Source organism: Nicotiana sylvestris, chromosome 7 (assembly GCF_000393655.2).
Source record: "Nicotiana sylvestris chromosome 7, ASM39365v2, whole genome shotgun sequence".
Taxonomy (NCBI): Eukaryota; Viridiplantae; Streptophyta; class Magnoliopsida; order Solanales; family Solanaceae; genus Nicotiana; species Nicotiana sylvestris.
Genome location: NC_091063.1, coordinates 42802773 through 42863720, shown reverse-complemented (window position 1 = coordinate 42863720; position 60948 = coordinate 42802773). Strand labels below are relative to the sequence as shown.

Sequence of the window (60948 nt, the reverse complement as noted above, 5' to 3'; positions counted from 1 at the left end):
AATGCACCCTTTTGCGACCATTTTCCTTGCCTACAGATAGGAAATAAACCTACCTCTGGGTGTCGCTGTATTACCTACCCATTCAAGGACTGGCTCACCCGAAAAATAAAATCTAGCTGTCTTTGCTCGACAATCAACTGTGGCATAATAAGCTGCCAACTAGTCCATGCCTATGATAACATTAAAATCCAACATCTCTAGTTCAACTAGGTCGCCTGAGGTCTGACGACCACAACTGTTATCGTACAACCTCGATAAACGCGTCTAGCGATAATTGATTCTCTGATGGGTGTAGATAACGCAAAAGGATCACTTAATATTTCAGGCACTATACCAAATTTCCGCGCGACAAATGGGGTAACACATGATAAAGTAGATCCTGGGTCTATCAAGGCATAAACATCGTGAGAACAAATGGTCAACATACTTGTCACAACGTCTAGTGAGGACTCTTGGTCTTGCCGACCTGCTAGCGCATAGATACAATTCAGGTTACCACCTGAACTGGACCCTCTACCTTTGCCTCGACCTCTACCAGTCGAAGACTAAGACTCACGCCCTAAAGGATGCACGGACATAGCTGATCCTATTGCTGAATTTGCTGGTTTCGCCATACCCCCAGAATCTCTATTTGGGCAATCTCGCATCATATGCCCTGGACGTCCACATGTATAACAAGCATTGAAACCGGCTCGGCATTGGCCCAAGTTTCCTCGATTGTAGATGGCACATCGCGGCAAAAACGGCCATGTCTGTCTCGAACCTCATTGTTGCTGCAAACTTGACTCCTAGGAGCTCTCATCTTGTCCTGACCTTAGCGATCATACTTGTAACCTTGTAGCTGAGGTGGCGGAGGTTTCAATGCTTGAGACCTGGCAAATCTCATCCTAAGACTGCTCTTGAGACCTGGCAAATCTCATCCTCTTATGCTGCACTAACTCAGTTCTCTCCGTACTCTGCTGTCGACGCCTACCCCTCTCTATATTCTGGGCAAATGCCTGAATCTGCGAGATATCCATACTATCATGTAATGCAGCGGTGGCACACACCTCGGTCAACTCTGGGGCCAACCCTGCTATAAACCTATGGATTCTATCCTGCATAGTAGCAACTATGGATGGTGCATATCTGACCAATGAGTCAAAACGGAGACTATATTCTCGAACACTCATATTGCCCTGCTTGAGGGCTAGAAACTGATCGAGGCGGGCCTGTCAGATTTCTTGTGGTAAGTACTGGTCAAGGAAGGCATCTGAAAAATTCTCTCAAATGGCAGGAGGTGCATCACGTCCCCTGGACCTTTCCCATCCCTCATACCAAAGGATGGCTATATCTCGGAGTCGAAAAGCTGCTAACTCCTGCCTCTTTCTACGTGGCATGCATAACCCGAAAGATCCTATGAAACTGATCTATGAAATCCTGCGGCCTCCCTCTTATCTGTCCCCGTGAACTCTGGGGGATTCAAAGCAATAAACTCTCGAACCCTTGAACTCACAGATCCCTTAGAAGGTCCTGTACTAGCGAATGCCCTAGCCTGTTGCTGGGTAGCTACCAACTGTGCCAACAAATGCACCGCACTCCTCAAGTTCTGATCTGATGGAAGCAGAGGGGAAACTGGATGTGCGATCCCCCTAGGAATCTCCTTAGGTGGCGGAGGAGCCGGTAATCTCTGGGTAGGGGTCTCTCTCTGCGACTCCGATTGGGCCCCATCTGCTGGGGGTACCTTGCTAGTCCTCTCACCTACTGATATTTCTCTCCTCTGACTAGCCATAGTCTTCTTAGTTACCGTCATTTATGCATGCAAACGTCAACACGTACGTTTAACTCAAATTTCATATAACTCAGTGCTACAACACGATTTAGATTTGAAAGAAAGATAACCAACTCCTAAATGCCCTGTAGTCCCCTACTTATATAATGTGGTGCACCACATTTATAAACAAGACCCTACTAGACACGACTTGTAGACTCCCTAGGACAGAACTGCTCTGATACCACTTTTGTCACACCCCAAGCCTAGGGGTGAGACCGACACTCAATGCCCCAACTATCCTTGCATATCACTTGCGACTAAGAGACTCTGAACATGTAATGTCATATTTTGGCCATGGGAGCACATTGCAAGATAATGTGTGATGCAAACTATAAAACTAAATAGAGACTAACGCTGACTAAACATCAACATAAAGCTGGGCCAACAAGGCCGTCATAATTACTACAATTGACAAGCCAACAAAATATACGTACAGGGTCTACAAGCCCAACATACTGTACTAACTGACAGCATATATCTACAAGCCTCTACTGACAGATGTACTATGATCGGAACAGGGCCCCGACCTACCCTTAACCTATCTACATATATGCACAAGATGTACTCTAAACTGCTAGACCCGGCAACTCCGAAATACGGGGAGCTTACCGATAAGGCTGAACTTGGGTATACACCTACTGAGAAGGTCTACTCGTCTGTATGTCCGAACCTTCATGCATGAAATGCAGCACCCCCAGAAAGGGATGTCAGTACGAAATAATATACCGAGTATGTAAGGCAATATACTGAAGCTGAAACTGAACTGATAATATAATAACTGAAAACAACTGGGAGTCAAAAAAATCTGAAGATATGCTCATCTGCTGATACTGACTCAATTCTCTCAATATAGTGAGTAAAATAGTTGTCTGGCCCTATAAGGCTCGGTATACATATATATCTGCTCTGTCGTAGTAGGCTCGCTCATAAGCGCTCGACCATACTAGGCTCTGTATCTCGACCAACTGGGCTCGCTCATAGGCGCTCGACCACAGTAGGATCGGTATATAACTTACCATCTAATCAGAGGTTGCCCAATAGAGGCATGCCTATCAATTATAGTTCGATGGTAATGAAAAACTTTTAATACTGTATATATGTAAACTCTCAGCTCTTTTACCGGAAGAAAGAAATACTCAACTGAATATGCAGTCCTGATAAGAAGAATATGGTAACTTACAAAACTAGGAAAATATATGTAATTTGCGAGATTAGCAAAATATACGCAAATTCCGAGATACGAATTTTTCTTTATGCCTCGTTATCAAACTTGTGTAATTACGATATAATGCTAAAATGAAGGAAAATCTTAGCCTTAACATACTTGGAATAGGAATAACTCCGTATAATTATCCCGTTGCAAACCTTCGTGGATTGAATTTAGAATCCAAAAATCGGATTTAAGTATCTGCGCTTTGGATTTGAACGAATGGATTCTGTTCTGTTTCTTCAACATTTTTCTTAAGACCAAGTGTCTTTTAAACCTTTTCAAAAATCAAACTTTTTACATCAAGGTGATTACTAATCTCTTATTCAAAAGAGTGGAATCCAACACACTTAAAAGTCTTTACTTAATACTTACTTCTCACATTTTCTTGGTTTGAAATTGAAAAGGGAAATGTTTTTTATTCTTCAATTCTTGGAAAGTACTTACTTGATTCACTTGAATCCTTAGCAAATAAGATTCTTGGTTTTTTAAAATCAAAGGCATAATGTTTGGATAATGCCTACAAAAAGTCTTTCTTGATGAGACTTATAATTTAGCCCTTTTTAAGACACATGTAAAGGTGAATCAATGAGTCACCCTAAACAAAGGGGGGGGCTTCCACGTTCTCTTGGGGGTGATTTGTAAATTATTATCCACTTATTAATTAATCGGGTAATGTTTCATTACCCGGTAATTAATCTATTACCCCTATAATTTAAAATTTACCACAAATTACTTAAAATTCTATTTATTTTCAAAATACTTCATATGTACTTTATATATATACTACCGTGGTCATATGGTACCTTGCATGGTACTAGTTTATAATTATCGAGTATTATTACTTGATCTGTATTTTATCCCAAATTGACCATTTTCAACAAAACTCGTTTTCTCTAATTCGTGCATCCTCTATCCTTCCATGACACTTATTTATCGCTTGTTATAAATTGCATAAATACATTATTCGTCAAGATGATCTCACCCCGAGACTACGTCAATTAACCGGAGACGAAATTTTAACGTACGAAAAACGTGAGATGTAACACTAGTATTCATATCTGGCTGTTCTATTCTAGAATGCACCACCTGGGTGTCTCAGAAGGAGATTTATTACCATGTTTGCACTATCCTTCAAAAATTTTAACTAATGATCACATTTCATCTACCATTTTGGGTTACTCTAACTCCAGTTGGATCCGGATGTCTCATCTTTCTCTTAAACAATAAATGTTAGCTCCCACAGGGTAAGATTGGTCTGGCCAATTGTACATACTTCTGTTACTGTTGACGGTAACTCAAATACTTATATTTCTCTGCCTGAAGTTTTAAAACTGATAATCTTCTCTAACTGGGTACCTCGTACCCTTCTCCACCTTGCTTCTATTATCGGTTGAAACTTATACTTTTACCTTCTAATACTCACATGGCCTGCTATTTCGCGTACATTAGATATTCCCGTCTTAGGGTCTTAAGTAGGAAATTCGCACATCCGGTATGCACGATCTGATAGGGCCTCAAACTGGGCCACGTTGTCAAGAATTCTCTCTCTACTAGTGCCCTCAGATGTTGTTGTAGTAGCCCTCTGGCTAGCTATAATTTTTCAAATTGTAAGCATCTCTATAATTAGCAAACATAAGTCTTGGCTCGAACTCTTATGACTCAGCTCTATTGCATGTGGATTTGAAAGAAGTGTAACATACTCCTAAATGCCTTGTAGCTTCCTGTTTATATAATGTGGTGCACAACACATCTATAAACAAGGCTCTACTAGTCATAGCTTGTAGACTCCCTAGGACAGAACTGCTCTGATACTATCTGATACTAAGTTTGTCACGCCCCAAACCTGAAAAGGCGTGGCCGGCACCCTATGCCATACTCGGCCCGAGCATAACACTTTGTAACTGTGAACTCTAGAGGGGTAACCCTCAACTTAGGCCGATAAGGCCATATTATGAATTATCTGAAAATAATGCCTCTCTCATCTATGGGGTAAACGGACCCAAAAGCTGATATATATAACTATGCAGGCCAACGAAGCCGCTATGAACATCTACCAATATACAAAATATACATGACTCATCTACAAGCCTCTAGAGATCGTTGAACTGTACCATAGTCGGGATTTGGCCTTGACCTACCTATCAAACCTGTATATATCGACTCCAAGGTCTAAACCTGGTAACTCCGAAGAAGTGGAGCTTACCAACCAAGCTGATGTTTGACTGTCTACTGGGAGGGTCTGTCCAACTGTCAAATGAGGACCTGCAGGCATGAAATGTTGTATCCCTGGCAAAAGGGACATCAGTACGAAATAATATACCAAGTATGTAAAGCAATAGAATAACTAAAAGCTGAAACTGAACTGATAATATAATAACTGAAAATAATTGGGAGTCAAAGATAATCTGAAGATATGCTTACCTGCTGATACTGACTCAACTCTCTCAATATAGTAAGCAAAATAGTTGTCCTGCCTTATAAGGCGCGATATGTGTAACTGCTCTGCCGTAGTAGGCTCGCTCACAAGCGCTCGGCCATACTAGGCTCTGTGTCTCGGCCATTCTGGTTTCGCTCATAGGCGCTCGGCCACAGTAGGCTCGATATATAACTCACCATATGATCAGAGGTTGTCCAATAGGGGCCTACCAATCGATTATAGCTCGATGGTGGTGAAAATACTGTAATACTATATATATATATATAGACTCTCTGCTCTCTTGGCTGATAGAAGACAAAACTAAACTGAATATGAAATCCCGATAAGGGAGAATGCTGTAACTTATGAGACTAGGAAAATGTACATAAATTCAGGAATATGAAATTCTCTTTATGTCTCGTTATCAAACACATGTAGTTACAGGATCATGCTAAAATGAAGGAACGGTTTATCCTTAACATACCTTAACTCTGTTAAGTCCTTAATACCTTCCAAGCAATTCTTTAAACAACTCAACTCAATCTACCACAACATAAAGAGATTCAAAATCAGTGTTGAGTAAAGGCTAAGTTCGCAACTTAAACTAGTAGCTTGTTTACAATTTGGGCAGCATCTCCCCTGTAACAAGGCCCTCCTCCAATATCATATACCAACAACACCAAGAACAAAACAACAACAACATGTATGCATCATTTTTCAACCTTATCTCTATCGCAATATATCACAAATCAGCTCACACACACTAATCACTTCATACATAAAACAATAACAAAAGTAGTGTTAAACAACATAAAAATGTAACGACCAATGACCAGCCCACCATTCCATCATTATGTGGTGTTTCTCCGCACTTTTTATCCTCCAAAAATCCATAAAACATCAGCAAAATAGACAACCCAAAAGTAATACGAAACAACCCACAAAACAGTCCTCTACAAGTCGAATAACTCGAACTCGCGATTTCCAATCACCATCCCGTGAGTTTAACTATTTGGAAATGAATTTATCAACCTTCATTGATACTTAAAGATTAAATACAGAAAGTAGATATTTTCTTAACTATGAAGTACCTTCCAAAATTTAAACCACAAAAGAAAAAGAGAGGCGATATAGTGATACTTACGTCGTATGGATCGTTCTAGTGTTATCGCTTCTTGATTTCGTAATCGGGATGTTAATATTATTGGAAACCCTTGTAGAGAACTTGAGGATACGTTTGGGGGTCTTATTATGGTCGCGGTATGTGGAAAAGTGAAGAAAGAGATGACATAAGGCCTATATATATATCCATTTTTGAAAAGTCAAAGAGGTGCTAGCTTGGTACCCTATTATTGGCTCTTCTTTAGATGCTTATATCTTTTTATCCGTATATCATATGACTGAATGGTTAAGAGCGTTAGAAACTACATCCCAAGACCTTCAATTTGGTATATAATATGTCCCAAAAAGACCTCATATATTACACGAAATGTATTGCTCAAAAGGCTTTAGTGACACACCTTCTTGTCACCTATGCACTCTGCGCAGTCTCACGAAACTGCAAATATCTCTCTACTCCTATGTTGTATCAATGAACTGTTTAATGCATTAGATAATAGACTCATAGATATTCAATTTTTAGGTAGATCATCCCCTAATTCCAAGTATATTGGGAGAAAAGCTCTGCTATATTTGACCTAAATTCCAGCATATTTATGAATACAACTTGTGATGATCTTTGCCAACTTTTGTTCCACAACTCACTTGACTTCAAAACATAACACACGTCTGTCATAAGACAAAAATAACTCATAAAATAACCTCCTTATCATTTTGAGTACCCTAGTCTCACTCCAAAAGTATATGTTATAACATTCCCAACTTGTCAACTTTCGACGAAACTTATTTTCTTCAATTGGTTTAGCTTCTAAGCCTTCCAACCCTCTTGGTATTTGCAGTCCATGATCTTAAGTATTTGTAACCTCCAAGTTAACATGATTAACTTACTTTATGTACTTTCAAAGATGATCACATTTGTAAGCATACATCAATTGACTTATGACGTACTCTCATGTATGAAAACACGGGGTGTAACATGAATGAAACGGCCTTAGAGGATGTCCTCTACCAAAAGTACCTATTCCTCCATACGAAGTGCCACTGAATCCACCAGAATTACAAGGCATCTTGTCAGACCCCTGACCACTCCCATGTGCTATAACCATCTCGACTCGCCTGGCGACATTGGCAGCCATCTGAAAAGAAATCTCACTCTCGGTCTCCTTGGCCATATGCAAATTGATAGGCTAAGCAAGTCCCTCAATAAACCTCCTCACCCTTTCTCTCTCGGTAGGAAGTAGAAGAATAGCATGATGGGCCAGATCTGCAAAACATGTCTCATACTGAGTGACGGACATACTACGCTGCTGGAGACGCTCGAACTGCCTGTAATAATCCTCTCTCAGTGTGACAGAAGGAACTTCTCAAGAAATATCTGAGAGAACTGGTCCCAAGTAAGAGCAACCGACCTAGCTGGTCTGGTCAATAAAAAATCATTCTACCATCTCTTGGCAGAACCCGTCATCTGAAACACAACATAATCGACCCTATTGGTCTCCACTATCCCCATGTTCCACAGCACCTCATGGCAGCGGATAAGATAATTATGTCGGTCCTTAGAAGGTGCACCACTATAGTGAAGTGGAAAGAGCTTGGTAAACTTGTCCAACCTCAATAAGCCCTCAGAAGACATAGTTGATCCACCACCGGCCTGTGCTGCAACAACTGACTGAACCACCCTAACTGGCTGAGCTGCTGGAGTCTGATACTGGGAAGCCATATGTTCCAGGGTGTGAGTTCTTTGCCCCTCCTCCATCCTGAGAGATGGCTATTTCCATGGGAAAAGTACTAGCTTGGGCCACACTCTCCATAAGGCCCACCAAACGGACCAAGGCCCCCCGGGACCTAAGCTGGTCCGGCAGGAATAGTCTGGGCTGGAACCTCATCGTCAAACTCTACCTGAGGCTCCACTGATAGTGCTTCTGCTCGAGCTCTAGGCTGAGCCCTGCCCCTGCCTCGGCCTCTAGCACGGCCTCGACCTCTGCCCCTCGTAGGAGCTGCGACTGGGGGCTCTGGCTTCTGCTCAGCTGAGGATGCGATACGTGTTCTCGCCATCTGCGAGGGAACAAGAGTAGAAGAGTTCAATTAGTAATGAGAGAACAAAATCGCACGATAGAGAAGAATAAAAGTGAAATTTGTCCTTAACTTCGTAGCCTTTGGAAGATAAGTATAGATGTATCTATACCGATCCTCCAGACTCGATCTACATTGGGTTTCCTAACAAGCAAGTTCAGATGCTATCCTCATGATCAGCTAGGGACGGTACCAAAATCTGCATAAGAAGTGCAGAGTGTAGTATGAGTACAACCTACCCCATGTATTCGTAAGTGTCGAGCCTAACCTCGACGAAGTAGTGACGAGGCTATGACAAGACACCTACATAATAAACATGTGCAGATGTTGTATAGGTACAAAATAACAAATAAGAGCTGGACAAGTAATATCGGGAGGGGGACATACTGAAGGAAATACAAGATAAAAGAATCACAGCAACAATGATAACTATAACAGCCAATATGCCTTGAACCAATGAAAATAATTAAACACAGTAAAGAAAAGTGCACGACATCACCCTTCGTGCTTTTACTCTCAACCTCAACATATAAATTAGAAACGACACGGAATCACCCTTCATGTATTAACTCTCATAACATGGAATGGCATCACCCTTCGTGCATTAACACTCACAATATGGCACGACATCACCCTTCATGCATTAACACTCACAATATGACACAACATTACCCTTCGTGCATTAACACTCTCCCTTACCACATAACAATGAACATGTAATAACATGGAGATAGGATCAACAAGTATAAGTCTTAGTTCAACAACGGTTCCACAATACCAATCTCAATTCGGAACCAATACTCAATTATCACCAAAACTCGTAAATACGATAAGGATGATCAATTTAACAATTAACTAGCATAAGCATTGATAATATGATCAAGGAAAGCAATAATTGCAAAGAACAAGTCCCACATGCATGCTATGACCCGACAACAACGTATAAGTGCTCGTCACCTCACATATACGTTGTACCCAACATCTAGATACATAGAAAATAGACAAATAATTCCTAGTCCTTCAAGTCAATATTAACCACGACACTTGCCTCGCTCCAACGACCAAACTCAAAGCTCAACCACGGCTTTTCCTTTCAAACAAGCTCCAAACAAATAGAATCTACCAAATTACCAACCAAACGATTTGAATTAAGCCTTAGGAATTACCCATAATTGTAAAGAATTTAATTTAGATCATTATTGAAAAAGTCAACACGCGGGCCCGCTTGGTCCAAACCCAAAATTCGGACCAAAACCCGATTATCCATTCACCCCCGAGTCCAGTTATGTAATTTATTTTGGAATCCGACCTCAATTTGAGGCCTAAATCCCCATTTTACAAAAATTCCTAATCTACCCAAAAACCCCCAATTTCCACCATGAAAACTTTAGATTTTAGGTTGAAATCTTAGGAAATATAGTGAAAGATTGAAAGAAACTAGTTTAGAATCACTTACTAGCTACCAATGATTTGGGAAAGAAGAGCCATTTGAAAAATCGCCTCTAGGATTTTTAAGTTTGAAAATTTGAAGAATGAACCAAAAATCCCGTCTAAGTCGCATTTGCAACCTGGGGTTCGTATATGCGTGCCCCGCAAATGCGAAGAACCTATCGCAAATGCGAAGGTTTTCACATCCCTATTTTCATCGCATTTGCGATGAATAGTTCGCAAATGCGAACTCTGATCCTTCCGCAAATGCGACTCACTGATTGCATTTGCGATCACTGCTTGCCCAGCCCCACTTCACAAATGCGAAGATTTTTTCGCAATTGCGAACTCTAGCCTCCCCAGCTACTCTTTGCAAATGCGATGAGTAGATCGCAAATGCGAGTCCATCAGTGGCCGCAAATGCGAAGATTGCCCTTGAAATTGCGAGTTTTGAAGCCTGCAACAAAATCTAAAACACACCAGCAGTGTTCTAAGTCCAAATTTCACTCCGTAGCCTATCCGAAACTCAACCGAGCCATCGGGGCTCTAAACTAAAAGTGAACACAAGTCTAAAAATATCATACGAACTTGCTTGTGCGACCATATCGCCAAAATAACACCAAGAACTATGAATTGAACACCAAATCAAATGAACTTTCCAAGAAAATTTTGAAACTTCTACTTTCAGAACCGGACGTCCGAATCACGTCAAACCAACTCTGTTTCTCACCAAATTTCACAGACAAGTCATAATTATGGTATTGGACTTATACCGGATTCTAGAACCAAAATACGTACCCGATATCCAAAAAGTTAAACATTGTTCAAACATTTCAATTTCATTAAGCCTTTAACTTTCAATTTTCTACAAAGTCCGATAACTTGGCTAGGGAGTTCTGAATTCGATTCCGAGCATACGCCCAAGTCCCAAATCATGATACAGACCAACCAGGATCGTCAAAATACGAATCCGGATCCGTTTGCTCAAACGTTGACCGAAATCAACTCAGATGGATTTCTAAGCAAAATTTTCATATTTTTATCTGTTTTAACATAAAAGCTTTCCGGAAACACGGCTGGACTATGCAGGCAAATCGAGGATAGATAAAATGAGGTGTTTAAGGCTTCGAAACGTAGAATTGGGTTCTAAAAGATAAGATGACCTATCGGGTCATCACAAATCATCACGCTGAAATACATCTTCACGTTTATTGTGTGCACCAACATTGTAGACATTATTGACATTGTTAGCTGCCATATTTGATTTCTCTTTTGCTAAAAAAGAAATCAAAATTTGTTAGTAACAGATGAATGAATCAAAGCAATTACACTGTTTATGTCCCACAGTGGGCGCCAAACTGTTTACCCGTAAAATAGTACAATTAAATTTGTAACGTGGTTTACAGACAAGTGAATCTGTTTGACCCAAAATACGAAATGAATAAGAACATAAATAAGATTATGAAATAAAATTAAAGGAAATACAAGCCTGACTAAGTGTTTAACTTCTCTGATAGCAGTGGCAAGAACAAAGTTAAGAATAAATAAAGAAAGTATTTCTATCGAATGAGAGCAGATTATAGCTTTTTTGTACAGAATGTTTTGTGTCTACCGATGATGCTAATTTCCCTATTTATAGCTTTATTGAGGGAGACCAGATCCCCAAATCAAGCTCCTCTTGAATGAGAATAAAACCGTCATTGATGACTGCATAACAGTTGGATATAAATATAGATATTCTCTGTAACGGCTGCTCATTGAATGCTATCCGATGTCAATATTTTGAATCTTTGTCACTGGCTCTTCGGAATTCATCCAGTACCGGTTACATGCTTGCATTCGATGCCAGCTATTTGCTGACTTACGTTACATCTGTCTTCAGATCCACGTGTCACTTCGTCATATGTCCAAATGTCTCTAACCAATTTTACCCCAAACAAATATGATACTAGTAGTGGGCATAAAAACATATTGCTCATTTGAAGGGCGGTGGTAACAGAAATTAAAGAGTTTCACTATATTAGGAAACGAGATATCAGGCCTTTTGCACATTGAATCCTAATTCTTCGTAAAGTGTTCATTTAGACTACTTACGATTTTAACACTTTGAGATGCAGGTACGTGTACTGACTTGCAAAGCTTCATGTGAGTGATATGCACAGTTCAATCTACTTATTATTTTTTGAAATGTCAATAGGAAATACTATACAAACTCTTCACAAGATTAGATGGAATGTTATCAAAAGCTAAACAAATGCACAAACTAAAGGAAAGGAAAAAAAGCTAAGAAGTGAACAATTCTGATAAAATTAACCAAGCTGCAACGTTTAAATTCGAAGAGCAGCTTCAGCCATCAAGCGACAATTTAGTATCGATCATTCAATGCATGGAGAATACAATGCCAGTGATGTAAAATATAATTTTAAAGTTTGCGCATAAGCAGAGGAGCACCATACTGAGGATGAATAGTCACCACTGCAAATGGAGCATGAGTATAAGATGGGGATAGTTCAAAAGAGAATCGTTGAAGTATCATAGCTATTGCCATTTTGGCTTCCAACATTGCGAAGTTCTGTCCAACGCAAATTCGAGGTCCCCCGCCAAATGGGATAAACGAGACTTGTCCATTTGTTGCCTTTGACACTCCTTCACTGAATCTTTCGGGTTTGAACTCCTTTGCGTCTTCACTCCATATCTCCTTGTCATAATGTACGAAAACTGCAGGTATAAGGACTACCACTCCATCTGGTAGATTTAGCTCTCCCAATTTCACTTCTTCTTTAGTCCTTCTACCAAATACAGGCAATGGTGGGAATAGCCTTAATGTTTCGTACAAGATCATCGTCACCTGTGAAATAAGTATTGCATAAGTTGTCAGTTGGATTAGAGGGTAGTTGGATAAATTTAACAAGCTAATAAGAATTTTTGGCTAATCTATGTGCTTGGAAAACACCAGAATTATATATATTCCAAAAGACATAAGTTGGTTACAAGCGCTTTTGGTTTGACTAAAATTATGACTACTTTATCCCTAATATTTTTTTGTAATCCACTAAATACCTTCCCAAAATAAAGTAGTAACTCACAATCCATTCCATTTCTGTAGTTTGTCCTTCTCCTTGTAAAGATACTTTTTAATTTATACATTTTATAAGTATCTTTAAGGGTGTTTTAATAAATTTAACAAAAAATGATTATGTATACTTTTTTTTACCAAACACATCAATTGTTTGTACCTTATTCAAATTTATTAATTATAAAATCAGTTTCAGCATATAAACATATTTTTCAGCACTTGCTTGCTGCTTCTAACTACTTTCAATTAGTACTTAAGCAAATCGGTCTCTTAGTTTGCTCGTCAACTTAGGGGGTCCGATAGGACAATATTGAGGACACACAAAACATATTCTAGGAAAGACTAGAAGAGAAGTACTTACAATTTTAAGGCGATTTAGTCCTTCAAAATCTGGTTTTTCAATTCTGAAGACCTGCAACACCTCCTCTCGGGCACGTACTTGCCACTCTGGATGCAAGCACAACAAAATCATTGTCCAAACAAGCAACACTGAAGTTATCTCTTGGCCAGCAAAATAGAATAACTTGCACTCTTCAATCACTTCTGATGTTGTCATTCCAAACTCTTTGCTTCCATGCAGTTCTATTTCTTCCAAATTGGATTCAAGTAATATGCCTAACAAGTCTTCATTATTTTTCTCGCCCGCTTTCATCACCCTCAATCTTTTGTCAATGATACGCCTAATTGTTGTTTGAATTTCCTTTTCGATTTCCAGCATTCTCTTGTTCGTTTTAGTAGGCAAGAACCTACAAAAAACAAATTTAAGTAAACAAGATAAGTCTTTTAGTAGAAAGGCAGAGTAAGTTAAGTTCCTTTTGTATTAATTTGTTAAGAGTCTGATATTTCCTTTTTAATGACAAAGAAAGTTATGAAACGTGGAAATCTGAGAACTAAGTATTGTACCTTGATCGTGGTACATAAATTGAACGTCCTTTTTCCGTTACATACTCAACTTGTTCTTTCTGAAGTTCAAATACTATTCTTCCCTCTTGATAGCTACTCCCAAATGTTGTGCGAGAAATGACTTCACTGGTCATTACTTGAAGATCTGGCCATACGTCGAGTTCGAATGACGTTTCCTTTTGAACGATCTCCTCCCATTTGCTTAGCATTTCACTACAACTCTGATAAAATGCTGGCAGCATATGTTGTACAAAACAAATGGAAAAGCCAGAGCTTGTTATAAATGGACAACTTCTTTAGGTTAGACATCTCAATATGCAATCTTAAGTCTAAGGCATTTGACATTTACCATCTTCTCTATATATTGTACCCCCTCTATTTCAATTTATATGTCTTACTTTCCTTTTCAGTCTATTTAATATAGAATGCCACTTTCTAAATGTCTAGAGAAAAATCCTTTTTTTTTACTATGCTGGAATTGGCACAAGAAAATGTCTATATTTATCCACGATACATATTAATACATGACTCGATGACTTTCTTCCCTTTGGATGAGTCAAGACTTGGCCATTTCTGGTTTTTCACTGAAAACATAAAAGGATGAAACAAAAGAAAGAAACAGAGAAGGACATATGGATATCTTCTTATATGTTACTCATGATTTAACGTCCTTTAATTACTGACAAACATTTTTATATGAGACCTAATATTATTATCCATCTTTTCTTATAGGGGGTGGGCATTTCAAGATTTTTCTTCAGGATTTCAATAGAATTTTTCATATTTACAAAGGGTGGATATAAAATGCAAAGATTATGTAGTCCATTCTACTACGTGGATTCTAGGAAATACATAGAAAGAAGGGTGAAACAAGGGTTTGTGTTCCTTGAATTGGATTTATTTTATACACACAGTATAAACGACTACTACGTTATTTAACAGCAAACAGCAGATATAACAAGCAAGGTTAGGCAGTTGAAACAGAGACATGTTAGAATCAGTTAAAATACTCTATAACTTGATCAACCAAAAAAGCTTCAATCTCAAATTAGTTGAGAACGCCTGTATAATCCCTGTCCTTTATCCTATTCTCGGTAAGATACTGTAATTTTATTAACACTATTAGTATATACTCCATTTCTTCCATTTTACATGATAATATTTTTAAGACTGCTCCAAAAAGGAATGAGACCTTTTTTTATTTGGAAGCTCTTCAAACTTGCCACTTTATCTTTAATGACATACTCTTATAGTCATAGAATTGTCATTGCATGTTCAAGACCAAAGTTCTACGGTTACTTTTATTATGTTTCAGAAATCTTTTCTTTCTTTCTTTCTTAAGTCGGGTGTGTGGAAATAATATGCAAAGAATACATTGTCCATTTCCCCGCTGCACTACATGGGATCTAGCAACTCCAGAGAAAGTAGCATGAAACAAGGGCATATGTTCATTAAATTAGACATACTTTGATGCATAAATAGTATAAAATATTTTATAATATACTATGTTTTTCAAAAGCAAATCACAGATTTGTTCATAACAAGCATGGATAGGTAATTGAAAAGAGGGCAAGTAACATGCTAGAACCAGTTAAAATACTCTATTACATGATCAATCAACAATGCTTCAATCTCAAATTAGTTAAGAACAACCCCATGAATCCTTGTTCCATTCCATTCTATCATTGATAAGACAGTAAAAAAATTGGTTAACACTATTAGTATACTCTCTGTTCCATTTTATATGAAACTCTTCCCTTTTTATTCTGTTGAGAAAAGATTAATACCTTTCTGTATACTTCTCACTCTATTCTCAATGAAATGCTCTTATAGCCATAGAAATTTCATGACATGTTTAAGACCACAAGTAGGGGCAGCTCAACCACAATTAGGGGTCTAAAGTCAAAGTTTAATGGGAAGCCTTAAACTTAAAAAGAAAATCTTAGATTATTTGAAGTCTATTTTTTTTAGCTTTGTTAGATGCAAAGTTTTTTTGTTTTTTTTTTTTTGTTGATTTCTTCCAATTATTCTTATTAAATTGATAATATAGCTAATTCGTTTAATATTTCTTGAGACATTGTTGATCTTAGGTAAGTCAAAATCATTTAACACTTTTAATTCAGAAAATAAGTCAAAATCGTTAATATTAAGTGCTTGTTATGTTTTAAGGAATATTGAAGTACATACGCTTCAAATTGTTTAAATCTACTTAGAAGTGAAACTTGGCTTGGTCTACTATATATAAAAAGTAATCAACTTTAAAAAAAAATCTTCAAGAGACTTTGTGCTTATCAACATACTCATCAAATTTTTTCTTTCTATAAATGACACCATTATTATCAAATCCAATTTCTATATTTCAATGGTTCTTTTTTTGTTTTGTTGAGCATAATGTAATGAGTAATAAGAACCTTCAAATCAATTAATGTTGTTCAACATCAATAGTTGAGGCATTGGCATAAGAAATAAGGGCATGAAAAATGAGAAAAGAATTGAATTTTCTTATGATGGTGTCCGCATTCCCATCTTACACTTTAAGTTAGTGATAAAATTCAGGTCCAAAGGTTCCATATAGAACTCCGTAACGTATGTTTATGTCTTTCTCAAATTCATCTTCTTAGTATTTAGGGGAAACAAAACTATAAGCATATAACCTATTTTTGCTAAATATGGGGTCCCTTAAATTTGGGGGCCTAAAGCATCAGTCTTACTGGTTTCACCTTAGAGTCGGCCTTGACCACAAGCTCTAATGGTAATTTTGGTATGTATCAAATGACATATTTTCTTCCAAGCCTCGTGTTCAGTTAAATATCGCTAGCTAAAATGAAAAGATGGAATATATGGCAAAACTTAAGTACAAAGCCGTAGGGATAGAGACCTCAGCGTAATGCCTTGGCAACATTCGATCAACCTAGAGGAAAACATAGGCAAGAAAGATAAGTCAAGAAAGACTGTAGTGGATAATCAAAAAAACTAATAGGCTGAAGACAATTTTGGCCAGTGATGTGGATGGTAACGTAGTAATCCAAATCCATTATTGTATTTATGGCATAAATAGGAAGTTTCGTCAAAATCAAACTGTACCATTCATTTATTCAAGAGGCGGTGGCAAACCAACTAAGAATTCATAGTGTCTGTTTTCTTAAGTAATGATTTCAGTTTCCTGAGAGCTTCCCTCTGCCCTACCACTTTATATACTGTTAAGGGTGATATTTCAGATTTTCAACTAGTCAAGGTAAAATAATTTCCAGCAGCTCAAGTGCAGTCTTCATCTCAGTTGAATGTTGGAGTTTCTTTCTTACAAAATATAATATGGAGCATTAATATTTAGATAATAAAATTCAAGTTAATAAGATATTACCCACGTATTTATAATGTGGTACCTTGGATCCTATTTAAAAAAATATTATTTACCAATATAAAGATTTAAGTAGCTAAATTTAAAGTTCTAAAATATTTATATTATAAAAAAATGGCAAAATACATAAAGAGACACCTAAAGTTGGTCCTAGATGTCTATCTCACATTCCAATTTATCAGGTGACCATATAGACACTTTATGTTGGTTTTAGTGTGTCAAGTAAACACATGTATCTGGAAGGTATAATGCGTGAGACACACTTGCTCCTACGTGGCTAAATAACCAATCAGAATTTAACACGTAGACTATACCTGATTAAACATAAAAGTGGTTAGTAAATAAAAATGAAAAAGAAAATTTAAATCCAAAAGTAGACCCCACCCCTGTCCCCTCCCCAGCTCCCCAACTTCTTCCTCATCAAGAAAATCCAAACCAGAGCCAATTCAATTTCTTCTCTCGCACACCCCTCACCCCAAAATCAATCACCACTTTTTAAAATTCCTACTATACAATTCTTCTATAAATCTAATAGATTTGAAAAGAGAACCAAACCAGCAAAAAAAATCGTCGAGAAACCATCTTCAACTATCATTGGACCTCACTGGAAAAGCTCTCCTCCGACGACCTCTCTCTTCATCTCCTTCCCACCTGCTTCCCCTAATCTCTTTCCCCTATCCATTTTTTCCGATCTCACATTTTATTTTTCTGACAAGTTTCTCGATTTGTAATACAAAATAGCCAAGCATATATACAAATTGCGATTTCTTTTCGAATTTTCTATTCATTCTTGCTTCATTGCTTCAATACACTTCAATTTCAATCTTACTGTAATTTTACAATTTTAACAAATTGCATCTCCTTTTTTTTTTTTTTAGTTTCAATCACTAATTTTTCGCCACTTTAATTCCAGTTCTTTTGCCACTATATTTTTTATTTTGATGATTTAGTGATGGAGCTTTTTACAGTGTTGAAATTGTGGGTAGTTGAATTGTATATTTGGTGTTGTCCTTATTAAGGTGGTGGCATGAGGATGGTTATGAGGTTGTGGCTGGGTTGTAATGGTGGCGAAAGGGTGGTAATGAATATGGCTTGATTGGAGGTGAAGAAAGTGGGGTTCACAAATTTTTTTGGCGTAACGGTTTCCTGACCACTTAAACTTGTAAAGCTTTTGAAAGTCGATACATAAACTTTGGACTTTCCCATTTGAACACTCAAACTCGTGAAACCCTTAACTAATAAACACATTTGACCCTTGACCCTACGCGCGTGTATTACACATCCAGTCAGCAAATGACCAATGGGGTTGTTACACGTGAAGGGCGCGAAAGCAAACCTCATAGCTGTGCTGGAATAAATTTATTAATTTCTACTTTTTCTTCTGTTTTCCTTATTTTCTTCTTCACCATAGCTGTGCAGGAATAAATTTCCCCACCCAGCCACCATTTTCAATGGTGAAACTTGTGATCTGATCCATTAAAAGTGAGACTTCCCAATGTCGAAAAAATCAAAATGGATAAACATCAAGAAGAAAGAAAAAATAATCACGGAAACCCAATGTCAAAATACAAGAAAAATCACTGCAACTTCAGAAAAAATTACTTCTCTTCTTCAAAACATTTGCTAGCCTTTTGTAAAATCAGAAACAATGGGTATGATTGGACCCCATGAATGCAATGAAACTTGATGTTCTTTTTGCGCTTTTGTTTTGTTTTTCCGGCGAAAGTTACGCCCAAAATCACATTTGGATCTGATATATTTTGAGCTCGATTGTTGACAGTTTTATTCTCTCTGTTGAAATTAGAAGGAGCAAACACAAGAAAAAAAATGGCGAAGATTTTTTTTTTTTGACTTCATTAATATAGTAGAACAGTGGAGAGGACAAAGGGTAAAGAAACAGTAAACGAAAAATTGGACGAACGGGAATGGAGAAAACGATGAAGGGAGAGAGGTAGGTTGAAAGTTTTTTTTTCTTTTCTTTTTTGGTTTCCTTATAGTTTCTGTTTATTTTTTTGATTTTACAATCTTTTTAATAAATAGTAATAGATACACGCGCCATTTGAATGTGACTTATACGCACTATGTCCACGTAAGATAAGCTACCTCCACATAAGTATAGTCAATGGTCAAAGGTGTTTATTAGTTATAGGTTTTACAAGTTTGAGTGTTTAAATGGGAAAGATGAAAGTTTGTGTATCGGTTTTCAAAAGCCCTACAAGTCTAAGTGGCCAGGAAGTCATTTCGCCAATTTTTTAAGGGCCTTCACACGCTCAAATATGAGTGACACACACTCATTTTGCCATGTTGGAGCGTTTACAAGACACAATATAAGCACTTTTGAAAAGTACTTTTGAGAAAAACACTTTTGAAAAAAAAAACACTTCTCAAAATAAGCTGATTTTTGCAGCTTAGCCAAACGGGCTATAAAACCAACATAAAGTGTATATATGGTCACCTGGTAAGTTGGAGTGTGAGACAGACATCTGGAGCCAACTTTAGGTGTCTTTTTATGTATTTTGCCTTAAATAAATAGATAGTCTTTCTTTCTACCGGAGTTTGTATTTTTTTTCTATAAACTTTAATATTGTCTAAGCGAAAATAAGATACAAAATTCACAACTAAAAGTATTTTTGAGGCTCCAAAATTTAGGAGGCGTAAGGCAATGACTTTACTAGCCTCCCCCTTGGCAATTATATCTGAATGGCAAAGTATAAAATCATCGGCAGATAACTGTAAAACCAAGCAATAGGCATTTGACAACAAAATCAAACAGTTCACTCTGGCATTTTACCAAACAGGTAATAGGCATTTCACAGCTCACTTTTTCAACTACAACATGTTGAATCAAACAGCTCATTCAGACAACTCGATGTGTCTACCATGAAAGCAATGTAGGATAAAGATTACTTATCATCTCGTCCACATAAATTACAACTGAAGTAACAAATTATTATTAAAAGATTAATATCAAATGACCAATTAAACCTAAACGAACGGAGACAAGAAAAAAGAGAAGGTTGTTGATTGGAGTTTTACCTGGTCATTGAAGCGTAGCAAATGAGCGGAGAATTTGACTATTTGAGGGGAGGAGAGGAGGGAATTCACGTGCAGTGCACGTGTAGTTAGGCATCCGTTAACTTTAAATGTTGGAATTGATGTAGGATGCATCTGCTCACGTTGTTATAGTTTAAGGATGTTTCTTGTTCATAAGAATAAATAAAGGATGAAACTCAAGTTTCTTGTATAATGAGTTTAAGGATGCATCTAGGGGTGTTTATGACAAAATTTATCGAACAATGGGTCAAGCACAATGTCAACTTTTCAGGTATACAAAAAGGACCGTACTGAGAAGAGCTCTTATATGTTCTTGAAGTTGGAATATACAACGTCAACAACAACAACCCAGTAATAATCCCATTTAGTGGGGTCTGGAGAGGGTAGTGTGTACGCAGACCTTACCCCTACCCTAGGGTAGAGAGACTGTTTCCAAATAGACCCCGGCATCCTTCCCTCCAAGAACTTCCCCCTTGCTCTTGGGGAGACTCGAACTCACAACCTCTCGGTTGGAAGTGGGGGTTGCTTACTTAGAAATTAAAATTTCAGCTACCGCATGGATGTGTAAGAGGGATGATAACACCTCATTGATCATTACAAATTGTATATATAATTACAAGCATGTCGAAATTCCATAAATTTATAAAATATTTATAAAGAAATTAATGACGTCAAATGTTATCTTTCTCAAAAATGTCGAAGTGCCCAAGTGACATTCTTCTTTTTTATGGAGATCAAATACAACAAAATTGTATCCACAAAAATTCATTAATAAAATTATTTTTATTTAAAAGATTTTTTGATTACAGCTGTATTAGAGAATCTCAGATTAATAGACTAATTTTTAATCAGTAATGACTAATGAGATGTATACTTAAAAAAAATTGCGAGGATTTTTTATCACTATTCTATTCATTATTCATCTCCTCTAATTATCTTCGCCACCATACCTTCATCGCCTACCACTACTATTATCAACTTTCATCCCACCATTATCAACCACTTTCATCACTCGTTACTACTATTCATTATTTTATCAATACAACACAATTACATCTACTACATATCGCCACCACTAATTATAACTGCATAGTCATCGCCGTTAGTTACTGCTGCAAATTATATCAATAATCACCAGTGCAGAACAACCACCACCTCACAACGAGGGCGGATGTTGGTTGCGGGTTCGGTCGAACTCAATAACATTTGTTCAAACCATGTATATATTTGGTTTAAGAAATTCAATGAATATGTATAAATTATTAATTTAAAACTCAATAACTTAAAAGAATTATAATCACAAACTCATAAGGTTCAAATCTAGTTCCGTCTCCACTCACAACATCATCAACTCTTCATTGCTACTAGAATTAGAATGTGTTTAAACATTTTTTTTTTTGCAACAGATAAAATTTTATTTAAACTTTTATAGAGTTTATTATATTCTTAAATAAGAATAAGTTAAACATATCAAATGCTGAGAGAAAAAGAAACGTACCATTTTTATTGATGGCGTTGAGGAAAAAAGGGATGAGCCTTTGAGCTATATCATCAGAGAAATTGATGGGCTTAGACTTGGCTTCTATTATGCTTTTTGTCAGTTCGTTTAGATCTCCATAGAGTAGCTTGTAAGGATTTCCCTTAAGACCACTCAGTCTTAAGCATTTCTCCAATTTCTTAGGCCTAAACCAAGCCCAATTCAACACTCTCCATGTATATACCAGCAAAATTGCAACACTGACTACTGCTATTGTGTTACACAACATCTCCGCCGTCAGAAGTGACAAGTACTCCATGAAAGGTTCTCTCAGCTGCTTCCTCTGGCTCTTAATTACATATGATTATATCAAATTGAACGGGAGTCGAAGGAATCTTTCTTGCTGATGTAAATGGAGCGGCGTGGGGACAAGTATGCAAAAACTAAGGACATCTTTTTACTATATTAAATTAAAAATAGTACCTTGTGGTGAAGTAGCAAGTACTTTTTACTCCTAATGTGAGACTTTTCGGCGCGAATCCAAATTTAATCGGGCGCTAAGCACCGACACATGAAAAACCAAAAAAAGTTCAAAATGAGTTAGGGAATTAAATATTGTTTAAATGTTTCCGTTTTTCTTATAAGAATATGCTAGTTGGAGTTCCCTTAGAAATGAAGAGCATACACGGTACTTTTGGTAACAGCATGATAATTTTCGAAGCAAACTTTAACAAATTAAAAGATATATATGGATGACTAATTTTGCAAAGTTCAGGCATAAATATGAATGTTTTTCCTTTTTTTAAAATAAATAAGAAAAATGAAAGAGGTAATTAAGGATATTTTAGTTTGTTAGATACTTTATCAATTGCTAATCCCGATCACATGTTGAAGCCAATATAAAATACTCCCTCCGTTTCAATTTATGTGAACCTATTTAACTAGGCACGAAGTTTAAGAAAAAATGAAGACTTTTGAAATTTGTGGTCCTAAACAAGTCAAAAAGTGACTCAAAGTATTTGTGTGGTTATAAAAGCTTCTCATTAAGGGTAAAATTGTAAGTTTAAGCTAAATTGTTTCTAAATTCAGAAAGGGGTCATTCTTTTTGGAACAGACCAAAAAGGAAATAGGTTCACATAAACTGAAACGAAGGGAGTAGTAAAGTCAACTTCAGATAACATGCTCGTACAAGCATAGATCGAGGCGACTTCAGAATATATATATTCATTGAGTTCAGAATGAGTATGATCTTATCATATGTATACTTTTTAAATGTCTTTTTGCATTTGCATACATAATTCAAGTCGAAAGTAATTAATGAGTTCAGTGGAACCTATAGAACCTTGCCCTGGATCTACCTTTGTGCACAAGATAGTTGGCTCATTTGTCTAAAGAACTAGGTGTATTGTTCAAAATCTGACCGCTATGGTCGACCCAATTGGGACCCCGTCCAAACATGAGGATAAGGAAAGACGACATTATTTACTCCAAACCACGCATTCACCAAACGAAGAAAATGGACGAGGTGTGAGGGGGCTATGGCCCAAATGCATGGCAAGGACTCCATGACTATATATAGAGATGAGACCTTCCTAGAAAGGGGGGCTTTTCTCTCTCCTTCTCCTTTATAATCTCCTTAGTGAAAAGAAAGTAAAAGGATCTTCCATTGAATATGTACAACAGTCATCTTCACCGATTGGTGAGATAAGAAATGAAAGGCTTCGATAATTTATCGCTTCTACTTCATTTTATGTATCGTTTTCTGGTTTGTTTATAGATAAGGAATTTACTATGTTTGATTAAGATTTACCTCTTCAACTTCTTTAATTAATTTAATCAAAAAATTTCAATATCTTTTGGTCAAATAATTTGGCGCCGTCTGTGAGGATTTCTTAGTGAAAACTTCCTAATCTTCTCCAGATCAAAAACCGGAAACATGGCCGCCCACCAAAGAGAACGGTAAGGATACGCCTACAACTGTTTCAAAGAAAATGGAAGAGACGGAAAACGAGAATTAAGCATCCCGTGACCAAATGAGGGGAAAGAGAGCTGAATACAGTTACCAAATTCAGAAAACATCACCCCCATCAACCATTAAAGCGTCAAGCAAAACGAGCAACGCTACAGATCCATCTTCATTCTCCAACTCACTAAATCGGAATAAAGAAAAGGTCATCCTGGCCCACCTCTGCCGATTACTCGAACAATAACGCGGGCACCACGCAGGCAAGCGAGCAAGGAAACAACTTAATTGAAGAAGGGGAAATTGCTACAAAACAACTGAATCATCATCCATTAAACAAATCTAACTCCTAAGAAATGATACCTCTTGAGTGGTACTCCTTCGCCCTCGCCAAGAAGGCTTCCCAAAAGAAGCCCTCTCGAGGACCTAAAAATTGGGCCAACGAGGGGGAGATCCACTAAGTAAAAGTGTAATTCATCGTCCCACCCAACAATGACATTTCCAGATCGAAAAATAAAAAAGTTAGACAGGGAAACTCTGATATGCGCGTGAAACGAAGTGCAAGCAAAGCAGCAGCGTTCTCTACTCCCCGACATCACACTCCCGATGCAAATAATATCAGGCGAACTGGGACCCCCCCAGAAGATACCCAACTCTCCAAAACACTGGAAGCTCGAAATAACACCCTTAAGGCCAAGGGCCTTCGCCAAAGGAAAGAGTTCGACCTCGATCGAACAACAACGGGTTAATATTTCGATAAAAGTTTGAAATAATACCCTTAAGGTCAAGGGCCTTCGCCAAAGAAGAGTTCGACCTCGATCGAATAACGACGGGTTAATATTTCGACGAAAGTTCGAAATAACACCCTTAAGGTCAAGGGCCTTTGCCAAAAGAAAAGGGTTCGACCTCGATCGAACAACGACAGGTTAATATTTTGACGAAAATTCAAAATAATACCCTTAAGGTCAAGGGCTTTCGCCAAAAGAGATGAGTTTGACCTCAATCGAACAACGACGGGTTAATATTTCGACGAAAGTTCGAAAGAATACCCTCAAGGTCAAGGGCCTTCGCCAAAAAGAAAAGAGTTCGACCTTGATCGAACAACGGCGGGTTAATTTTTCGACGAAAGTTCGAAATAAGACCCTTAAGGCCAAGGGCCTTCACCAAAAAGAAGAGAGTTCGACCTCGATCGAACAACGACGGGTTGATATTTTGACGAAAGTTCGAAATAATACCCTTAAGGTCAAGGGCCTTCGCCAAAGAAGAATTCGACCTCGATCGAACAACGACGGGTTAATATTTTGATGAAAGTTCGAAATAACACCCTTAAGGCCAAGGGCCTTCGCCAAAAGAAAAGGGTTCGATCTCGATCGAACAACGACGGGTTAATATTTCGACGAAAGTTCAAAATAATACCCTTAAGGTCAAGGGACTTCGCCAAAAGAGAGGAGTTCGACCTCGATCGAACAATGACGGGTTAATATTTCGACAAAAGTTCGAAATAACACCCTTAAGGCCAAGGGCCTTCACAAAAAAAGAAAAAGAGAGTTCGACCTCAATCGAACAACGATGGGTTGATATTTCGACGAAAGTTCGACATAATAGCCTTAAGGTCAAGGGTCGCCAAAAAAGAGTTCGACCTCGATTGAACAACGACGGGTTAATATTTCGACAAAAGTTCAAAATAACACTCTTAAGGCCAAGGGCCTTCGCCAAAAGAAAATGGTTCGACCTCGATCGAACAACGACGAGTTAATGTTTCGACAAAAGTTCGAAATAATACCCTTAAGATCAAGGGCCTTCGCCAAAAGAGAGGAGTTCGACCTCGATCGAACAACGACGGGTTAATATTCCAATGAAGGTTCGAAATAATACCCTTGAGGCCGAGGGCCTTCGCCAAAAGAGAGGAGTTCGACCTCGATCGAACAATGACGGGTTAATATTTCGATGAAAGTTTGAAATAACACCCTTAAGGCTGAGGGCCTTCGCCAAAAGAGAGGAGTTCGACCTCGATCGAACAACGACGGGTTAATATTTCGACAAAAGTTTGAAATAACACCCTTAAGGCCAAGGGCCCTCACCAAAAAGAAGAGAGTTCGTCCTCGATCGAATAACGACAGGGCAATACTTTATCAGAAAAAAAAAGGGAAAGAAAGACAGGGACTCACGATGGGATAATACTTCGATATAAGCCCGAAAGTAATATCCCTACGGCTAAGGTCGTTATTAGAAAAATAGTCCACTACCATTCAGACTATGATAAGACAGCATCTCGACACACGTTCGAAAATACCGTCTCACTAGCCAAAGCCTCCATCAAGGTCCTGTTCAACCCATGTGACACTAAATTCCCAAAGAGTATGGAACTCATCATGCGAGAATCTACTTTGCACAAAAGTTATGAAAAGCAAAACAGGGAAAAAGTACAGAGGGCATATAACAATGAAAAATTCCTCTTTATACAAAGTCATTGCGCAAACAGTCGCAGATTACATACGGCTTGTACCAATAGTCTAAAAGGGGGGAGAAACAATGACAAAAAACAACGAATAAAAAAAAGAAGACAGAAAACAGACAAAGACAGCATTCTTTCACTCGGCATCATCACCGCCACTATCATCACCACCATCTCCACGAAGTCCTCCCTCATTATCTGCACCTTCATCGGCCTCCGGCATCGCAGAGTCATATCCACAGTTGACACGAGCCTCTCATGCCTTTGCCCGAGCTCCTTCATATGCGGCCTCGGTGACATTGCCCGCCTCCCACAAGTTCTTATATATGTCCCGCTGAGCTTCAGCATGAACCCAAAGCTCATGCAAATGACGGGGAACAACGACGGAGGAAGATTCAATTTGAGCCAACAGTTGCTCCTTTTTGGGCTCAAGGGCAGCGACCTGGTCTCTTAAGGATGACGTCTCACGATCGATTTTACCAATACGCTCCTCAAGCCTCACTTCCATTAGCGTGTTGTCACCCTCTCTGACTCTAGTTCGGATCGAAGGACGCGAATAGTATTCTTTAGAGCCGCCGCCCTCGCCAAAGTCGCCAACCAGGCGCTCTCGATGTTATCCAACCCAACGACCTTTCTCTCCAAATCGGCCAATTTTCCCATCCACTTCGCGCTCATCGCCTCAACCCTGATAATATTCTGATCCATCTCAGACTGCATCGACCTCAGCTTCCCCCGAAGATATTCACATTCTGTAGCAACCCCTTTGCCCAACTCAATCTCTTCGTCCTTTACACGAAGTTGCTTCTTAAGCACACTCTTACTGCGAATAGCTTGCATCAACTCCTGATCCCTTTTCTCCAATTCCTTGCCGAGAGTCGATCGTCAGGGTTCACCTACAGCCGTTTGTGCATCTCATGGCACTTGTTGCGATAGCACCGATACTTTTCCAACATCTTTAAGAAATTCTTGTCCCGAATGTCGGCCCTACGAGCACTCTCTTTTTCCACTATATATGTGTGAAAAACGAAAAGATGGGTTAAAACCATATCACCAAGAAAAACGAGAGAAACATGAGAGAAAAGTATAACGTACTCTCAAGCCCATAGCGGCCACTTCATGCATCAAATCAATATCGGGAATGTCCCGAAGAGCCGCATTCTCAGCAGCAGAACACAAGATGTCAAACTGCGATGCCAGGTCCTCCGTATCCTATAGGATATTGATATCCGACGAGATCTCAAGAATACGGGACGGACCTCCCGCATGAACTACCGAACGGGTAAGACCCTCTTCAAACATCCTAACATCGTCTAGACCAAGATCAAACTTAGATTCATAGTCGTCAACCACGACACATTTCCCCCTTTCTGCGGCCGATAAGGAAGCACGACCCGGCACCAAAGATGAAGGCCCATCCAAAGCGGTAACAATGGTCTCAAGAGTCTGACCCCCCGATGCGGCAGGTTGTTGGTCAATCATAGCAGCCGGAATCTCCACCGGTGGGGCAGACACAACGGCTGGCTCTATCACCACGGGTGAAATGGCACCAACTCCCCCCTCAGACCCCGTCAAGGGAAGATCTTCCTCCAAATTTATCATAGCCGTAGGAGCCGCTTCAGACTCTACTCGCCACCTCTTTGACGGCCCCTCCCCTTCTGCGGCATGAGAAGTTCCCTTCACCGGGTGAATGACAGGGGTCGGAGTCCTAGCACGAGGGGTAGCTTCCGTGCGAACAATCACAGCCGTAGACTCAACCGAGGCAGCCCTTGACGAAGGTCGGGAAGTAGACACTAGGGCAGAACGAGCAGATGTATGCTGACGAAAAGCTAGCGGATAAGCCCTCGCTCTCCACACTCTCCCTGACATCGACGAACGTCACATCAGAAATAAAGTACAAAAGGAAGGAAAGAATAGCAAACGAAAATGATATCTCACCAGTAAGGGTCTTGCGTCCATATTTCTCATAGAAGGATGACCATGTGCAGACCCCCGATATGTGAGGAATGATAGCGTTCACCCACTCGCGGATACCATCAATAGGTGGAAGAGGTAGTTTCGCAACTGAAAAAACATAAACAGTTTTATTACTACTCAAAGGAAAGCAGTCGGGTGTCATTCTGACCCAAAGTATAGAGACTTACGTGCAAAATTCTATTTTTCGGGAAACCCCGTAGGATCCGCCACAAGATGCTCAGTCCGCACATAGAAGTAGTTCTCGTAGAAGCGACGGTTGGCCCTGTCGTCCATCTTTACCACCAAGCTCTTCGACCCTCGGTGGCACATGTGAATCATCGTGCCACGAATGAGTTGAGGGGAGAAGATGTTGAGCATGTGCTCCAAAGTGATCTCACGACCGACAAGCTCCGCAAATTTGAGCAGCATGAGGAACAATTTGTATAGGTACGACGTAAGTTGGGTCAGGCATACCTCGTAAAAGCGGCAAAATATACCACCAAGAGAGGGAGAGGAAGCGTGTACCTAACAATAAAGGGATAAGCATAGAACGCACAATACCCTGGGCGGTCAAAATGGACGATGTCGTTCCCCAACGCTGGCAGTATTTTGACATAGTGAGGAATTCCCCACCTAGACCTCAAGTCTGCGATCCCCTCCTTATTTATGACGGAGGGAACAGGTTCTGGTTCCTCCCCGGCAGGAATGTGGAAATCAGTCCATGCTTTCTCAAGGCGAGGCAAGATCTCAGCCACCGATGGAACATCCTCATCTTCTGCCACTTCTACTCCTTCACTGACCAGAACATCATCTTCCGGCGCCGGAATTGTGGCGGGAAGGTCAGCACGAAAAGAATCACCAGCCATTTGTATCAGTTTGATGAAGGAAAGGGGCAAAGAAAAGAAAAGATGAAAGTTCTTGGCTAACCGAAGAAAATCAAAAATTCGAAGTATCAAGAGACATGAGAATTCGCAAAGTTCTTTCAAGTAAAGGTAAGGAAGTGTGTCGCTCGAATGATGCATTCCTCCTATTTATAAGAGACATAAATTCCCCAAGCTCGAAACCCAGGAGTCACCAATTGAATTTAATGGGGCACGAAATGATTCAATCCCCTGGGAACGTGTGTCATAATGGCGGCAACCACGAACAGAGTTTCAAGATTAAACGAGGTTTCGATTCCGAAACGGCCGCAACAGTTCAATGATATCGAAAGGGTGCCAATATGCTACTTGATTCTGAAAATTATACCCAAGGCGTAGACAGTCAGATTTCTCCTAGATAAGCAGAAATCATCATCCGTCTACCGGGCCTGACAAGGGACGACCCCGACAGACGGAGGGACTAACTGTATTGGTCAAAATCTGACTGTTGTGGTCGACCCAATTGGGACCTCGTCCAAACAAGGGGATAAGGAAAGACGACATTATTTACTCCAAACCACGCATTCACCGAATGACGAAAATGGACGCGGAGTGAGGGGGCTATGGCCCAAATACATTGCAAGGACTCCATGACTATATATAGAAATGAGACCTTCCTAGAAAGGGGGGCTTTTCTCTCTCCTTCTCCTCTATAATCTCCTTAGTGAAAAGAAAGTAAAAGGATCTTCCATTGAATATGTACAACAGTTATCTTCCCCGATTGGTGAGATAAGAAATGAAAGGTTTCAATAATTTATCGCTTCTACTTCATTTTATGTATCGTTTTCTGGTTTGTTTATAGATCTGAAATTTACTATGTTTGACTAAGATTTACCTCTTCAACTTCTTTAATTGATTTAATCAAAAATGTTTCAATATCTTTTGGTCAAACACTAGGGCCTCTGCAGAATTAAGGGAGCGCCAAACTTGGGTTGCAAAGCTATAATAGAATGTGGAGCATGTGTGTAAGATGGAGAGAGCTCAAAGGAGAAGCGTTATAGAACCAAAGCTATAGCCATTTTTGTGAACAACTAATTTTTGACCACACCCAAATTCTATACTATTTTGGTGTAGATATTTCTTTTAGGTCTAAGTTTAATATTTTAAATTTTTATCTTACTCTTAATAGGTTTTATTTAAGAAAATTAAAAACTACAAAAAATATTCACATTCTTAGAATATAAGATTTGTTCCTATGTTTAAATAGAAGAATATATATAACTTGGTTTCTTCTAATTTAAATGTAAGTTATAGTAGTATTTTTCTTAGTATAATTTAAACTTTAGTGTAAATAGTGAGTTTTCTTTAAGTCTAAAAGTAAGTTGGTTGATATATGTGTGTGTGTTTTATCTTCTTTTATTTAATTAAACATATATATATCTTCTTTTATCAAACATAGTAAGTTGGTTGATATATATATATATATATATATATATATATATATATGTGTGTGTGTGTGTGTGTGTGTTGTTTATCTTCTTTTATTTAATTAAAAAAAAGGGTTAGGAAAAGTTAAATAAATTTTTTTATAAAAACTAACAAAAAAAGAATTTAAAAAAAGAGAGAGATAACAAAGTACACAAACAAAAAGCTAACTGATCTCTAACCTTCTAAAATCCCCCACTCCTCACGTCCCTTCTCCATTTCCCCCACTTACCTTAAAATTAACCCATACATTTGCTACACTATAGAGCACCCACACATCTATATAACATACCATCACGATCCGGATTTTCCATCGTCGGGAGTCGTGATGACGCCTAGTAGTGAAAGCTAGGCAAGGCAATCACTTCAAATACTTACCTTTTCCATTTTTAATCCTTTAACGGTTATGAATTAACATTATATAAACTTCGAAATTAAATAAGCGGAAGAACGAAATGTAACAATTTAAATATTATCGATACAAATCCTTAAACATAAACTACCCAGAACTGGTGTCACAATTTCACAAACTGTCTAAGAGTACTACAAATAAGGGTCTCAAAGATAAATACAAAGTTGTTTCTGAAATACATAAAAGAAATAAAATGGGAAGATAGAAGGAGACGCCAAGGCCATCGGAAGCCTGCAGGACTACCTTGGGTCGCCTGATAGACTGAAGCAGCAATCTGACTGAGGTCCAAAAGCTGCAGCACCGGAATTTGCACACAGTGCAGAGTGTAGTATCAACACAACCGACCCCATGTGCTGGTAAGTGCCTAACCTAACCTCGGCGAAGTAGTGACGAGGCTAGGACAAGACTACCAAATAAACATGTGCAGTTAAATCATATACAACGGAAAATAAAGGCAGAAATGTACAGTTAAGGATAGGAGGAGGAAACATGCTACGGGGAACATCAAGTAATAACAGAAAAATAGCAGATAAATATAAGGAGCACCAAAATTCAATTATCAACAAGGATCAGAAATTAAAGGCAAGTGCATGGCATCACCCTTCGTACTTTTACTCTCGTCCTCACCATAAGAATCAATATAATCGGCACGGTATCACCCTTCGTGTTTTTACCTCACATAACCGTGGCACGGAATTATCTTTCGTGCATTATCACTCATATCATGGCACGATATTATTCATCGTGCGACACGACATCACCCTTTGTGCTTTTACCTCACAATATTGGCACGACATCACCCTTCGTGCATTAACACTCTCAAAAATCATACACGACATCACCTTTCGTGTTTTACACTCTTCCTCACTCAAGCAACAATCACAAAGCAATTTGGGCAAGGGAATCAATAATATTTCAGTAAAATCTCGGTAAGGGAACAATAGCATAACAACAATATCCCGGCAAGAGAAATAATATCATGAGTAATAACATTCCCGGCAAGGGAGATAATATCAAAAGTAATAACATCCCGGCAAGGAGACAATATCATAAACCTCTTCTCTTTTCCACAATTTCTTCACAACTCATTTCTCAACTTGAGCCAACGCTCTACAATGATCAATTAACAATAATACTTCCACAAGCCTTGTTCAACAATAGCAATCATCATATAAAGCTTCACAATACGAAACGAAGTCACACTAATCATAGTATAAGACTCACGGGCATGCTTGACACCAACGTATAGATACTCGTCACCATGCCTATACGTCGTACTCCACAATGAACACATAGCAAATAAGACACGACTCCTAATCCCTCAAGCTAAGGTTAGTCCAAACACTTACCTCGATGCCACGAACACAATTCAAACTTCAACTACCGCTTTACCTCTTGTTTCCACCACCAATTCGCTTGTATCTAGCCACAATTTACTTAACGATATCAATAAATACTAAATGAATCAATTCTAGTGCATGAAAATAGGTTTTATAAAGATTTCCCCAAAAAGTCAAAAATCGACCCGGGCCCACATGGTCAAAACCCGATGTTCGAACCAAAACCTGATTACCCATTCACCCACGAACCCAAATATATAATTTATTTTGAAATCAGACCTCAAATCGAGGTCCAAATTCCTAAAAATTTAAAATCCTAAGTTCTACCCAAAACACTCAATTTCCCCCATAAAAACCCTTAATTTTGAGTTGAAATCATGTGAAAAGATGTTAGAGATTAAAGAAAATGAGTTAGAAATGACTTACAATCGATTTGGAGAAGAACTTTTCTTTAGGAAATCGCCCAAGAGAGTTTAGGTTTTGAGAAGTTTGAAAAATGAAGAATTTTCGGCTAAGTTATGATTTACACAGGCGCAGATATCGCATTTGCGATGAAATATTCGCAAATACAAACTCGCAATTGTGGCCAAAGCTTTGCAATTGCGAAGGAAGGCCTGCCTCTGTTTTCTTCGCAAATGCGAACAGTGTTCGCAATTGCAGTGCCTGTCAAGGTCGCATTTGCGACAGAAGCTTCGCAAATGTGAAGGTCCCCTATCCATCCCAGTCTTCGCAAATGCGAGCTCGCAATTGCAAAGCCTACAGACCTGCAATATACCATCAATTTTCCTAAGTCAAATTTCACTCCTATCCAAATCTCACCCGAGCTGTCGGGGCTCCAAACCAAACAGGCACACTAACCTAAAAATATCATACGGACTTGCTCGTGCAATCAAATCATCAAAATAACATCAACAACTATGTTAAACCCCAAATTCATGAAATCACTTAAGAATACCAAAATTTCTAATTTCTCAACTTTAAGTCCGTTTTATACCAAACCAATTCCGATCTTTACTAAATTTTACAGATTCAACCTAATTACTATTTCAAACTTGTACCGGGCTCCGGAACCAAAATACGGGTCTGATACCATCAATTTCAAACATCATTTCATTTCCAAAAACTCTTATACTTTCCAGAAAATAATTTTCTTTAAAAATTCATTTCTCGCCTTGAGACCTCCGAATTCGATTCCGGGCATATGCTCAAGTCCCAAATTTTACTACGGACCCTACGAAACCGTCGGATCACGGGTCCGAGTCCGTTTACCAAGAATGTTGACCAAAGTCAACTTTGTTCAATTTAAAAGCCAATTTCCTTATTTCACTTAGTTTTCACATAAAAACTTTCCGGAAACGCGTCTTGATTGCGCACACAAATCGAGATAAGATAAAAAGAAGCTTTTTAGGCCTCGAAACACAGAATCAACTTGTAGAACAAGTGATGACCTTTTGGGTCATCACACCCACATTCACATGAAGAGAGGGAGGAGGATTTTCTGGAAAGGGAAAACAGAGAGACAAAAAGGAAAAAGAGCTTCCAAAGTTGAAAAAACTTTCTTGGTTGTTGAGCAAAAACTTTTAAAGAAAGAAGCACATAAACTCTTTGAAGTTTCTCTTCTAGTTGGGGATCTTTAAAACATATCATCGATTTCTGATGTTTATGAGTTCTGGGTCCGGTTGCTGCTGGAATTTCACTGCTATTGCTGGTTCATTTGATTAGAGTTTGTTTGCTGAGTTTGTTGCTCGGTTACTCTCCTTCTATTTCCGCGAAACTAGGTATTTCCCTCAAGCTTTGTAATCATAATTTGAGATTGAATTAAAATGACATGATTTGTATTACCATGTATTGTTAGTTATTTAATCTGTTGGGGTCCATGTTCAAGCACATGTTATTGGATACAAATCTGGAATACATGTCATGAACCTTTAAAGTCTATTCTAAAGCTTCGAATAATAAGATAAAGTGTAGTTATGGTTCCACATAGTTAGTGTTTCTAGCCTATAGTTCTATATAGTTTCCATGCAGTTATAATTATAGACAAAAATCATTTCTTTAAAAATATATGCAAACTTTTAGAGCTTAGCTGTTTTGCTGTTGGAAAAGACAACTCCCCTTTTGGATTTGACCATTGTTTGTCCCGGTCTAAAAGTTTGGTTTGAAAGAAATTACATCCTAAAAGATCCAAACTTTTCAGTGCTCTTTTACATAAATGTGCTTGAAGCATTAGTTGAAATTTGGAAATGAAACTTTCAGATTCACGCAGTTCCTGAATTGTTTGGTAATGTAATTTTTTATTTTTTTATATTTTAATGTCTTAGTTTGTTCTATTTTATTTTGTTTCTCCAGCGCATGATAAAATCTTTATTTACGTGTTAGCCTTTGTTAGTTTTAATAAGTATATAATTTTACGATTGGAAGTTTTGAATCCTTTTGTCTGATTAATTTATTTAGAGTTTGGTCTAATAAAAGGAGAACATTCTTTGTTTTAGCATCTCTACGAGACCTTGTGGGCATTCGGGCTAATCAAATAAGTTTTTTTTAGCCCAACCAACAAATCAAGAAGTGTGCTCATTTTTTAATCATAAGCTAATCGCGCATTTGCTTGGGCGGTTATGACAACGCAATATTATCCAAGTGTTTCTTTAATAATTCTAATAATCAAGCAATAAAAGTGGACATCGGTAAAACTTGAGAACCAATAAAGCATAGTCTATTCAAAATTAATTTAAGCTAAATGTAGTCAATAAAGCGACCATGCTAGAACCACGGGACTCGGGAAATGCCTTACACCTTCTCCCCGATCAACAGAATTTCTTACTCGAACCTTATTTTTGCAGACCGATAAAAATAGAGTCAAACCTTCCTTTGACTAGGGATTCAAATAAAAGGTGATTTGGAACACCCAAAAATCAATTTCAAGTGGCAACTCTGTAAATGAAATAATCCCTACTCAAGTTTGTCACTTTAATTGGAAAAACTCTTTAACTCATAATCCATAACATTACATTATCTTTTTGGAGGGGTATAAAGGGGTGTGACAGCTCTGGCGACACTGCTGGAAAAATGTTAATAAGAATTCGAGCTTTTATCATGTTTTGGATATTGTTGTGTTTGGGAGCCTAATGTGCTATTTGTGGCTTATTTACTTCTTATTTATTTGAATTATGATATAAATTGTATCCTCTCTCGCATCCCTCTGAGTCTTCTGATAGGTAGTTATGTTGTGTTTGTCACACCTCCTTTTTCTACCCCGAAAGAGATATGGAGAGTTTTTCCAATTAAAGTGACAATAATCGAAATGAGACTATTTATTTAATCAGAGTCTCCACTTGAAATAATTATTGGTGTCCCAAGTCACCGGTTTATTTTAAATCCCAAATAGAGGAAAATTGACTAAATTTTTTGGTCCGTGAACACAGAAGACCGGGTAAGAAATTCTGTTAACCCGGGAGAAGGTGTTAGGCACTCCCGAGTTTTGTGATTTTAGCACGGTCGCTCAACTATTAATAATTGGCCAAATTATCTGATTTATTACGTGTTTTAAAACCTATTGTGTATTTTTAACTTTATAACCGCTTTTATTTATTTATGAAATTATTTCTGGAACAAGTTATGATGTCGTACACTTGTCGTTTTGGTACACGTTGCAAACTGCGCTACATGAAATGCACCTGCGACATATTTATTTTATTATTATTCGAAGTTATGGTCGAGTCACGTGAAATCACATTCAAATTGGGAATTACTTATCATGACTATGCCACGGGAACCATACCCATAATTACGATGATTTATTTATTAATAGCACCTAAAATAAGCTAAGATATTGAATTACTTTGCCTAATTACTTTGAGATCTTGTGAGGTCATGAGAAGTATGGAAGGTTCTTTGTGGTAGAGGTGTAAGATTAGCTATCGGATTTATTAACTCAATTATCTTACTAAGCTAGAAGAAATTGGATAATCTACTATAGTAATTTATAAGGAACGGGCTAACTAGTATGATTTGTTATCACTCTACGCCATTAAATTTATCCCTTAAGCCCAAATGTTTTCATGACCAAATAGTATCCTTGGGCTCAAACAAACGCATCGACAGAATGGAGACATTAAAGGCGATAGCAGATGGTAACTTGGTGGTATAAAAATAGATGATTCCTCCTGTGTACGCCACATACAAGAGGATGTTCTTGTACAAAGAAGATATGGCATTGTCAGCTTGTGTTGTAACTCATTTTTCTATGAATCTAATTTATTCCTTTTCTGTTCCACCCTTAACAACTTCAAGACATTTGCAGGAAATGCATAGAAAGGAACTACCAAATAAAAAGAAGAAACAAACAAAAGAAGCAAGCAAATTAAAAATTAAATTTAGAATATCTTAAACCAGTACTACAATATTATCATATATGCACTTGCAGAGGCGGATCTAGGATTTTAGGTTTATGGGTTCCTATAAAAATTGAGTTAATATACAATATTAACCGGATGAACGAACTGAGTTCCAAGCTAAATATTCTTATAAATTTAATGAATTTCTCAATATAAAAACATATTCGGGACAAAAGCTACCGGGTTCACGGGAACCCGTAGCTAATGAACTGAATCCGCCTCCTCTAAACAAATACCTCGCCTTAACTTTAACATCATCATTAGCTGTATCTTTTGTTCCAGCCATGAGGAAACCAATACCTTTATTGCTGAAACTTTCCAACATATACAATGAAGAGGAGCTCCAAAACTGCAAACCCAAAACGATCTACAGGCGAGAATTTCGCCGAACCCGGCAACCTCGAATCGGCAGAGATTTGAAAATGGGAAGTTGGGCTAAATGGCAAAATGGTTTCGACGGCCTACAGAAGGAATTCTTGTTCTGCTTCTACTGGCGATGCTTTGATTCTTGTAGAGTCAATTTGTTTGGAATTCGAATTGTAGAGGAAAAATGGCTAATGATTAGAGGTGTCCAATTTGGAAGGCTGCCGTTCTTGTTTTTTTTTCTCCCTCTAGGTCTAGGATTTAGGCACTATTTTATAGGGGTAGGAATTAGGTTAGCTCAAATGAAGAATGAGTATAGGCTCAATGTTTTGGGTTATTCAAAATTGGACCTTTTTCAATTAAGACCAAACAAAATTAGCCTCAAATTTCATACTCTTTCTTCTAAAACAAGACCAAAAATACTACACCATTTACTAATTAATCCTACTTAAGTAAAATAACTATTACAATAAAACTAACCATTAAAACAAACCTATTTTTGATATTTTTCAAATATCATACTAAAAGATAAAAAAAATGGAAAAATCATTGTAAAATTTAAATAATATTCCTTAAAACAAAGTGGAACTATTTTTGTATTTTTGAATTTTATGTAAGGTAGATAAATTAAAAAGTAACTAGATAAGAATATTAATTAGCTAAATAAAAGAAAATATTTTTGTAACTTTTATTTTTGTGATAAAATAAAGTAAAAGAGTCAAAACTATTTAAAATAGCGATATTAAACCTAAACTAAATATTTAAATGCTAAAAATGTCACGACCTTCAACCCGGAGCCGGTCGTGATGTCGCCTCTCATGAAGACAAGGCCAGCCAACTATTCCCAATTCGACGTTAATCAGTTAAACAACAAGAAAACAGTCTAAAACATGATTTAATAATACTAAGTAGCAGGTAATATCAATAAAATGCGGAAGTACAACTCAACACAGCCCGATATCGGGGTGTCACTAGTCATGAGCATCTATAAATCCTACTACAAATCCGATAAGTCTATTAACTATTACAATTGTCTGATCAGAGATAGAAATGATAAAGAGAGAGAAACACGGGTCTGCGGACGTCAAGCAGCTACCTCGTGAACTCCGAATGTCCGCTGGGAGCTCTCAACTCGCATTGGCAGGATCAGCAACGCCTGAATCTGCACATAGGATTGCAGGGAGTAAAGTGAGTACTCCAACTCAGTGAGTAAGAGATCTACATAAAGACTGAAAGCAAGAAATCACGTAAGGCACAAAGCATTCTATAATGAAGCAGTAAAACCATTTAAAATCAGTAAATCAGTGAAAGATGGGTAAAATCCTTTTACTCCATTGTAGTTTCATGAAAAGTCTTTTTCAATAATTAAGCAGATAATTGATAGTCAATTATGAAAAGTAAACATATAAAGGCTCGCCCCTCAGGCACAGTGTCCACAAATCCGCCCCTCAAGCAACATCTCAGAACAGTACCAGCCCCTCGGGCAATCACATAAAACAATAATAGCCCTTCGGGCTCAATCTCACATCACAATGGGTACCCGCGCTCACTGGGGATGTGCAAACTCCTAAAGGGGCCCCTTACGGCCCAAGCGCAATATCAAGCCATCTCGTGGCGTCATCAGTAGGCCCTCGACCTCATATCAATCAAGCCACCTCGTGGCGTACATATCTCAGGCCCGCGGTCTCAAATCAATATCAGTGTTTCCTCACAACATAGGCCTTCGGCCTTACTCGGTCAAAAATCTCACAAGCCCCTCGGGCAATAGTAAAATAGTGTTTCTCAGCTCAAACATCATGTAAAATATCATTTTAAGTATTAAAATGGAATAAACAAGGCTGAGTATGAAAAAAGTGGAAAATAACATGACTAAGTTAAAATATAGAGTCAAAACAGTGAGGAAATATCAGTAAAAATCCCTGAAAGGTTCAATTAGTTGGCACGAAGCCCAAATATGGCATTCAACCCAAATAATGATGATAGCAAATAGATTTCAGTCAAAATATGCGGTATAATCATTAATCAAGGACGGACCAAATCACCATCCCTAATAGTGCACGACCCCACGCTCGTCATCAAACGTGTGTCTCACCTCAATATAGCACTACGATGTGCAATCCGGGGTTTCAAACTCTTAGAACATCATTTATAATCATTACTCACCTCGAACCAGTCAAATCTCTAGCTCGCAACGTCTTTGCCCCTCGAATCAGCTTCCACTCGGGTCGAATCTATCCAAAATCAGAACGAGGACGTCAAAATATGCCAGGGAACGAAGCCCAAGCGAAAACAATCAATAAATGGCACAAATTCCGAAATTACCAAAACCCGACCCCCAGGCCCACGTCTCGGAATTCAATAATTTTTACATCAATAGATTCCTTATCTCCCTATGAGTTCATACATATCAAAAGTTCTCAAATCCGACCCCAAATGGTCCTTTAAATCCTCAATCAAAGCCCTAAGTTCCCAAGCCCTAGTTTCCCCAATTTCCTCCCTTAATTTCCATGATTTCTAGCTCTAATCCATGAAATAATAGCATAGGAACGAGTTTTAGGTCCAAATTCCTTACCTCAATGAAGTTCCCTTGAAATCCCTCTTTTAAATCGTCCAAAAAGCTCCCTAGCCGAGATAAAATGGTGAAATTAGCTTAAAATTCGCGAAGGCCACATTTTATACTTTCTACCCATAACTTTTTGCATCTGCGGCCCAATACCCGATTCTGTGGTACAGCATATGCGACCAAATTCCGGTTCTGCGGTTCTTCACTTAAATGGCCCAATCCGCATCTACGGTCAACTCTTCGCACCTGCGCCTTCGTAGGTGCGGTCACACTACCTCATCTGCGGTTCTTGACGATTCCTCCAAAATACGCTTTTGCGGCTCCTCTTTCGCACGTGCGACATCGCACCTGCGGTCCCCAATCCGCAGGTGCGAAAGTACCAGAAGCAGCTGAGATTCTGCAACTTCACAAGTCTCAAACCTTCCGTCAACCATCTGAAATCACCCCGAGGCCCCCGGGACCTCAACCAAAAGCACAAACATATCCCAATCATCAAAATACCTCAAACAATATCAAGTCAAACCAAAACACATCGGATTCAAGCCAAATTTCCTAAAATCTTCCAAATTACGCTTTCGATAAAAAACCCAACCAAACCATGTCCGAATGACCTGAAATTTTGCACACACATTCCAAATGACACAACGGAACTAGTGCAATTCTCAGAATTCCATTCTGACCCCTAGATCAAAATCTCACCTACCAACCGGAAATTGCCAAAATATCAACTTCGCCAATTCAAGCCTAAATCTACTCCGAACCTCCAAAACTCATTCCGATCGCACTCCTAAGTCATAAATCACCTCCCGAAGCTAACCGAACTATCAGAACTCACATCCGAGCCCTCTAACACATAAGTCAACATCCGGTTGACTTTTCCAACTTAAGCTTCCTTAAAAGAGACTAAGTGTCTCAAACCTTACCAAAATCATTCTGAATTCGATCCGACCAACCTGATACCACATAACACGGATAAACAAAGCATAACGAAGCAGAAATAAGGAAAACGGAGCGGTAACTCATGAGACGATTGGCCGGGTCGTCACATCCTCCCCAACTTAAACAAACGTTCATTCGTGAACGAACCAAGAAACATACATGAAGCCTCAAATAGGTGAGGATATCTGCTCCGCATCTCCCGCTCTGTCTCCCAAGTAGCCTCCTCCATGGGCCAACCTCTCCACTGCTCTTTCACTGAAGCTATATCCTTTGACCTCAACTTTCGAACCTGATGGCTCAAAATAGCTACTGGCTCCACATCATAAGTCAAATCATCATCCAACTGAACCGTGCTAAAATCCAAAACATGGGACGGATCCCCAATATACTTCCGGAGCATAGAAACATGAAATACCGGATGCACACTCGGCAAGCTGGGTGGCAAAACAAGCTCATAAGCCACCTCCCCAATCCTCCGAAGCACCTCGAAAGGCCCAATAAACCGCGGACTCAATTTCCCTTTCTTCCTAAATCTCATAACACCCTTTATGGGCAAAACCTTCAACAGAACCTTCTCACTAACCATGTAGGACACATCTCGAACCTTCCTGTCAGCATAACTCTTTTGCCTCGACTGCACTGTACGAAGCCTCTCTTGAATCACCTTCACCTTCTCTAAGGCATCCTGCACCAAATCGGTCCCCAATAGCCTAGCCTCACCAGGCTCGAACCAACCAACTAGAGACCTACACCGCCTCCCATACAAAGCCTCATACGGAACCATCTGAATACTCGATTGGTAGCTATTGTTATAAGCAAACTCTGCAAGCGGCAGAAATTGATTCCAAGACCCTCTGAAATCAATAACACAAGAACACAACATGTCCTCCAAGGGCGCTCGGACTGCCCATCCGTCTGAGGGTGAAAAGCTATGCTCAACTCAACTTGAGTACCCAACTCTCGCTGTACAGACTTCCAAAACTGCGATGTAAACTGAGTGCCCCTATCTGAAATGATGGAAACTGGGACACCATGCAAACGAACAATCTCCCAGATATAGATCTCTGCCAACTGCTCTGAAGAATAGGTAGTACACACAGGAATGAAGTGCGCGGACTTGGTCAGCCGATCCACAATCACCCAAATAGTATCGAACTTTCTCAAAGTCCGTGGAAGTCCAACAACAAAGTCCATAGTGATCCTCTCCTACTTCCACTCGGGAATATCCATCTGTTGTAGCAAGCCACCCGGTCTTTGATGCTTATATTTTACCTACTAACAATTGAGATACCGAGCTACAAATCCCACAATGTCTTTCTTCATTCTTCTCCACCAATAATGTTGTCTCAGATCCTGATACATCTTCGCGGCACCCGAATGAATGGAATACCGCGAGCTATGGGTCTCTTCCAGAATCAACTCCCAAAGCCCATCCACATTGGGCACACAAATTTGGCCCTGCATCCTCAACACCCCATCATCACTAATGGTCATACATTTCTGGCATCATCATGCTGAACTTTGTCCTTGAGGACAAGCAAATGCAGATCATCATACTGGCACTCTCTGATGCGGTCATATAAGGAAGACCGAGAAACCACACAAGCCAATACCCGACTGGGCTCCAAAATATCTAACCTCACAAACTTATTGGCCAAGGCATGAACATCAACTGCAAGAGGTCTCTCCCCAACTGGGACATATGCCAAACTCCCCATACTCACTGCCTTTCGGCTCAAAGCATCGGCCACCACATTGGCCTTTCCCGGATGATACAATATAGTGATATCATAATCCTTAAGCAACTCCAACCATCTCCGCTGCATCAAATTGAGATCCTTCTATTTGAACAAGTGCTGGAGGTACAATGATCAGTAAACACCTCACAAGACACACCATACAAGTAATGCCTCCAAATCTTCAACGCGTGAACTATGGTAGTCAACTCCAAATCATAAACGGGGTAGTTCTTCTTATGGGGATTCAACTGACGAGAAGCATATGCAATAACTCTACCCTCCTGCATCAATACACAACCAATACCAACTCTCGAAGAAACACAATATGAACCTGAAGCTGATGGCAAAACTAACACTAGAGCTGTGGTCAAAGCTTTCTTGAGCTTTTGAAAGCTCTCCTCACACTCGTCCGACCATACAAATGAAGCACCCTTCTGAGTCAACTTGGTCAAGGTTGATGCGATAGATGAGAATCCCTGAACAAAACGGCGATAGTAACCCGCCAAACCAAGAAAGCTGCGAATCTTTGTGGCTGAGAACGGTCTAGGCCAACTCTGAACCACCTCTATCTTCTTCGGATCAACCTGAATACCCTCGTTGGACACCACGTTCCCTAAGAAAGTCACTGAACTGAGTCAAAACTCATACTTGGAGAATTTTTGCATAAAGCTTCTCCTCCCTCAATCTCTGCAACACAACTCTCAAATGCTCCGCGTGCTCCTCCTGACTACGCGAATACACCAGAATATCATCTATGAAGACTATAACAAATGAATCAAGATAAGGCCGGAGCACACTGTTCATCAAATGCATGAACGCTGTTAGGGCATTGGTCAGCCCAAAAGACATTACCAAGAACTCATAATGACCATATCGGGTCCTGAAAGCTTTCTTAAGAATATCTGAGTCCCTAATCTTCAACTGGTGATAACCTGAACGGAGATCAATCTTGGAGAACACTCTCGCTCCCTGAAGCTGGTCGAATAAATCATCAATGCGAGGCAAAGGATACTTGTTCTTAATTGTTACCTTGTTCAATTGCCTATAATCAATGCACATCCTCATAGTGCCATCCTTCTTTTTCACAAATAGAAATGGCGCACTCCAAGGTGACACACTAGGCCGAATGAATCCTTTATCAAGGAGTTCCTGAAACTGCTCCTTTGATTCCTTCAACTCCGCTGGTGCCATACAATATGGCGGAATAGAAATGGGCTAAGTGCCCAACACTAGGTCAATACCAAAATCAATATCGCTGTCCGGTGGCATGCCCGACAGGTCTACAGGAAACACATCGGGAAAATCCCTCACAACTGGAACAGAATCAATACTGGGAGTTTCAGCATTGACATCCCTCACAAATGCTATATACGAAAGACAACCATTCCCAACCATACGCTGGGCTTTCAAGAATGAGATCACTCTACTGGGAACATAATCAGTCACACCTCACCACTCGATCCGTGGCACACCCGGTATAGCCAATGTGACTGTCTTAGCATGACAGTCCAGAATAGCACGACACAGAGATAGCCAATCCATGCCCAAAATGACATCGAAATCCACCATACACAATAATAAAAGATACACACGGGTCTCCGGACCCCTAATAGTCACCACACACGACCGGTACACACGATCTACAACAACAGTATCGCCTACCGGGGTAGATACATGAACAAGTGAAGCAAGAAACTCATGGGGTGTACCCAAATAACGAGCAAAGTATGATGACACATAAGAAAAGGTGGAACCGAGATCAAATAGTATAAAGGCATCCCTGTGGCAGACTGAAACAATACCTGTAATAACAGCATCTGAAGCAATAGCAGCGGGTCTGCCCGGAAGTGCATAGAAATGGGCCTGACCACCACCTGATCGACCTCCCCCTTTGAGGCGACCCCTAGCTGACTGGGCGGGTGGTGGTGAAGTAACTGGCGCTGAAGCCGATGACTAATTCACCCACACGCCTCAAACTGGAACCAACATAGTACATTACCATGCAATCGACTAATTAATAGTGGACTCCCCCACTTGGCTCGAAGCCATAGACCAAAACATACACAATAACTCATAACGCATATACTCTATTGCTGCCATAGTACCATAGTAAGATTAAATTCGATCCCTCATAAGTTCGTGAAACACAGACCATCTGGTACTTTAAGTCTTATGCAAATTTTGCATTCACTCTTGTAACAGTTAAACCCATTCTCTTAAGCGACCCAAACTTAAATTGCAACACATATATTTCACTTATAACAGAGATCTTCCAATAAATGACATAAGGGATTACACAAACTTCAGAATAATCCCCAGGAGACAACCCCACCTGTTTTGTCTCAAACTAACATTTCTGTATACCTTCCACCGTCATAAACATTACGCAGTCACTTAAACTTCCTGAGTTTGAACTCAGACCGCAACATGAAATTTACTCCACTCCCCACTGGGAAACATGGAAAGATTCTTCATACACCAATAACTCGGGGCTATACCTCAAATCAAGATAAAAATCGAGCACCTAATAGTCCTTCTATCCTCCAGCAGACCCTTCTCGTCGCTTCCAAATCACATGAATACATCTCGCAATCACATCACACTCATCACATAACTATCCAGTCATCACCTCTCTTAATAGGGACACAACAGAACATATGGATCCAGAAACACGCGCTCACAAAATCAACAGCTCAGGGCTCAAGCTATAGGCAAATATCCGGCCTTAAGTCCTCCAGACTGGCCCAACATCAACGCACAGAGATCACATCTCGCCCCTCGATCAGGGAATCGCAAGCCATCGATGCATATCCGATACCGAGCGCTCATGCGCGCATACGAACGCGTGGAAGGAATTCAAAGAGTTACTTTTCAAGCTGAATCTAGGACGCACGATAAGAATTTAAAAATGTGAAATTTTTCCTAAAGGTTCTGCAGCCTCTCGAGGAAAAATACAGACGTTTCCGTACTGATCTGCAAGACTCTACTAAACCTGCTCATGACTCGTGAGACCTATGTAACCTAGGCTTTGATACCAACTTGTCACGACCCTCAACCCGGACCCGATCGTGATGACGCCTCTCGTGAAGACAAGGCCAGCCAACTATTCCCAATTCGACGTTAATCAGTTAAACATCAAGAAAAAAGTCTAAAACTTGATTTAATAATACTAAATAGCAGGTAATATCAATAAAATACGGAAGTACAACCCAACATAGCCCGATACCGAGGTGTCAATAGTCATGAGCATCTATAAATCCTACTACAAATCCGATAAGTCTATAAACTATTACAATTGTCTGATCAGAGATGGAAATGATAAAGAGTGTGAAACACGGGTCTGCAGACGTCAAGCAGCTACCTCGTGAACTCCGAATGTCCACCGGGAGCTCTCAACTCGCACTGGCAGAATTAGTAATGCCTAAATCTGCACACAGGGGTACATGGAATAAAGTGAGTACTCCAACTTAGTGAGTAAGAAATGTACATAAAGATTGAAAGCAAGAAATCACGTAAGGCACAAAGCATTGTATAATGAAGCCGTAAAACCATTTAAAATCAGTAAATCAGTGAAAGATAGGTAAAATCCTTTAACTCCATTGAAGTTTCGTGAAAAGCCTTTTTCAATAATTGAGTAGGTAATTGGCAGTTAATTATGAAAAGTAAACACATAAAGGCTCGCACCTCGGGCGCAGTGTCAACTAATCCGCCCCTCGGGCAACATCTTAGAACAGTACCAGCCCCTCGAGCAATCACATAGAACAATAACAGCCCCTCGGGCTCAATCTCACATCACAATGGGTACCCGCGCTCACTGGGGGTGTACAGACTCTTGGAGGGGCCCCTTATGACCCAAGCACAATATCAAGCCATCTCGTGGTGTCATCACTAGGCCCTCAGCCTCATATCAATCAAGCCACCTCGTGGCGTACATATCTCAGACCCGCGGCCTCAAATTAATATCAGTGTTTCCTCACAACATAGGCCCTCGGCCTTACTCAGTCAAAAATCTCACAAGCCCCTTGGGCAATAGTAAAACAGTGTTTCTCAGCCCAAACATCATGTAAAATATCATTTAAGTATTAAAACAGAATAAACAAAGCGAGTATGAAAACAATAGAAAATAACATGACTGAGTTAAAGTATAAAGTCAAAATAGTAAGGAAATATCAGTAAAAATCCCCGAAGGGTTTAAATAGTTGGCACGAAGCCCAAATATGGCATTCAGCCCAATAATGATGATAGCAAATAGATTTCAGTCAAATACGCGGTAAAATCATCAATCGGGATGGACCAAATCACAATCCCCAATAGCGCACGACCCTACGCTTGTCATCAAACGTGTGTTTCACCTCAATATAGCACCACGATGTGCAATCCGGGGTTTTAAACCCTCAGAACATCATTTGCAATCATTACTAACCTTGAACCGGTCAAATCTCAAGCTTGTGACGCCTTTGACCCTCAAATCAGCCTCCACTTGCGTCGAATCTATCTAAAATTAGAACGAGGACGTCAAAATATGCCAGGGAACGAAGCCCAAGCGAAAACAATCAATAAATGGCATAAATTCTGAAATTACCAAAACCCGACCCCTGGGCCCATGCCTCGGAATTCAATAAATTTTACATTAATAGATTCCTTATCTCCCCACGAGTTCATACATATCAAAAGTTCTCAAATTCGACCCCAAATGGTCCTTCAAATCATCAATCAAAGGCCTAAGTTCCCAAGCCCTAGTTTCCCCAATTTTCACCCTTAATTCCATGATTTCTAGCTCTAATCCATTAAAATAATACCATACGAATGAATTTTAGGTCCAAATTCCTTACCTCAATGAAGTTCCCTTGAAACCCTCTTTCAAATCGTCCGAAAAGCTCCCAAGCCGAGATAAAATGGTGAAATTAGCTCAAAATTCGCGAAGGCCACATTTTATATTTTCTGCCCATAACTTTTCACATCTGCAGCCCAATACCCACTTCTGTGGTACCGCAGATGCGGCCAAATTACTGCTTCTACGAATCTTCACTTAAATGGCCCAATCCACATCTGCGGTCAACTCTCCGCACCTGCGCCTTCGCAAGTGCGGTCACACTATCGCATCTGTGGTTCCTGAAGATTCCTCCAAAATACGCTTTTGCGGCTCCTCTTTCGCACGTGCGGCATCGCACCTGCGGTCCCCAATCCGCAGGTGCGGAAGTACCAGAAGCAGCTGAGATTCTGCAACTTCACAAGTCTCAAACCTTTCTGTCAACCATCCGAAATCACCCCGAGGCCCCCGGGACCTCAACCAAAAGCACAAACATATCCCAATACCTTATAAAACTTGTTCCAATCATCAAAATACCTCAAACAATATCAAGTCAACCAAAACACATCGGATTCAAGCCAAATTTCCTAAAATCTTCCAAATTACGCTTTCGATAAAAACCCCAACCAAACCATGTCCGAATGACCTGAATTTTGCACACACATTCCAAATAACACAACGGAACTAGTGCAATTCTCAGAATTCCATTCTGACCCCTAGATCAAAATCTCACCTACCAACCGGAAATTGCCAAAATATCAACTTCGCCAATTCAAGCCTAAATCTACTCCGAACCTTTAAAACTCATTCCGATCGCACTCCTAAGTCATAAATCACCTCCCGAAGCTAGCCGAACCATCAGAACTCATATCCGAGCCATCTAACACATAAGTTAACATCCGGTTGACTTTTCCAACTTAGGCTTCCTTAAAAGAAACTAAGTGTCTCAAACCTTACCAAAATCATTCCGGATTCGATTCGACCAACCCGATACCACATAAAACAGACAAAACAAAGCATAACAAAGTAGAAATAAGGAAAATGGAGTGGTAACTCATGAGACGACTGGCCAGGTCGTCACAAAAAATGTGTAAAATCTTGGGGAAGGTCAAAAATTACATGTCTACAGCTGCCTGATCGCAGCGGACTCAACCTAAGGAAGAGTGGGCGCTAATACTTTTACCCAATAGTGGTATCGGGGTCAATTTTCCATAGGGAGTTTCAATTTGGAGTTGAATGTTTGTATGGTCTAGGACTTTGTTTTAGCTCCTAACTGATCTTCTAACATTTTTGGTTTTCTTTTGATTACCAACTACAATTTATCAACTACAAGTTTAAAGCTAAGTTAGGCTAAGATATAGATTCTAAGTTGTATGCAATATAGAGAAAGGCACTAGGGTCGTGGCATGTACCTAGGTGGTCAACTAACGGGTAGAGATTCCTAATGCAAGAATGATGAATATGGGACTTATGCTATAACCGTTGCACTTTTGCACCCACTCTCACACCTCTCGGTAGAGAGAGTGATTTTGCCCAATTGACTCTCTCGAGACCAATTGGGTAGGCCAATTTGCCCAAGCAACTTATGGTTCAAGTTGGGTAATTACTCTCTCGAGGTTTAACCCGTTAATTGGGACTACCATTCTCATGGGTCCATCCCAATTCCTTGTTGGAATTAATCTTGGGGTCATAGACTCTCTTTCTCAAGAAGAGTCAAGACTCACTAAGCTAGACTTAGTGTTTGCAACCACCAAATCTTAATGAAAACATAAGATTAATCCAAATGACAAATACCCAACATCATTCATGTACTAAACAATCACACCTATTAATTACCCACACTAGGGTTGAGCCACAACCCTAGCTAACGGGTTTAGCTAGCCATAATAGAAACAGAAATTGAAGAAATAGTAGATGAAATTGACATAATAATTAACTACAATGTTAATCTACTCAGATCCACGTTAATACTAGAAGAAATTGCCCAAAATAGGCTAAAACCATGAAGTCTCGAATTCAGCTGCTATCTGATAAAAACAAAAGCTGAAAAAAACTGCACCTAAAAAGTAAAATGTTCTATTTATACTACATAGGAAAAACCGGACAAAAATACCCCTGAGGGTCTGGCCCGGACCGCGCACAAATGACGCGCGGCCGCGTAGGGGTTTGGGTCTTCATATCTTGCTTCTGACACTTGGGGACGTGGACCGTGCAAATGCGATGCGCGACCGCATAGGGCCTTTCCACGCGGACCGCACTGATTAGGTGTGCGACCGCGTGGGGTTTTGCCTTGAATGATAGAGTCTCTGACACTCTTGGGCGCGGACTACGTGGAAAGGAGCGCGGACCGCGCATCTTGACTTGAAAATTGCATGGTCTCTGAACTATCCTGCGCGGCCGCGTGGCAAAGCAGTGCGGACCGCGCAGGTTGACCTGGAAATTGCCCAGCCTCTGAACTCTCCTGTGCGACCGCGTGACAAATCAGTGCGGACCGCATGGGTCATTTTTTTCCCCACTTCAGTTGTCTTTTGACACTTGGCAGATTTCACTCCTTTTTGAGCCGATCTTTGGTATTTGTCATCTTGTCACTCAAGCCTGCAATCAAGCGCAACTTGTAAGCATTTTGGGACTAATTTATGGCAGTTAATGCACAAAGCTTAGGTAAGAATGGGTATAAAACATGTAGAAATCACAGTTATCAACTCCCCCAAACTTAAACCTTTGTTGTCCTCAAACAAATAAAATGAGACCTACCCCTCAATGGAAAACACCCAAGTAATTCCTGTTTATCCTAAAGTAACCTCAACAAGCATCAATTGGGACTAACAATTGCCCTCAATGCGAATGCATCATTAACACATTTAAACTTTGAAAACTTGTGGATCAAGTGTGACACAAGAGCATCAAGAGTTGACACATTTCATCAAGGAACCTTTCTCAATTTTTTTGGTCATTGTGGAACCCAAACTCACACATCCTCGACTTTCCCTAAGTGAACCTCACCTTTTTAGAGTATTTGCACACAAATCAAGGTGAATGAACTTCTCTCTCATCTCTCACAAAGAAAAGGCCCTAAGTCCGGCTCTAAGTACCATATGCTTGCCCCTTATGTAAGTATCCCCTAATGTAGGTTTCCCTCAACTCAAGATCATATAGGGCTTTTGAGGAGTCATTGTGAAGGCTTTGGGTAAAGGTAGGACATGTTTTTGTTCAAATGGGTTCAATCTTCCCTTAAACACTTCTTTTAATTTATTTTGGCATACTTTCTTGACTCAATTGAATAATTCACTTCTTTCAAGGGGTTAGAGAGACACATTGTCATTCTTTCTTTTGCAATTCAAACCTTTTTTCCTTTTTACCACTTTTCCACACCTTTTTCACTTTTTTGTTGTCCTTGGATTCCCTTTTTGGTTCTTATTCATTTTTGTCTTTCTTTTTGTCTTTTTCTCTTTTTCATTGCCTTCCTTTTCTTTTTGCTTTTGCGCCTTTTTACCACATTGATGCCTTTCTTGTCTCCCCCCCCCCAAACTTAGACATTTGTCATTTACTCAAGGGAAGATTTGGGTGCCAAGAGAGGGTCTCATTAAGAACGGGTATAGGCTTGTAGCTTGGTTCATGAAAGAAAAAGGTTTAAGGCTCAAAAGGGGTGAACTATGGATTATTTCATTGGTAGGTCATGGAAATTGTTCAAGTTTTGTATTTTGGATCAAGGAGAGCCAATAATCACGTCTCAAGTCAAGTTCCACCTATGATTTCGCCTCAACAAACCTTCAGGGCAAGTTCTAGACCATCGGCTCGGTACTTGGGCTCACGATTCGAATTATCACTACACACACTCAAGGATTGCCAAAGACGGAGTCGAGGGCCCACAACGACCTTAGATATGATTCAAGCGCACAATGGCCCAAAATGACCACATGATGATTGTTTGGTCAACAGAAGAGTCTCAAGGCCACAACTTTCACCATCCTAAACACAACATAATGTCTTTGACCATAGGATCAAAGGCAAATGTGCTAGGCCCAAGTGAAGCTTTGCCTGAGGTACCCTTAACTACAAAAACTTGAAAATCAAAAAGAAAAATCACAAACGGACTTAAACCCTTAAGAAGGTTGTCACGCCATCTATCATTGGGAAGAGCCACCCAGTTCGCACAACACTCTACCCTTGGAAAGAACCGTGGCATTAAGAAAACCAAGGTCTTATTGCAAATGCCAAAACAAAACAAAAAGTCTACGAGCCTGACTTTGCAACTAAAACGAAAAATTTTAACGAAAAATAGAAAACCAAAATGAAAACCGAATGAATATGTACAAAAGGGGAGTAGAATATACAACCAGGGGGAATGAATATATACATAGAGTTTAAGAGCATCTAGAATGAACAGTTATATACAAGCCATCTACAACTACGAATGTGCTGAAAGTAAAAGAATATATACAGTAATCCAACAGTCAATCAAAATAGTAGGACCACACCCCCACGAATAAAAGCTAGCATTGTCCCCAATGCTAACTATCAAAATAAGCACCAAAATGAAAGAAAGGATATAGAAAGGCCCCTCAAGCCTCATCCGTCACCCTGTGCTGGTCAGTGGCTCCTAAGTCCTCTGTAGTGGCGGGGACCTCAGATTGGTCCCCGGCCTGCTGCTGTTGTGCTGCTGGGACAGGTGCCTGCTCAAGAACTGGCTCATCAACTGGTGGGGCAGTAGAGTGACTCTTCTGAACCGGTGCTACCTGATCGCAGCGGACTCAACCTAGGGAAGAGTGGGCGCTAATACTTTTACCCAATAGCGGTATCGGGGTCAATTTTCCACAGGGAGCTTCAATTTGAAGTTGAGTGTTTTTATGGTCTAGGACTATGTTTTAGCTCCTAATTGATCTTCTAACATTTTTGGTTTTCTTTTGATTATCAACTACAATTTATCAACTACAAATTTAAAGCTAAGTTAGGCTAAGATATAAATTCTAAGTTGTATGCAATATAGAGAAAGGCACTAGGGTCGTGGCATGTTGGTCAACTAACGGGTAGAGATTCCTAATGCAAGAATGATGAATATGGGACTTATGCTATAACCATCGCACTTTTGTACCCACTCTCACACCTCTCTGTAGAGAGAGTGATTTTGCCCAATTGCCTCTCTCGAGACCAATTGGGTAGGCCAATTTGCCCAAGCAACTTATGGTTCAAGTTGGGTAATTACTCTCTCGAGGTTTAACCCGTTAATTGGGACTACCATTCTCATGGGTCCATCCCAATTCCTTGTTGGAATTAATCTTGGGGTCATAGACTCTCTTTCTCAAGAAGAGTCAAAACTCACTAAACTAGACTTAGTGTTTGCAACCACCAAATCTTAATGAAAACATAAGATTAATCCAAATGACAAATACCCAACATCATTCATGCACTAAACAATCACACCCATTAATTACCCACACTAGGGTTGAGCCATAACCCTAGCTTATGGGTTTAGCTAGCCATAATAGAAACAGAAATTGAAGAAATAGTAGATGAAATTGACATAATAATTAACTACAATGTTAATCTACTCAAATCCACGTTAATACTAGAGGAAATTGCCCAAAATAGGCTAAAACCATGAAGTCTCGAGTTCAGCTGCTATCTGATAAAAACAAAAGCTGAAAAAAAACTCCCTCTAAAAATAAAATGTTCTATTTATACTACACAGGAAAAACCGGACAAAAATACCTCTGAGGGTCTGGCGCGGACCGTACGCAACTGACGCGTGGCCGCGTAGGGGTTTGGGTCGTCATATCTTGCTTCTGACACTGGAGACGCGGACCGCACAAATGTGACGCGTGGCCGCGTAAGGCGTTTCTGAACTTCATCCACGCGGACCGCACTGATTAAGTGTGCGGCGCGTGGGCTTTTGTCTCGAATTTCTGAGTCTCTGAACTATCCTGCGCGGCCGCGTGGCAAAGCAGTGCGGACCGCGCAAGTTGAACTGGAAATTGTCCAGCCTCTGAACTCTCCTGTGCGGCCGCGTGACAAAACAGTGCGGACCGCACAGGTCATTTCGTTCCCCACTTCAGTTGTCTTTTGACACTTGGTAGTTTTCACTCCTTTTTGAGCCGATCTTTGGTATTTGTCATCTTGTCGCTCAAACCTGCAATCAAGCGCAACTTGTAAGCATTTTGGGACTAAGTTATGGCAGTTAATGCACAAAGCTTAGGTGAGAATGGGTATAAAACATGTAGAAATCAAAGTTATCAACTCCTCCAAACTTAAACCCTTGCTTGTCCTCAAGCAACTAAAATGAGACCTACCCCTCAATGGAAAACACCCAAGTAATTCCTGTTTATCCTAAAGTAACCTCAACAAGCATCAATTGGGAATAACAATTTCCCTCAATGCGAATGCATCATTAACACATTTAAACTTTTGAAAACTTGTGGATCAAGTGTGACACAAGAGCATCAAGAGTTGACACATTTCATCAAAGAACCTTTCTCAGTTTCTTTGGTCATTGTGTAACCCAAACTCACACATCCTCGACTTTCCTAAGTGAACCTCACCTTTTTAGAGTATTTGCACACAAATCGAGGTGAATGGACTTCTCTCTCATCTCTCACAAAGAAAAGGCCCTAAGTCCGGCTCTAAGTACCATATGCTTGCCCCTTATGTAAGTATCCACTAATGTAGGCTTCCCTCAACTCAAGATCATATAGGGCTTTTGAGGAGTTCATTGTGAAGGCTTTGGGTAAAGGTAGGACATGTTTTTGTTCAAATGGGTTCAATCTTCCCTTAAACACTTCTTTTGATTTATTTTGGCACACTTTCTTGACTCAATTGAGTAATTCACTTCTTTCAAGGGGTTAGAGAGACACATTGTCACTCTTTCTTTTGCAATTCAAACCATTTTTCCCTTTTTACCACTTTTTCACACCTTTTTCACTTTTTTTGCTGTCCTTGGATTCCCTTTTTGGTTCTTATTCATTTTTGTCTTTCTTTTTGCCTTTTTCTCTTTTTCATTGCCTTCCTTTTCTTTTGCTTTTGCGCCTTTTTACCACATTGATGCCTTTCTTGTCTCTCCCCCCAAACTTAGACATTTGCCATTTACTCAAGGGAAGATTTGGGTTCCAAGAGAGGGTCTCATTAAGAACTGGTATAGGCTTGTAGCTTGGTTCATGAAAGAAAAAGGTTTAAGGCTCAAAAGGGTGAACTAGGGATTATTTCATTGGTAGGTCATGGGAGTTGTTCAAGTTTTGCATTTTGGATCAACGAGAGCCTATAATCACGTCTCAAGTCAAGTTCCACCTATGATTTCGCCTCAACAACATTCAGGGCAAGTTCTAAACCTTCGGCTCGGTACTTGGGCTCACGATTCGAATTCTCACTACACACACTCAAGGATTGCCAAAGACGGAGTCGAGGGCCCACAACGACCTTAGATATGATTCAAGCGCACAATGGCCCAGAATGACCACATGATGATTGTTTGGTCGACACAAGAGTCTCAAGGCCAGAACTTTCACCATCCTAAACACAACATAATGTCTTTGACCATAGGATTAAAGGCAAATGTGCTAGGCCCAAGTGAAGGCCTGAGGTACCCTTAACTAGAAAAACTAGAAAATCAAAAAGAAAAATAAAAAACGGACTCAAACCCTTAAGAAGGTTGTCACGCCATCTATCATTGGGAAGAGCCACCCGGTTCGCACAACACTCTACCCTTGGAAAGAACCGTGGCATTAAGAAAACCAAGGGCTTATTGCAAACGCCAAAACAAAACAAAAAGGCTACGAGCTTGACTTTGCAACTAAAACGAAAATTTTTAACGAAAAATAGAAAACCCAAAATGAAAACCGAATGAATATGTACAAAAAGGGATATACAACCAGGGGGAATGAATATGTACAGAGTTTAAGAGCAGCTAGCATGAACAGTTATATACAAGCCATCTACAACTACAAATGTGCTGAAAGTAAAAGAATATATACAGTAATTCAACAGTCAATCAAAATAGTAGGGCCACACCCCCACGAATAAAAGCTAGCATTATCCCCAATGCTAACTATCAAAATAAGCACCAAAATGAAAGAAAGGATATAGAAAGGCCCCTCAAGCCGCATCCGTCACCCTGTGCTGGTCAGTGGCTCCGAAGTCCTCTGTAGTGGCGGGGACCTCAGACTGGTCCCCGGCCTGCTGCTGCTGTGTTGCTGGGACAGGTGCCTGCTCAAGAACTGGCTCATCAACTGGTGGGGCAGTGGAGGGACTCTCTTGTACCGGTGCTACCTCAATCACAACTCCCTTAGTGCTAGGGAGTTTCCTCTTCTTCATCGGCCTCTGCTCCTCCTCCTGTACCTGTGCTACTGCTGGCTCTACAGCCGGATCCCCAAATAGTAGGTCTATTAGCAACTGATCCGCCATGAGCTTGTCCACCTCCACTCTCAACTGTGTCACTGACTCCTTGGAAGTTTTCTGCTTCCTCAGCTTCTTGTGCTCCCGATCCAATTTCTCCAACGCTTTGCCATGTGCCCCAACGGCCTTAGTCAAGGCATCCTGTGTCGCCATCATCTTTTCCTGGTTGGCCAGGATCTTCTTCAGTGCATCCTCAATGGAGAAAGGAATCTCAACAGTAACTGGTGCTCCCTGTGCCTGTACAGCAGTGGTCAAAGTAGACAACCTGGATGTCGCAGCTGACATCCAGTTGTTCAAACTGGCAATGGAATGGGTGAGCTGGTTTGTAGTGAACCGGTGAGTCTTTGATGAAGGGACTACCGGGTCTGCTACAATAGATGGCCAGCTGATGACGATGGACCCGGAGGCAATGCCTCATCAGTAGCAGGAATGGTGGGAGGCTCACTGGGCTGCTCAATGACCGCTGGCTCCTCAAACTGGCCAGGTGCGGTGGAAGTGGATGCCACATTCTTCTTGCCCCTCTTCGGGTTGTCTGGACCCAACTGACTATACCATGAGTACGGGGCCACCGGAGGTACCTTGACATCATATTTCTTTTTCTTCACTTTCAATTCTCTGAAGTACAAAGAGAGCGTGTTTGGGAAGGGGTAGTTTGTTTGGGTCTCATTACCAACTGTAGAAATCACTCTCGACATAATATTACCCACATTTAGAGGGAAACCCGCCATGATAGATGCTACCAAGACAGCACGAGGAAGGGGAATGGAGTGATCATGTGTAGACGGGTCAAGTCGACTACACACGAAAGTCAACCACCCTTTGGCTTCAAAGTTCAGGGTGTTCCTGAAGATCTTTTCTTGTGCTTTCAACTAGACTGGGACTGTACCCGGGGCTGCCAAGTGCTCGGCCAACCAAGGACGAACCTCCTCTTTCATTGCTAGCTTTTCTAAATATTGTGATTCATCCTCTTCTTCAAACCCCAGGAATTCAACGATTTGCCATCAAACACAACTGTCTTGTCCCTCACTTTAGTTGCTTTTGAGTCCCGAACTACATGGTGAACATTGCTGTAGAACTCCTTCACCATATGCTCATTCGCCATCTCAACACGTTCTTTGAAGAAGCTCTAACCCTCTCTAGTGCGGAATTGTGCTTGCACATGAGGGTTGAGAGGGACAAGATCGACATCTATGAACTTCCTCTCCGGAATCAGTTTCCTTTTGGGCCACCACTCCTGAAATCTGTGGAAAGCAACCTCACTAACAAACCTGTCTGCTCATGCCTCCGATTTTCTAGTACGCTCTATCCCCCCGAGCTGTGGCTCACCTCCCTCAGCATACCCTCCACTCTCCCATGATAATGAAGCTGTGGGAGATGTGGAGTATTGCTTTTCTTCTCTTGGAGGAGGCTACATTATTATGATCTGGGGAAGGGGAATCATGGAGCTGAAATGAAGTGGACATGTGGGTGGGGGCAGACTCCGAGGTAATGCTCCGTGAAGGGGCATACTCACTCCCCGTGGAATGAGATGCTGCTCTATCAGCTTCCCGGATTATCTTCCGGGTTTTCTTTATCAATTCCTTGGTTTTTGGAGTGAGTTTCACAATCTTCTTGGTTTTCCTCCCTCGGGAGGAACCACCTCTCCCGGTTTGTTTTTCTTTGCCCGCTCGTTTTTGAACCATTGTCTTTAAGGAATACATGTCTAACATTGTTAGTAGAAGCACATAAGGTGAAGTAGATAGTTCAGTTGAATGCAAAGAATGAAGACACGGTGACACATACAGAGGGGCGCGGACCGCACCAAAAGGTACGCGGTCCGCGCAGTATACTGACACCCATACATACCATTCTGAATAAACAGACGCGGACAGCACTGTTTTTGACCGCGGCCGCACTGGGCTCACGCGGACCGCGTAGAGAGATTCATCATCTCTTAACCATAGTCACGCGGACCGCGCACAAATGCTGCGCGGCCACGTAGGGCTAATTTACCTGAGCCGGGTGTTTGTTCAATTAGATCCAATTTTTGTTCACCTTTGTGGGTCCTAAGTGTCCCTACTCAGTTATTTAACAAGATTCCATGCCCACGATTAAACAAAAACACACAAAAATCTAAGCTAACAGTTAAACTAAGAAGAAAAAAGGCGAAAGCAAGAAGTTACACTAGTAAAAAGCAGTTAAACAAAACAAAAATTAGACTATGATTGAAATGAATGAGAGTTTTTACCAGGGATTAATGAGATTTCAACTATGTGCACAATTAGTCTTGATGAACAGTAAAAATAATAGCTCTGGTGTAAATTTGGCGAAAAGGTTAAAATGAGGCCCAAGGCCTCTATTTATAGAAAAACCCTGGGACCCAGTACCTACCTACCAGCGCGGCCGCACAAAAAGGGACGCAGACCGCGCTGGATTTTGCATCCTACACGTTAGCTATTCAATCCACGCGGACTGCACTGTTTTGGTGCGCGGCCGCGTGGGAACTTAGTGAGAGAGCGTGTAATTTTGGGTCCTCCATCGCGGACCGCACAGAAATGTCACGCGACCGCGCTGGGTCTTCTAGGCCTTAACCCTTCAGCTACTCAAACCTACGCGGACCGCACTGTTTTGCTGCGCGGCCGCGTAGGCAATATTCAGAGACTGACCATTTTGCACTTTTGCCCTGCACTGGTTCAACATTATCCCTGCAACACTTCACAAACTATCAGCTCAAAAATCCTACTCTACAACAGAAAAACAAAGAAAAAGAAAAAGACATGGGTTGCCTCCCAAGAAGCGCCTGATTTAACGTCGCGGCACGAAGCATGTTACCATCACAGTCATTTCAAATGAATGAGTGCCACCACGTGGCTGTCATCAATCTTGCCCAAATAGTGCTTGATACAATGCCCATTGACCCGGAAAACTACACCATTCTTATTTTTGAGATCAACGGCACCAAAAAGAGTTACACCAACCACTTCAAATGGGCCGCTCCACTTAGACTTCAGCTTGCCCGGAAATAACCTCAACCGAGAGTTGAAAAGAAGAACCATGTCACCAACTTAGAATTCCTTACCTCGGGCATACTTGTCGTGAAGGTACTTCATCTTGTCCTTATACAAGGACGAGCTGGAGTAAGCATGAAACCTAAACTCATCAAGTTCATTCAATTGCTCAACCCCGGAGATTTGCAGCGACATCCCATTCTAAGTTCAACTTTTTCAGGGCCCACATAGCCTTATGTTCCAATTCTACTGGAAGATGGCAAGCCTTCCCAAACACCAACCGATACGATGACATAACAATCGGAGTCTTGAAAGCTGTACGATAAGCCCAAAGAGCATCATCCAATTTCTTCGACCTGTCGGTTCTATTTGTATTGACAGTCTTGGATAAAATACTCTTGATTTCACGGTTTGACACCTCAACTTGGCCACTCTCTTGAGGATGATAAGGAGTGGTCACCTTGTGATTTACCCCATACTTGGCTAGCAACGAGTCAAAAGCCCGGTTGCAAAAATGAGAACCCCCGTCACTAATGATAGCACGTGGAGTGCCAAACCTCGTGAAGATACTCCTTTTCAAGAACGCCACCACACTTCGAGCTTCATTATTTGGCAAAGCTGTGGCCTCAACCCATTTCGACACATAATCAACCGCTACCAAGATGTAGGTGTTGCCACAAGAACTTACGAATGGTCCCATAAAGTCTATCCCCCAAACATCAAAAATTTCAACCTCTAGAATCGTGTTAAGGGGCATCTCATCTTTCTTCGAAATCCCTCCGGCACGTTGGCATTCATCACATCTTTTCACAAAGTCACCGGCATCCTTGAACAAAGAAGGCCAATAGAAACCGCAACTCAACACTTTAGACGCTGTTCTCGCCCCGCCATGATGGCCATCATAGGGAGAAGAGGGACAAGCTTCCACAATACTCAATTGCTCTTCTTTGGGAACACACCGGCGAATTACACCATCGGTGCAAATTTTGAAAAGATATGGCTCATCCCAATAGTAGTCCAAACAATCCCGCTTTAGCTTCTTCCTTTGGTTAGAAGAGAGCTCATACGGAACCACACCAGTAACAAGATAATTGGCAATGTCGGCAAACCATGGCATGTCTAGCATTGAAACCGAGAGGAGTTGTTCATCTGGAAAAGCATCATTTATCTCAAGGCCGTCAAAAGGCCTGTGGTCCGCCACTTGATTTTCATTATCCTTTCTATCTACAATCTCCAAATCAAATTCTTGAAGAAGAAGCACCCATCTCATTAACCTCGCTTTTGAATCTTTCTTCGTCATCAAGTACCTAAGGGTGGCGTGATCGGTATGAATAATCACTTTTGCCCCCATAAGGTATGGGCGAAACTTCTCTATGGCAAAAATAATAGCAAGCAATTCCTTTTCGGTGACCGTGTAGTTCCTTTGAGCTTCAGTCATTGTCTTACTTGAGTAGTACACCGGATGGAACATTTTGCTGATTCTTTGGCCCAAGACCGCCCCCACCGCAACATCACTAGCATCGCACATGAGCTCAAAGGGCAAGCTCCAATTTGATGCGGTAATGATGGGGTAGTCGTCAACTTTTGCTTTAGAAGCTCGAAAGCCTCCATACGTCTCTCATCGAACACATATTTGGCATCTTTCTCTAGCAATTTACACAACGGGTTAACTACCTTAGAAAAAGTCTTTGATGAATCTTCGGTAAAAACCCGCGTGTCTAAGAAAACTCCTCACCCCTTTGACAGAAGTAGGGGGAGGGAGCCTTGAGATAACCTTAATTTTCGCCCTATCAACCTCAATCCCTCTTTTTGAAATTTTGTGACCCAACACAATTCCTTCTTCTACCATAAAATGGCATTTCTCCCAATTGAGAACCAAGTTTGTGTTTTCGCATCGGGCCAACACATGATCCAAGTTTTGCAAACATTCACCAAATGAGTCCCCAACCACACTAAAATCATCCATGAAGACCTCCAATATGTCCTCCACCATGTCGGTGAAGATTGCCATCATACATCGTTGGAAGGTCGCCGATGCATTACATAATCCAAATGGCATTCGAGAGAAGGCGAATGTGCCATAAGGACATGTGAAGGTTGTCTTTTCTTGGTCTTCCGGGGCAATGAGAATTTGGTTATAGCTTGAATACCCATCCAAAAAACAATAGAAAGCCCGGCCCGCAAGACGATCAAGCATTTGGTCCAAGAACGGCAATGGGAAATGATCCTTTCTAGTCACCTTGTTCAACTTCCGGTAGTCCATGCATACCCTCCAACCTGTCTCAGTACGAGTCGGAATAAGTTCATTGTTGTCATTGGTCACCACCGTCATTCCTCCCTTCTTTGGCACACATTGTATTGGAGAAGTCCACGAAC

General features: G+C 40.2%; 1 protein-coding gene across 1 annotated transcript; it reads right to left on the bottom strand.

Moving 5' to 3' along the window:
* Positions 1-12350: 12350 nt before the first annotated feature.
* LOC104243423 (cytochrome P450 CYP72A219-like) lies at positions 12351-22366 on the bottom strand. Its single transcript, XM_009798604.2, has 4 exons — positions 21949-22366; positions 14039-14270; positions 13497-13881; positions 12351-12907 (listed from the first exon to the last, which is right to left on the bottom strand). Exons 1-4 carry the CDS (start codon positions 22244-22246, stop codon positions 12482-12484), a joined length of 1341 nt encoding a protein of 446 aa, XP_009796906.1. The 5' UTR covers positions 22247-22366; the 3' UTR covers positions 12351-12481.
* Positions 22367-60948: the final 38582 nt, after the last annotated feature.

Excerpts from the sequence above, each read along its gene's own strand:
- LOC104243423 (XM_009798604.2), bottom strand. The coding sequence starts at position 22,246 with ATGGAGTACTTGTCACTTCTGACGGCGGAGATGTTGTGTAACACAATA. Across the intron at positions 13,882-14,038 it reads ATTTATGTACCACGATCAAG|GTTCTTGCCTACTAAAACGA; the intron begins GTACAATACTTA and ends TGTTTTTTGTAG. Across the intron at positions 12,908-13,496 it reads GACTAAATCGCCTTAAAATT|GTGACGATGATCTTGTACGA; the intron begins GTAAGTACTTCT and ends CTTATTTCACAG.